At 31.3% G+C, this 72,089-nt stretch overlaps 4 protein-coding genes and 2 non-coding genes across 6 annotated transcripts; 3 read left to right on the top strand and 3 right to left on the bottom strand.

The window, feature by feature from the left end:
• Positions 1-26,133: 26,133 nt before the first annotated feature.
• LOC121210904 (laccase-6) lies at positions 26,134-28,381 on the bottom strand. The gene is made up of 5 exons (XM_041082840.1): positions 28,061-28,381; positions 27,732-27,976; positions 27,534-27,662; positions 26,514-27,455; positions 26,134-26,419 (listed from the first exon to the last, which is right to left on the bottom strand). The coding sequence occupies exons 1-5, from the start codon at positions 28,330-28,332 to the stop codon at positions 26,289-26,291; spliced, it is 1,719 nt and encodes a 572-aa protein (XP_040938774.1). The 5' UTR covers positions 28,333-28,381; the 3' UTR covers positions 26,134-26,288.
• Positions 28,382-36,831: 8,450 nt separating this feature from the next.
• Positions 36,832-36,938, top strand: LOC121211949 (small nucleolar RNA R71). The gene has a single exon (XR_005907165.1). It is a non-coding gene; the product is annotated as a small nucleolar RNA R71 (small nucleolar RNA).
• Positions 36,939-45,329: 8,391 nt separating this feature from the next.
• Positions 45,330-45,400, top strand: TRNAG-CCC (transfer RNA glycine (anticodon CCC)). The gene has a single exon. It is a non-coding gene; the product is annotated as a tRNA-Gly (tRNA).
• A 5,782-nt stretch (positions 45,401-51,182) lies between these two features.
• Positions 51,183-53,266, top strand: LOC107948166 (uncharacterized). The gene is made up of 3 exons (XM_016882635.2): positions 51,183-51,520; positions 52,237-52,319; positions 53,041-53,266. The coding sequence occupies exons 1-3, from the start codon at positions 51,442-51,444 to the stop codon at positions 53,074-53,076; spliced, it is 198 nt and encodes a 65-aa protein (XP_016738124.1). The 5' UTR covers positions 51,183-51,441; the 3' UTR covers positions 53,077-53,266.
• Positions 53,267-53,497: 231 nt separating this feature from the next.
• LOC121210903 (uncharacterized protein At4g00950) lies at positions 53,498-55,413 on the bottom strand. Its single transcript, XM_041082839.1, has 2 exons — positions 54,629-55,413; positions 53,498-53,745 (listed from the first exon to the last, which is right to left on the bottom strand). The coding sequence occupies exons 1-2, from the start codon at positions 55,307-55,309 to the stop codon at positions 53,671-53,673; spliced, it is 756 nt and encodes a 251-aa protein (XP_040938773.1). The 5' UTR covers positions 55,310-55,413; the 3' UTR covers positions 53,498-53,670.
• A 10,314-nt stretch (positions 55,414-65,727) lies between these two features.
• On the bottom strand, positions 65,728-69,767 carry LOC107948167 (auxin response factor 18). Its single transcript, XM_016882636.2, has 14 exons — positions 69,243-69,767; positions 68,924-69,039; positions 68,750-68,845; positions 68,615-68,671; positions 68,379-68,531; positions 68,220-68,304; positions 68,040-68,130; positions 67,799-67,963; positions 67,605-67,718; positions 67,448-67,520; positions 67,202-67,349; positions 66,591-67,108; positions 66,325-66,512; positions 65,728-66,243 (listed from the first exon to the last, which is right to left on the bottom strand). The coding sequence occupies exons 1-14, from the start codon at positions 69,274-69,276 to the stop codon at positions 66,096-66,098; spliced, it is 1,986 nt and encodes a 661-aa protein (XP_016738125.1). The 5' UTR covers positions 69,277-69,767; the 3' UTR covers positions 65,728-66,095.
• Between the last annotated feature and the right edge of the window lie 2,322 nt (positions 69,768-72,089).

The raw sequence follows: 72,089 nt of genomic DNA, 5'->3' as shown, positions 1-72,089 counted from the left end.
TTAAAGTCAAACATAACCCAATATCCAATAATAAAATTAAGCCCAAAATTTTACAAACAGACCCAAAAGAATACTAAACCCGAAGCCCAAAGCCTAAACCATGCTTGCAGCAAACCCTAGCCCCATCTCCCCTCGCACTGCAAGCAGCCACCAGTGGCTTCACGTTCCACCTCTACAACAGCCTCCACACGCGCCACCCTCCAGCTGTACCTGCAACAGACTAACAAACGAAAAAGCAAACAAGCAATGGACAACAAATAACAACAAATTACAGTAAGGAAATTTGTATTTCTTATTTATTTTATTTTTATTTTTTTGGCTATAAAACCGAATAGAATCGAATGTAAATAGGGATCTTTTTCACGGAAATACAATACAGATACAGAGAAATAGAGACCAGAATCTGAATCTTTCAAATACAAGTAGATTTTTTATTAAATCAAAATGATTTTCCTTCTTTTCGAATGGTGATTAGCCACTTTGATTTCATTATTTAAGTTTTTACAACGAAAGAAAAAGAAAAAAGAAAATAGGAGAAGGAAAGAAGGTACCTGAGTGGTCTCCGTTGTCGAGAGCCCATCGCCGGCATCGGAACCAAGCCTACTAGGTCAGACTTCGTTTTTTCCTTTCGCTTCCCAAGTCACGAAGGCTAAGTCTTCGATTCTTTTTCAAAACGGGGGTTAAACACCCCATTTACGAGGCTCGGGCCATCGTCTGTGGCCATGGCGCGTCGGATCTCCAACAGAAGCGGCACCGGCCAAATAGGGGAGAATATCTCAAAGTTTTTAGGGTTTTTTTTTTAAAAACAAAGGTTAAAATATTTTTTTAAACAAAAATTTGATTTAAAATGGTTAATAAAACGGCGCCATTTGGAAAGAGGGGATCTGCGCATTGACCTGTTTCGTGGCCCGGATCTGCGCCTTTTCACCTAAAATGGTCGATTTGCGCGCGTGGTCCTCTTTCTTTGTTGAGCCATTCAATCGAGCCCTATTTATGTTTTCTTTGATTCTTTTAAATTATCTCTGGAATTTGCACGTATGCTCATTTCAGTCCGTGTTGAAACGATTCGTTTTGAGGTTTGGTTTATTTGCTTTTTTAATTCCTATTGGTTTATGCGCATTGTATTTTAGTCCTCCATGTTGCTTAACAGTTTTTATTTGTTTACAAATAATCCTTTTGATTTTATTTTTATTTCAATTAAGTTTTTTAGTACATGTTTTATATTCTTTATAATTTATTTATTATTCATCTTTTTAACATATTATTTTGTACTATTTTAATTAATTACATATTGTTTACTTTTTTTATTTCCTTTTGTATATTTTTGCATTGATTTATTATATAATTTATTGATTTTAAAATTCTCTTATATAATTCTATACTTTAGAGATTTATATGATATTTATTCTCGTACATTGATATATATATATATATACACATTGTTATGTGTATTATTCATTTTAACTTTCTTCTCACATGACATTTATTCTAAAATAAATTTATATATTATTATTTCACATATTATTAATTTTTGATTTTTTTGTGGATTATTTCAGACTTTTACATGCATTATTTACTTTAAATTTCTTTGTACATATAATTTATTCTTAAATTATTTTTATATTGTTAATTTCAAATTCCTTTTCTTTTTCATCACTTGTTTTAGCATTGTTCATTATTATTTAGGAAACTTAGTACATTTTATTTTTCTTATTTTAGTTTATTTGGCTTTAAATTTTTTTAAATCGTCATACTTTTATTCATTAATTTTAAATTAAATGTTAGTTCTTTAAATAGGGTGATTGCTATATTATTGCTATCAAGTATTTTGATTCGTATATTCATATTTTTCTCATTGTTATTCATTTGTATAAGGTTGAACTCACATGATGTTATTTCATGCTCAATACTACGTTTGTTTTTTTCATCGCATCGCGATTCAAATTCTAAGGGATTTAGGCAAATTTTAATTGTTCTACTTTCATCCCAAACACACCAAATAAATGCATTTTGATTTAGTTTTATAATTGCCTGTTTGAAAATTTCTTAAAATAAATGCAACGTTTGATGTTTAGAAATTCGGGAAATCGTGCCCTAACGTGTTGGGTTTCGATTTTCTGTTTAACCAAATAATCAAACGTCCTTATAAGATTTCGCTGATGTTTTCTTAACTTCAAAACAAGGCAATGTTCCATGTTTGGAAATCCGAGGAATCGTGCCCTAACGTGTTGGGTTTCGGTTTTTTGTTGGACCAAATAACCGAATATCCTTTCATAATTTTTAAATGTATGAGCTTCTGGAAATCAAGAATTGATCGTGGTTTCGAGGGATAAAAAGACCATGTCCTAACGTACTCGATGTGATATTGTATTCCCTCGAAACAAGAGTTATTTAACATCCAATTTGAGTTATTCAAATGTTTTAAAAGAAATCGTGTTTCAAAATATTTTTTAAATTCTAGACATAAGGACATTATTTAATCGATTTGGTACCAATTTTGGTCGTAACGAGGGTGCTAATCCTTCTTCGTACGTAACCAACTCTCGAACCTGTTTTCTTGAATTTCGTAGGCCAAAATTCATATTTTAATAAAATAAAATGTTTTATTAGGTGATCCGATCCCAGCTAAACAAAAAGGATTGATGGCGACTCCATACCTCGTTTTAAACTCGATCCCTATTTTTCCAAATAAAAAAATAGTTTCGACAGCTTGGCGACTCCACTGGGGACCAATAAGAGAGTCAAGCTGTAAAATTGATTATTTTCTATCCTTTTGTCGAAAATTGAAAATTTGATTTGAAAAATCATGATTCTTTTGTTGCATTTGTTTGTGATATCCATGATTGCTGTTGTTTGAATCTAGTAGAATACTCTTGTATTACATTGCATAACTGTTGTGGTCGTACCTTTAAGTGGGAGTGAGAAACTACGCCTTCGTGAGGTTTTCACCTCCGAATGGGCTAATGGATTACTTCCAGGATAAACCCGTACCTATGTCTTCGTGAGATTTTCATCTCCGCATGGCCATAGGGAAATGTATTCCTCTGAATTGAACTTGATCTATATGAGCTTATAATGGGTGAACATCGAGGAATCTGCTGGTTCAGGTACACTTTCTTTAGAACTGAACTGCATATAGTGAACCTTGAGAGTCCAACTTAGGTAAAACCGTGCCCAAATTTAGTGGTCACCCAAATAGGTGCTTTATTTGTTATTTATTTATTCTGTACTAACGTGTTCTTTTTTGTTTATGACTGCATTGCATTACATCATCATAGAAAGAAGGTGTTGACTCATATTTGGTTGCTAAATAGAACAGCTTGTCATAGAAAACAAATTTCTTGATAAAGTGAATTATAATACAGTTGTCTGAATATGGTCTAAGTAAACACAACGAACGAAGGATGATAGTTCGTGGAGGAAAACAAAACTTTGTTTTATTGCCCGAGAATTCAAGCCGATAAAGAGCTGTCACGTCCCGACTTTCTTAAAGGAGCTAACAAGCATCGCGAGGATGAGTGAGTAATAAGTTGCGGCCCGAATCAAGCAAAAAGGAGCTGGTGGAGGCATCTATTGAAAGTTTATGAGATTTGACTTTTACAAAGAAACGAGATCGGTGTCTTCGCTTGGAATATGAAGGCAAGGCTGCATATGTAATCCGTTTTACGTTAAGGAATTTGTTTTCTAGAAAAGTTTTTCTAATATAATTGAATTCAGAATTAACGCCTTTCTTTCTTTTGTATTCATTCCATGCATTTGTATTGTATTGCATCATTTGCATTAGATTTTCACAAAAGGATACTAATTAATTGAAATCATTTCAGTTAATCTGGAAACAGATAAAAACTTACGAACCAAGCATCGTTACGGTACCCGTGCTAAGACAAAAGATATGGACCAAAGATTGGAAAGACATGAACAACTTTAAAGAGAGATACAAGACCAATTACAAATGTAATTGAAAGAGCAACTAGCAAAGATCCAACAAGATATGAGGGACCATGTGCTAGAGTCTCAAAGGATTATGATGAATCAGTTGTCCCAATTGCCGACTAAGGGCCTAGAAAAAAGGAAAAGCTCCATGATCAATGCTGGGGAGGACAATGAGGAGCCTCTCTACCCTCCGGGTTTCACCCCGAAAAATACTCAGACATGTCTGCAAGGTGTACCTATTATCAGAACCCAGCAATATTAGGTCGGTACCTCGGCACCAGTGGATTACCCGATAGGCTCTGGCTCCAATCTGGGTGGCAATCCTATCAATCATGTAGTTCCTGATCTGGATGAAATGAGACTGCCAAAACAACTCGATGATTGGTATAGGTGGCTGGATGAAAAATTTAAGGAAATGGACAATGTTGACTTCTACTATTGGATTGACGGCAAGGATCTAAGTTTGGTCCCCGATCTAGTATTCTCGCCAAAATTTAAGACTCCAGAGTTTAAAAAGTACAATGGGACTAGTTGTCCTAAAGCACACATCACAATGTTCTGTCGAAGGATGACAGGATATGTTAATAACGACCAACTATTAATCCATTACTTCCAAGACAGTCTGATCGGGTTAGTAGCTAAATGGTATAATCAATTGAGTCGTGCTAAAATCAATTCATGGAAGGACTTAGCACAAGATTTTATGAAGCAATATAGCTATGTAACAGACATGGCACCCGACAAAATTACTCTGCAGAATATGGAAAAGAAGCAAAATGAGAGCTTTAGGCAATATGCCCAAAGATGGAGAGTGGTAGCAATACAAGTCCAGCCGCCTCTTCTGGAAAAGGAGACCATGATGCTTTTCATCAATACTCTGAAAGCTCCGTTCATTAACCATACATTGGGAAGCGCTACTTAAACTTTTCAGATATAGTAATGTCTGGTGAGATGATTGAAAATGCGATAAGAAGTGGGAAAATAGATACAGGAGAAAGCGCTAAAAGGTCAACCCTGAGAAACAAGAAAAATAAAGTGAACATCGTGAGCATGCCTTCCAAATTGTTCAACATAGGTCAGCCGAGGGCTATAACCACAGCTATCAAGGTTCTTCAAAGCAAGAATCCAACTCGAGGCCAAATACAGAAAGGCTCCAGTTTACATCTATCTCAATGTCATATAAAGAGTTGTATTAGAATCTTTTTGATGTGCATGTGGTGTCTCCGTTCTACTCGGAACCAGTGCAACCTCCATTCCCAAAATGGTATGATGAGAATGCTCAATGCGAGCACCATGTGGGAATAAAGGGACACTCAATCAAAAACTGCACTACATTTAAAAAATTGGTCGAAAGGTTTGTTGAAATGGGAATTGTGAAGTTTGACGATTCCTCAGAACCTAATCGCTCTGATAATGAAGTAAATACGACATTTAGAAGTGGGGGAAAAAGAGTTGCGATGCCTTGAACAAATCAAAAGCCTGAAAGGAATACCGGGGAATCTGAACGACATATCCGAAGAGAGAACCGAGGAATAAAAGTTTCTACACCCTTATGTACTTGGGGGTGTTTTGAAAAATGGGACTGTGGAAGATATCCTTGTATTTTTAGAGCTGATCTAGAGTAATGTTCAACGCGCTTGTTGCTTTAAGCCTAGGGGCAATAAGAATCCTTTTGTGAAATAGGTTTGTGTCCAAAATCTTTATTTCAATAAAATGCATCTTTTTGAGTAAATATTCTTTTATTCTTTATATATATTTTTTCTTCTTTGGACTCTCTTTTAAATATGCTTTCATCCTTCATTCATGATCATACCATACAAATAATCATCATCATTTATTCTTTGGAATCTACCTTCATACCTACAACAGGTCCCCAGATATCAATGACGTGAGCGACGTTGTCACTAACTCAGAGTCTCCTTTTAGGTGAGATATGTGTTTAGGGGGATCTCAGGACTTTGAAGATGACAGAGATTGTGACTTATTTCCTGATTTGTTAAGGACGGTAGAACAAGATGAAAAATAGATCCTACTTTACAAAGGGTCAGTGAACATTGTCAGCAAGAGGCAAAGATCAAAGCTTGAACCACCACAAAGACAAAGCGAATTGTCATTGAGTTATTCCAAAAACACAAAGATGTTTTCGCATAATCATGTCAGGATATACCTAGGATACTAAGACCCATGGACGTAAAAAATGTCTATACGAGTGTCAGAAGGACACATGTTAATGGTTTCATGGTAGCCATGCTAATAATGAGATTCGGGTACTGTTGATCCACCATGGAAGGGGATTGTATCAGTTAGGCTACATTTAGGGAGACAAGATTCATGTGCTTCTTTCATTTCTTCACAGACTTTCTCTATGTGGGGCATGGATGTTATCAGGCCATTCTTGTCTAATATATATCGATTCATCTTGGCAGTCATCGATTACTTCATGAAGAGGGTGAAGGTACTTTATATGCCAATATTACAAGGTCGACAGTCATAAAAAAAATGTGCCGACAAGTAATGTCAAAGAAGATCATGTCTAATACAACTGCACAATGTCAAAAGTTTACAGTTTGTTCAAAGATCGGGTGCCATATCACAGTGCAGCAAAGGCAGCCAAAAAGAAAAACAAAAAAAGTACAAAAAGAAAATAAAAAAAGGAAAAGAAAAAGAAGAATAAAAAAAAGGTCATAGTGAAAGGCAACCGGTGACTTGTAAAGATTGGCATAAAGAAGTTACCATTTACCTTCTATACTTATCGAACGTCGGCCAAGACCTTCATCGGGGCAACGCCCTTCTCATTAGTTTATGGAATGAAAGTGTTTTGTCCATTAAAGTCGAGATTCTTTTTTGTCAGCATTAAAGTCAGATGAGTCAGAATGGGTCCAACCTCGTTATGATCAGTTGAATTTGAAGGATATCCATCACGGTTAGATGATGCAGGCTTATGACAAAGACGTTCATCCTAGAGAATTCCACAAGAGGGACTTGTCATTAAAGAAGATTCTTCCTACACAAAAAGACTTCAGAGGAAAGTGGATGCCAAATTAGGAAAGACCTAGTGTAGTAAAGAAGGCCTGTTCTGGAGGAGCATTGATATTGACCTAGATGGATGGCAAATCTAGTTAAGGAGTATTCTGCCTAAAAGGGGAGAAGCCAAGGTGAAAACCCGCAACGGGCGCCTTGAGACCTTAAAAAATAAAAATAAAAATAAAAAACCAAAAAATCATCAATCAAAAAAAGAGAAAAATAAAAAGAAGAGGCCAAGGCAAAAACCTGCAAAGGGTGCCTTGAGACCAAAGGGGATTTGAGTTGAAAACCCGAAAAAAACGGCTCAAATTTGGATAAAAGTGGGGTATACAGTAGTCTTGCTATGCCTGAATTAACAATGAAGAAGTATGCTACGTCTTGGGGCATCGACAAAGTACTCTAGATCCCCTAAACACATATTAAGCTCAAAATGGTCCTCAAGAAGTTGGTACAGAGAAGCTCAAACTGCGATATCCGGGGCACCTAGTTTTCCATTTTACCCATTTTTGAATTTTCTATCTTTGATTACCTTATTCTCTTCAAGATACATCCTAATAAATTTCATTTCTAATTGTATTTTCTATCTTTGATTAACTTACTTGCTTCGAGCTATGCTCCTAATTAACTTCCTTCTGATCCACTGTTATGATCTTTTTCAACCATTTTGAATTGACATAATGATTAGTGGACTAATAATACTTTCATAAAAGGAGTTTTCACATATTACTCTAGAAGCTTCTAAATATTGCAAGAACCTGAAGCAGGACTATTGTTTAAAACTCACCAAGCTTAAAGGTTGGAAATATTTAAGCCCACATTGAGATTGTCTCTTTAGAATTTCTGTCAAAGATATTAGTTGAACAAAAAGAAATTACATCGGTGTTATAATCCCAACAAAGAACGAGCAATGGGATTATTCTCGAGAAAATAAAAAATGGTATTTTGTATTCATGCAGATATTAGGCATATACATTTGGTCATTACACCTAGGGAATGGTGTAACAAATCAAATTGATTGAAGATGATGCAAATTCTATACCTCTGAGCTGCAGCAGAATGGATAGAAGAAACCAAATATTATTCCCCTGAAGTTGTAGTGGGAAGTACAAACTTTATGTCCCAGAAGGTACAGTGGAAGGGACTCTGAAATTACAGCGGGGCAAGCTTGCTGAGCAGAATGTGATTGTTTCTTTGGGTTTTCTATCAAGAATACCAGCCGAACAAGATGGCAACGTAATACGTCAGTGATAAGGCACTGATGAACAACGAGCGATGATACCTTAAGCATTTAAAAAAAAAAGATCATTCTTATTTCCACATTCATTTATCGTTCATAATACATTTAGTTAGGAGTATTTGATTCATTTTGATCATAGCATCCTAATTATTTGACATAAGCATCACATCTAGTTAGGAGCATTTGATTCATTTCAATCATAGCATCCTACTTATTTGGCATAAGCATAGATACATGAAACCGATTCTACAGATCATGTCCCTAGAGGACGGTGTAGCAACATTGGTGAATTTACAACCTTATCTCTCTGAAGTAGCAAGAGAGCAGGCCGAATTGAAGTCTTATCTTTCTGAGGTAGCAAGGAAGCAGACTGAAGATTGAAGATCTTATCTCTCTAAGCAGTAGTGGAATAGATTGAAGATGGAAAATCTTATCTTCCCGAGGTAGCAGGGAGCAGATTTAAGCCACTAACCTTATCTCTCTGAGGTAGCAAGGGAGCAGGTTGAAGATTGTAGTCTTATCTTCCTGAAGTAGCAAGGAAGCAGACTGAAGATTGAAGATCTTATCTCCCTAAGTAGTAGTGGAGCAGATCGAAGATGGTAAGTCTTATCTTCCCAAGGTAGCAGGGGGGCAGATTTAAGCCACCAGCCTTATCTCTCTGAGGTAGCAAGAGAGCAGGTTGAAGATTGTAGTATTATCTTTCTAAGGTAGCAAGAAAGCAGACTGAAGATTAAATATCTTATCTCCCTAAGCAGTAGTGAAGCAGATCGAAGATGGAGAATCTTATCCTTTCGAGGTAGCAGGGAAGCATATTTTAGCCACTAGCCTTTTCTCTCTGAGGTAGCAAGAGAGCATGTTGAAAATTGTAGTATTATCTTACTGGGGTAGCAAGGAAGTAAACTGAAGATTGAAGATCTTATCTCCCTAAGCAGTAGTGGAGCAGATCGAAGATGGTGAACTTATCTTTCTAAGGTAGCAGGGGAGCAGATTTTAGCCACTAGCCTTATCTCTCTAAGGTAGCAAGAGAGCAGGTTGAAGATTGTAGTCTTATCTTCCTGAGGTAGCAAGGAACCAGACTGAGGATTAAAGATCTTATCTCCCTAAGTAGTAATGGAGCAAATCAAAGATGGTGAATCTCATCTTCCCGAAGTAGTAGGGGAGCAGATTTTAGCCACTAGCCTTATCTCCCTGAGGTAGCAAGGGAGCAGGCTGAAGATTGTAGTCTTATCTTCCTAAGGTAGCAAGGAAGCAGAATAAAGATTGAAGACCTTATCTCCCTAAAGTTGCAGTGGAACAGGTTGAAGTAGTAAGTCTTATCTCCTTAAAGTTGCAGTGGAGTGTTGCAGTGGAGTAGACTGAAGATAGCAAGTCTTATCTCCCTGAAGTTGTAGTGGAGCAGACTAAAGATGGCAGATCTTATCTCCCTGAAGTTGCAGTGGAGCAGATCAAAGCCATAATCCTTATCTCTCTGAAGTTGAACTGGAGCAGGTTGAAGTCACAAAACTTATCTTCCTGAAGTTGCTGTAAGACTACTTGAAGAAGAGGAGCACCAAAGAAGTTGAGATTCAGCAAGACCGAGAAAAATCTGTCCTTTTAAAGTCTTTGCTCCATTCCCGTTACACGAAATAAGCAAAGAGGGGCAGTTGTAGATGGCCCATTTCGCCCAGGCCTTTAGACTTATAAACCAAATGTAAAAACCAAAACAAAAAATAAAAAAATCATAAAAAAATCATAAAACAGTCCATGACCTAATAAACTTAACCCCTTAGCCCATTACATTAAAGCCAAATTAAAGTCAAACATAACCCAATACCCAATAATAAAATTAAGCCCAAAATTTTACAAACAGACCCAAAAAAATACTAAACCCTAATCCTAAAGCCTAAACCATGCTTGCAGCAAACCCTAGCCCCATCTCCCCTCACGCTGCAAGCAGCCACCAGTGGCTTCATGCTCCACCTCCATAACGGCCTCCACACACGCCACCTTCCAGCTGTACCTGTAACAAACTAACAAACGAAAACAGCAAACAAGCAATGGACAGCGAATAACAACAAGGAAATTTGTATTTCTTATTTTTTTTATTTTTATTTTTTTGACTATATAACCGAATGGAATCGAATATAAATAGGGATCTTTTTCATAGAAATACAATATAGATACAGAGAAATAGATAGTAGAATTCGAATCTTTCAAATACAAGTAGATTTTCGATTAAATCAAGTAGATTTTCCTTCTTTTTGAAAGGTGATTAGCAGCTTTGATTTCATTATTTAAGTTTTTACAACAAAAGAAAAAGAAAAAAGAAAAGAGGAGAAGGAGTGGTCTTCGTTTTCGAGAGCCCATTGCCGGCATCGGAACCAACCTGATTGGGTCAAACTTCATTTTTTCCTTTCGCTTCCCGAGTCATGAAGGCTAAGACTTCGGTTTTTTTTCAAAAGGGGGTTAAACACCCCATTTACGAGGCTCGGGCCATCGTCTGCGGCCGTGGCGCATCGGATCTCCGACGGAAGCGGCACCAGCCTAATAGGGGAGAAAATGAGAGAATATCTCAAAGTTTTTAGGGTTTTTTTTTTAAAACAAAGGTTAAAATGTTTTTTTAAACAAAAATTTGATTTAAAATGGTTAATAAAACGGCGCCGTTTGGAAAGGGGGGATCCGCGAGTTGACCCGTTTTGTGGCCCGAATCCGCACCTTTTCACCTAAAAGGGTCGATTTGTTTACGTGGTCCTCTTTCTTTGTTGAGCCATTCAATCGAGCCTTATTTATATTTTCTTTGATTCTTTTAAATTATCCCTGGAATTTGCGCGTATGATCATTTCAGTCCGCGTTGAAATGATTCGTTTTCGGGTTTGGTTTATTTGCTTTTTTAATCCCTATTGGTTTATGTGCATTGTATTTTAGTCCTCCATGTTGCTTAACAGTTTTTATTTGTTGGATCCACGCCTTTTCACCTAAAAGGGTCGATTTGCTCGCGTGGTCATCTTTCTTTGTTGAGCCATTCAATCGAGCCCTATTTATGTTTTCTTTGATTCTTTTAAATTATCCCTGGAATTTGCACGTATGCTCATTTCAGTCCACGTTGAAACGATTCGTTTTGAGGTTTGGTTTATTTACTTTTTTAATCCCTATTGGTTTATGCGCATTGTATTTTAGTCCTCCATGTTGCTTAACAGTTTTTATTTGTTTACAAATTATCCTTTTGATTTTATTTTTATTTCAATTAAGTTTTCAGTACATGTTTTATATTCTTTATAATTTATTTATTATTCATCTTTTTAACATATTATTTTGTACTATTTTCATTAATTACATATTGTTTAGTTTTTTTATTTCCTTTTGTATATTTTTACATTGATTTATTATATAATTTATTGATTTTAAAATTCTCTTATATAATTCTACACTTTAGAGATTTATATGATATTTATTCTCGTACATTGATATATATATACATTGTTATTAGAGGTGCTCATGGGTCGGGCTAGGCCGGGCTCAACTAAAAATTTAGGCCCATTCATTGGGTTCGGGCCGGGCCGAGCCCAAAAAATGGGCCTAAAATTTTGCCCAAGCCCGACCCAAATAAAAATACTAAAATTTGAGCCTGGCCCAGCCCACCCGTATTTATTTTTATATTATTTTATAAAATTTTTAAATATATATAATACTAAAAAAATACTAAAAAAATCAAAATAAATATTTTCCAACAAATTGAAAATAAATTTTAAAAAATATGTAGACTTAAATAGCACTAAGATAGATACAACTTAACAAGCAAATACCTCTAAAATAATAATAAAATTAACAAATGCCTTTAAAATAATAACAAAATTAATAATAAAATAAGTTTTATACAGTATCCAAATAATAACAACAAAATAGGAGCAACTAATAGTAATATGGTAGTAAAATAAGGAGAAAACAACAAGAAAATAACATTAAAAAAAAAGCAAAAATTTTTTGTCATTTAGTGAATTCAGGCGGGCCGGGTCGGGCCGGGCTTGGGTCAATAATACCTTACCCGAGGCCCAACCCATTTTTTAAACGGGCCTCATTTTTTTGTTCAAGCCCATTTTTCGGGCCTATATTTTTGCCCAAACCCTCCCACATTTCGGGCAAGCCTTCGGGTCAGGCCGGGTAGCCCGACACATGAGCAGGTCTAATTGTTATGTGTATTATTCATTTTAACTTTCTTCTCACATGACATTTATTCTAAAATAAATTTATATATTATTATTTTACATATTATTAATTTTTTATTTTTTGTGGATTATTTCATACTTTTACATGCATTACTTACTTTAAATTTCTTTTTACATATAATTTATTCTTAAATTTTTTTTATATTGTTAATTTCAAATTCCTTTTCTTTTTCATCACTTGTTTTAGCATTCTTCATTATTATTTAGGAAACTTAGTACATTTTATTTTTCTTATTTTAGTTTATTTGGCTTTATATTTTTTTAAATCGTCATACTTTTATTCATTAATTTTAAATTAAATGTTAGTTCTTTAAATAGGGTGATTGCTATATTGTTGCTATCAAGTATTTTGATTCATATATTCATATTTTTCTCATTGTTATTCATTTGTATAAGATTGAACTCACATGATGTTATTTCATGCGCAATACAACGTTTGTTTTTTTTATCGCATCGCGATTCAAATTCTAAGGGATTTAGGCAAATTTTAATTGTTCTATTTTCATCCCAAACACACCAAATAAATGCATTTTGATCCGGTTTTATAATTGCCTATTTGAAAATTTCTTAAAACAAAGGCAACGTTTGATGTTTGGAAATTTGGGAAATCATGCCCTAATGTGTTGGGTTTCTATTTTCCGTTTAACCAAATAATCAAGTGTCCTTTTAAGATTTCGCTCATGTTTTCTTAACTTCAAAACAAGGCAATGTTCCATGTTTGGAAATCCGAAGAATCGTACCCTAACGTGTTGGGTTTCAATTTTTCGTTGGCCCAAATAACCAAATATCCTTTTGTAATTTTCAAATGTATGAGCTTTTGGAAATCAAGAATTGATCGTGGTTTCGAAGGTTAAAAAATCATGTCCTAACGTGCTAGATGTGATAGTGTATTCCCTCGAAACAAGAGTTTTTTAACGTCCAATTTGAGTTATTCAAATGTTTTAAAAGAAATCGTGTTTCAAAATATTTTTTAAATTTTAGACATAAGGACATTATTTAATTGATTTGTTACCAATTTTGGGCATAATGAGGGTGTTAATCCTTCCTCGTACGTAACCGACTCCCGAACCCGTTTTTTTGAATTTCGTAGGTCAAAATTGATATTTTAATAAAATAAAATGTTTTATTAGGTGATCCGATCTCACCTAAACAAAAAGGATTGGTGGCGACTCCATACCTCGTTTTAAAGTCGATCTCCATTTTTCCAAATAAAAAAAATGGTTTCGACAACGACCTTATAATCCCGTAGACATTAAATAAATATTAAAATAATAACTCACTCGTCAGAATTGTGGTCTCAAAACCACTATTTTCGACATCACTAAAAATGGGCTGTTACAGACACTTTGCATTCACATTAAATACATTACAAACACATTATGAAAAGCCTCAAACACATTTAAATCATATCAAAAATACAAACCACAACTCACCTATCATACTTACCGAAAACTAGCTAGTTTTGCCAAAAATGCGATTTCACCACTCAAATCTAGTTTCTAAACCTTAATTTTGATTCCAAACATTATAAATATTATCTGATTACATATTTAAACCTTCAATTTAGGCCACTTACATGGATTTCATTTTTCTGGAAAAATCAAGCTAAACATGTTCATCAAAAAGGGGAAAACATCCAAATCCTTTGAATTCCTTAAAGATATTTAAAATTGACTTTAAAAACCTTTTAATAAGATCAAAATAAGTTGAAAATAGCATTGGAACCACAACTTACCTTAGTAAAATGAGATCCACCATTTTCAAGCTTAAAATCAACTTAAAATCAAATGATTTATTGTTATCTTGATTTAATCTATTAAAACTCAATTTGGAAGCTAACACACTTATTTTGATCATGAAAAGTCAAAATGTTACCTCAATTTTGTAAAATCAACGAGCTACAAAGCTAATTCAAGTTTTGAATGCGCGAAGAACTTTAGAGAAATTGAGGTTGAAAACATGAGTATTCTTCAAAATTGAAGAGAGATTTTCTGTTTGGAGAGCTTAAAAATCAAAGAGGATGAATAATTTCCAGAGAAAAGCTTTGATTTGGTGTTTGGCAAATTTTTGAAGATGATGAAAAATGGGAGGGAAAGAGATGGTGGGGGTTGTTAAAGAAGAAAGATGAGCATTTTTTTTTAAATTAAGGGAAAATTGCATTTTAAAAACTCCAAATTTTTCCTTACTTTTCAATTCAATCCTTAGTTTAATTAAAATATATTTTTCTCAATTATTTTCAAACCTGATTTTTTTTTAAAAATTGTTTTAACCAAATTAATTATCGACACTCAATTTTAAATTTTTAACCTAAAACTATTAATTGTATTTATTTTAATATTTTATTTCTTAACCTAAAACTATTACGGTTTTTTATTCACTAACCTTCGATTTACCATCCCGATTCTACTAGTCCGTTTTTTGGGATGTGACAATATGGCTTTAGATTGTAACTTGGAGTCCTCCTGAAGCTTAGCAACAACGAGATCCAACTTCGCTAAACGAGTACCGTCAACCATAGAAAGGAGAGTAAAAGCAAAAGTAAATTAGATCCAACCAATAACATATAAATATCAACTAGAAATTAGCATAAAAGAAGAGAAGAAATAGAAGAAGATGATAGAATTAAGAGAAAAAAATGGATGGTAGTACAAGAATATCAACCTAAGAAAGAGGTTACAACATATTTAAATCTTAGAATTCTCTCATACCATTTTTCTTAGGTCAATACCTTATTTATACTATAACATATTACCCATCAATTACATTCCTCTGCCCTTGCGTAACAAAATCCTTGTGGATAACAAATTTTGTCTTCTTTCATGGGACCCTTCTGACAGCTAATGGTATATCATCATTTGCTCCCAACAATGTCTGCTCACAATGGTTTTGGGCTCTCTCAACTGCATGATGCATCACAAATTTCCCCTTTCTTTCAAAGCTATCTCATTTTGACCGTGCCACAGCATACGAACGCCGAGTAGAGAATTAGCACAAAATATATCAATTTAAAATTGACTTTTACTGTAAGTGCAACAAGTCAATTATGATATTTTTAAATGTTACAATGGAACAGTCCGTGTATTTCAATGATTGTACCCAAGAGCGATCGGGCAATAAGATGAATGAAAATGATCAAGCATGCAATTAAGAAGTCTAGCTAGCTAATGACTAAGTGTTATATTTCGAAAATTCACAATTCAAGGTTAATTAAGTTAAACTATACCTAGGAGGACTAAATTGAACAACAGTCAAAAGTACAAAAAATATCAATTAAATGAAATAGAGTGGTCAATTGATATCCATGTTGCAAATTAATTCTTGGATTAGGGATCTAAATTGCTCAAATTCCTAATTGGTCTAATTTTACCTCTCGGTCGCTATTTTACCCAATTAGATAATTTAGTCCAATTTATATCTCAACCTCACTAAACTAAATCGAGGCAATCAAGTTATCTCATAATAGGATCTCCTATCAGTCTCACCTATCTAAGTGTTCACTTAGAGTTGTCAATTTTAGGTTTTGAAGTTTATTTGATTTAGTCTAATTTTTACGATTTAGTCCTTAACCTTAAAACTAATCATGCAATATTTCAGTCAACCAACCAATATAAAATTTAGTTCCTACTCATCATCGAAATACAAATTTAAACAAATTTCATGCTTAAATGATTCATCAATTAACCTCAAAAGAGACAAGGGTTTAGAGATGCTAATGACTCTTGAAGAAGTCCTTGATGGAGATGATGACAACAAAAATAGTGATAAAACAACAACCCAAGTTCACATTTTTGCACTTTTGATAACTAAGAATATGTAAATCCATTTAATTCTTTGAAGAAAAACCCAAAATAACAATAAAAGTTAATATATCTTTTTGTAAGAAAACTAAAAGTGCAGTATAAATGAAGAATAAAGCAGCAAAAAAAAAAACTACTAAGCTAAGAAAGGAAAAACCTAGAAAGCTAAAAATGGTAAAGGAATAAAAAAATGTTCAAAACAAGATGATAAAGATCCCTCCTTTTAGTTGTGGCATAAAGATACCTTAAATACATCAAATTCCCTAACCCTAACATTGGCAAAAATGCCCTAAAAGAAAATTATATAACTTCAGCTGGGTTTGGACACAAAATTGCCTCCACAATTCTTTCACCCCGTCAGACTTCAATGTCACGACACCCAGGCTTTGGTGTCGCGACACAACCTTGCTGGTGCGCAACCTTGATGACAGTGGGCATTGGGTTTCTTCACTTCAAAAATTGGTTTAGAGTCGCGACCTCGAGGGCTTGTAGTTGTGAATTTGAGGCTCGATGTCACAACACACACACTTAGTGTTGCAAATTCAATGACAGGTTGCTCCAATTTGGGTTTTAATTGAAGTTCACTTCCTTGAAGTGATGGAGGGTCAGTGTTGCAACATACATGCACCAATGTCGCGACCCCCACAATAGTTAAGGTCTTTCTTGATGTTTGGCCTTATTCATCTCCTTACGCAAACTCAAATCAATCATTAGACTCACAATGACATAGATTTTCCAATTTGGATCTCAAAAGAGGTAAAATATAAGAAAAGTTATCATTAACACTAAAATCTAGGATTCGATAAAAAGCGCTAAAAAGAATCAAAAACTACTTAAGAACAAGCTTATTAAGTACTTGAGAGAGCCTAATTTGACATATCAAATTACAGTAGATCACCTTTGAAACCAAAACCTCTAACTTTTAAGCCAAGAATTCAACCTACAATCAAGGACCGTTTGTTTTAGTGATTTCCTCAATCGGTCTAAAGAGTGTCTCTTTTAGACCTATGACCCAAACAACTGCACCTATAATAACAAACTTCAACAACCTCTCATATTTAAACTTTGATTCAACCATCTCTTTACTCAATCACTTACATTTAAACCCAATTCTTAGGGGTCTATCAACAAACACTTCAACTCTTATCTTTAATGACCAAACCACTTAACAGACTCATTGATTTTTGAAGTTAACTTCCATAAGATGAGGGAAAAGGTTCCCTATCTTAATAACATTTTCTTTGGTCAACAAATGTAGAAAAATATTAGAGGCTTGGACCCAGAACTCAAACATTGAAAATTCTAGTTCTTCCAACACTGCTCCTACAGGCTAGTTTTGGAGACAAATATGATTTTCCATAACAGGCCATGAACACTAGACCTTAACCCTTCTTTTATCATTTTCATCACTAAAAAAAAGGGAAATGTTCTTTTCCAACTTGAAAATATCAACTGTACCATTCAAGGGTCATCTTTCAGAACAATCACTTTTAGAGGTCCTAGCTTAATAGCTTTCTCAGACATTACTTTCAAAAGTCCTAGCTTTATAGCTCTAGGACCTGCAAGCTTTTGATGCAGTTTTTATGGTTGTTTGGTATGTTCTTTTCCTTGGTATGAATGCTATCAATCTCCATTAACTCTCCTTAATTACCAATTAAGGCACAAGAGAAAACAAAGACAAAAACCAGCGAAATAGTTTACATAAGAGAGAAAGTCTCTTTAGAAAAAAATTTGATCACCATACTACTATTACTAAAGGATTTTGCAAGCTTTTAAATACGTGGAAAAGCTTTTCTTGCATATGTTGTAACGACCAACATAATTCTATGATTTAAGTATGACAAATATATAAATATATAAGGGGATAGAGTAACATTTAGTCTCTGTACTTGACAATTTTTCTCACATTGGTCTCTTAACTTATTTTGGTTCACATTAGTCCCAAAACTTGACAGTTTTTCCCAATTTGGTTTCTAAACTTGAATTACCAACATAATTCTATGATTTGAGTATGACAAATATATAAATATATAAGGGGATAGAGTAATTAGTCTCTGAACTTGACAATTTTTCTCACATTGGTCTTTGAACTTATTTTGGTTCACATTAGTCCCAAAACTTGACAGTTTTTCCCAATTTGGTTTCTAAACTTGAATTCTATTACACCACCTGAATTTTTTTTTAAAAGTTTCTTTATATTTTTTTAAAAATTTAATTCCTTTTTGTATTTTTTTTATATTTATATAATTTTTTCAAAAATATCAAGTGATGGCATAGCTCAATCTTTAAGTGTCACATTATCATACTTTAACAAAATCTAAATTCAATGACTAAATTAAAAAATAATTCCAAATTCAGATACTAAATGTTACTTTATCTCTAATATAAAACATTAAAAATATTATGAATACTATTTGTTAATATGTAAAAACTTATATAGAATTATAACAAAACAAGAATTGTGTAAATATGTATGAAACCTTAAACATAATTTTAACATAAAAAATTGGCAAACTATATTCCAATCTTACACACGCATATATATATATATTAGGTGTAAAGAAAGATTAAATATATATACTTTATTTGAGATTTAATTTTTTTTTCAATTTAAAATTTTTAATCTAATCTTTAACGCTTTATGTGGTATATTAAATGAGTTGCCTTTATATATTAATAAATATTCTAAAGTTGACAATGATGGAAAATATTATAGCATCAATTATTAGACCAAAACGTTTCAATTAAAAAATTATATATTTGTTAAAATTTAGAGACTAGTTATATATTTTAACCTTTAAAAAATTATTTATACTTATATTTTCCTTAAAGAAAACTTGTAGCTATCATATAATTAAGACATTAAGAATTTTTTTAAGTAAAACTAATTACATAATATTTCTCCTTGTGATACTGTCAATAGAAGAAAGTGTTAGCACCTTCCTTGGAATCTCCTCAAATGTCTTCAATTATTGGTTTGTTTTCAATACCATTTGGGCCAAGCAATCGACAATTAGATTATATTCTCTAGAAATATGGTAAATGACTCAAAATCTTGGGTTAACTAACAGGTGATGAATATATCTAACGAGGACAGAGTTCGAACTTGTAAGAGAAAAATCCTAACAGCTTTGACCACCTCCATACCATTAACAGTCCTAGTGATTATAATTAATACCAAAATTATTTAAATGTTTGACTTAATGATATAATTAAATATCCTTTCCTAAATTACAGACAATTATGTTCTAAAAATAACATGTAGCATTAGTATACTAAAAATAAGATTATTTCTTTAAATTAGCATCAATGTAATTAAATACTATAATAATAAGACTTCTACTACTATGCACATACTTTTTATCATATACTATTGGGTTTACGTATTAAATTGCAATACCCATTTTTCTTTTCTGAGAGTAGAAGGCAAAACTGGCCAAGTTGTTGTGACAAAACCCTAAAAAAGGAACTTTAATTGAGGAAGCAATTATTGTAAGTCAAAAAGGTTGCAAAGTTGTGTTTCAAATTGTAAAGAGAAACTTCCAATTATTTCCTAACATATATTTCTTTGTTGAAATCTTGTTGTATTCTTGTCTTTGATATTATTAAAACAAGCCCTTGTCTTGTTTCCTTCATCAACATTTATTTTCATGTACAATACGTCTAAATGCATGTATTGGAGGTCAATCATAATTTAGTAAGTTGCTTCATCCCTCGACAAATGGGTTGTACTCAACGACTACACCAAAAGGGTGTAGACAAGACCACAGGCAATGGACTTAACCCCTCAAATTGATAAAATTAAAAAATTAAAAAATAATTTAATAACCCTCAAAATTTATAGTTTATCTCTAATTCTTCTTAAAACAACTTTTTGATTTCGCCTTTGTTTAATAGAGACCTTCGCCTCATCTAGTGAAATCTAGATTTTTATAATTTATTTCTAGCCTTCCAAAAAACAAGGATGAAATATTATTTATCTTACTCCCTTCATAAATTATGAAGTTATAAGTTAATATAATGATAAAATTACATATTTTAATCCCTCTCAAAAATTTATAATTTAATTCCAACATCTGAAAGAAAATTTTTCTGACTTTAGAATCCATTGCAAGATATATACTCAACCAGAAGCTAAAAAGGCTAAATATCTCTCTCAATTCGAAAATGCAAGATTTGAATTTATATCCTTTCATTGATTCCTTCTAAATTGTATTGATTTATCCTAAATATTTCATTTTAATTTGAATTTAGTTATTCACCATGTACAAGGATCCTCGTTAAGCATCCATGGTTGAATGGTTAAATCGTCCAATTTATAATTAACGAATTGTAAGTTCAAGTCCTACTGGATGCACGCTAATAGGACCCTCCAGTAAGTCTACTGGAATTGGTTCTGTATCAATGAAATCTCATCATCTGCTCTTTCATACTCTAAATTTCTGCAAAATGTCCCAAATAACCTTTTATACAACTCTATGCACCATCATGTAAATCGTCAAGAACCACTAATATCAACCCCAATTGTATATCAAGTAGAAATTGAAGCTTCCTGATAAAAAAAATAAGGGATATATATTAAATTTATACATGAACTTTGGTCCAATGTACAATTTGATACATGAACTTTAATTTGATGCAATTATAGACATGAATATATGGTAAAATTATATTCTGACCTCTCAAAAATTTATAATTAAATGCTTATGTATGCAATATATCGTAAAATGATGTTAATTCAATAATGCTGCTAGTGATTAGTGAAATTTTAATCAAATTAAAATTTCATGTATATAAAATTACATAAAATCAAAATTCATATATGACATTATACATTACATCAAAATTTATATATAATTTCGATATTTATCCTAAAAAAATAACTTGAATACATGGCTTATAAATCTCAATTTCGACTAAAAAAAGGAGACAAAAGAAATTGAATTTCTTCTTCCATTTTCTTGCAAGTAACTCATTATGCTAGAACTAGTTAAATGACAAAAAGTGTTTTGAAAATTAATCCCTATATACATACACACATACATGCATGCATATATGTATATATGTATATATATGCGTTTCAAAGGTAACAAACAAAATGGCAACATCAACATGAAAGCAATGTTTATGAGTCTTAAAGAAGAAGCTAATTCAGACCCCATAATTGAGGTACAGGCAACATATACACGTAGATCTTTTTTTTTTCACATTTAATCTTGATTTGGTTTTTCATGTTAGTTGGCCTCGTGACCTAACTTCTATAGCAAATTTGGTACATCCAAATTTTATGACTTCAGTAAAAATGTTACGATTGATATTTTTTGAGGCTAATTATTTTAAATATTTCAATTAATTAAATTTGATAATAAATAGCTTTTAAATTTTATTTCATTGAAAGTTTTTGTATTTTATTTTTTTTAATTTCTTTTATTTATAATACATTTTAAAAATTAAGTTGCCAAAGTTGAAATTAGTTTTCCATTAAAAGTCAAAATCTAACATTTAAGAGGAAGGGTATATATATATATTGCAATTTTGGTGGCGGGAACGAAATTAAATTATATATTTTTGTAAGAGTTAAAATATAATTTTATTGTTATATTAGTTTAAATTTTTATAAATTTTAGAAGGGATAAATGTCAAAATTATATATAAATTTTGGTTTAATGTTTAATTTTATACATCAAATTTTAATTTAATCTAATTTTCACAAATTATTAACACAATTATTAATATAGCATCATTTTTTATATTTATATATTGCATATACATATAATTGTATTTATCTAATATAAAAATAAATTGATGTATTTATTTCTTTTAATGTGTATAATTTCACCAAACCAAAATTCATGTATTAAATTACATATTGAATCAAAATTCATGTATAATTTTGAGATTTATCCCTTTTTAGAATGACTAAATCAAAATTTTATTATTTTGGAACTACAGTTTTATCACGTATTAACATATAATTTTATAGATCTTGAGAGGTTTAAAATAAATATATATATATATATTATTTTAAGGAGTCATAGCTCTCGGCTACCCCTTACTTTCACCTTTGGTGAAGATCGTTGAAGAAAATAATATCCCTACCAAATATAAAATGATATAATAGTATTTATTATGCATATAAATTTTTAAATTTATGTAATATGTTTATGATTTCGGTTTAAAATACTACTTTTTTTATTAGGAATATATACATCCATCTAACTTTCTTCTGCAGAATTGCAGTTTCATTGTAATTTTGTAAGCACTGAACTGTTTGACAAGAGTTACATTAAAGTTATAAAAATAAACAATAAGTACTTCTTAAATAGTGAATACTCATTTAATACGTTCATGATTGGTATATCTCAATTGATGTTTTTGCTTAGTACTTTTAACTATTGATAAGTTTACGTTTTAGCTATTAAATTTTAAGAAGTTATAAAATGGTCATTAAATTATTTAAAAGTATTTATTTTAGTTATTAAACTGATCAAATCATTGATGTACAATTTTCTCTATTCACATTGCTTGCACCAATCAAAAGCTCTCATTCCCTTTTTGTTTTACAGTTCAATTTTTTTTATGAAACAACTTTGAATGTCACAACTCTATGAATCAAAATCCAAATAACTTTTTTCTCCGTTCTCGGGCACTAACCGTCAGATTGACTTAGATCTAATGTATGTTCTTCTACTTGTCAATAAGTACTGGTCTACTATATCGATTGTTGAATCGTCACTTAGAGTTCGTTAGCTGGACTTTTTTTAAAAAAAAACTTAACAGTCCAGCAATTTAAGTAAAAACTTTTGAAAGGTTCATCAACTTAAATGAAAACTTTCGAATAACTCAATGACTCTATTGTAACTTTTTGAAGTTGAGTAACCAAAACATAAACTTACTAATAGTTTAGTGATGTGATTTACCCATTCCTATATTACTTTTTCAAGATGATGTTGTTTAATTATAAGGCTGAGTACTATTTAATATTTGATTTTGGTTTTAATGTATAATTTAGTATTAAGATTTTTTTGAGTTCCAATTAAGTGCTTATATTTGAATTCCGTAACAAAAATTAGTAGAGTTAAGCAAAGAAAAACCGGAAAACTAAAAATCAACGCAAATCGAAATGTTTGGATGATCTATGGAATGCAAGTTAATAAATCATGGTTACTCGAACCCGACCTGAATTCTATTTTTATTTAATTTATAATTTCTATGATATAAAAAATATTTAATATTTAAAATAATGAAAATAACTTAAAAGTTTTATATAAAAGTATTTTTGCAAAAGTTATCATATAAAAGTAAAATTTGAAATTTTGCCAAATAATATTCAAAAGCAAAAAAAATATATATATATAGAGAGAGAGAATAACTCATTTTCTCAAAATAAGTTTAAAAGTCCAAAACGAAAATTTTATATAAAAAAATTGAGACCGAACTAAATTATGATGGAGAACAATCCAAAAAGTTTGATCGAACCAAAACAATATAACCCCTAGGAATTAGTACTCAAATGGAATTATTTTTTTAGTAAACCAAATCCAAGGTCATTAACTATAGTAAATTTACGTATTAGTCACTCGACTTCAAAAAGTTACAAAATGATCATCTAACTTTTCAAAATTTCTCATTTAAGTCATTAAACTATTCGAAAATTTTATTTTTTTTAAGTTACTAGACTATTATTTAAAAAAAAAGTCCAACTAGGGAGCTCTAAATGACAATTCGACGATCAAGTACAGTGGAACAATATTCATCGACAAATAGAAGAATATACCATAAACCCAAGTTGATCTGACGTTAAGTGTTGAAGATTAAAGAAGAAAACTGCTTGAATTTTGGTTCAGAGATTTGCGATGTTCAAAGATGTTTCATGAAAAAAACTGAACTATAAAAGAAAAGGGAAATGAGAGCTTTTGATTTATACAAGCAGTGCGAACAGAAAAGACCATATAGATGCAACATCAATTATAACAATCTAATAATATAAATGAAAATTTTCGAATAATTTAATGATATTTTATAACTTTTTTAAAATTAAATAATTAAAATATAAATTTATTAATAGTTTAATAACCTTCTAGGTAGGTTGGAATGGAAGTTAGGAAAATTTTATGCCCAAGACCTATTGTACCTTCCAGAAAATAATTAATCTTCTATAGATCCCCTCATTCCTTTGAAAACAGAATATATATAATATATATAGTAATTTTTGGTAGGTCAATTCATAAACAATAATAAATTAAAATAAATTATTGATATGGCTAGGTGTCCTATTGATTGCGGACAGTTAGATAGATTGCTTAGATTTTTTTGGTAAATTATTTATTAATAAGTTTATGATTTGATTATTCAATTTTAAAAATTTATAAACTGGTTATTAAGTTATTTAAAAAAAATTATTTAAATCGTCGAGTTGTTAAAATTGTTGTTGTATGGCCTTCTCTGTTTGCATTGTCTGTACCAATCTAAAGTTCTCGTTTCTTTTCTCTCTACGGTTCAATTTTTTTTTATAAAACAACTTTGAATGCCATGAATCCGCGAACTAAAATCCAAACAGTTTTTTTCTCCATTAAATCGACTTAGATATAATGTATGTTATTCTACTCGTCAATGGGTACTAATCCATCGTACCGATTGTCTATCGGAGCTCAATAGCCGAACCATTTAAAGAAAAAACTTAACATTATAGTGACTTATATAAAAAAATTTTGAATAATTCAATGATCATTTTGTAACTGTTTAAAGTTGAGTGACTAAAACGTAAATTTACTAATAGTTTAGTGACCTTAAGTATAATTTATTCTAATTTTTATATTAAAATAAAATTCTTAATATTTAGTTATAAATTTCTAATGCAATTTCTATAGGAACTTTTTAACTTCAGCTATTTCAAAGATGGGCTCAATAGGCCACTCCCAATTAATAATGCTAAACATTAGGCCCAAATTAAATTATGATCCAACTCAAATAAAAATCGGCTCAATATTAGAGGTTAGCAAAATTCGGTTATATCAATTTAATCGATTTATTTAGTTAAATCTTTGTCAGTTAAGTCAACTTTATTAATTTAGTTGATTATGATCTTGATTAAGTTGTTATCGGTTATAAATTTTAAATATATTTATAATATACGATAAGTTGATTAACCAACCGAATCGACAATGTTTAATCAGTTGTTAAGTTAATTAAGTCAGTCATTTGATTCAACTAAGGTTGGAAGTTGTCAGTTAAATTAGTTAAATCGAAAAATTGACTGAAAAAATCGAATATTCACCCTTACCGGCACATGTTTAGAAAATTGTTGAAATTTGGGGTCAATATTTGATAATATGCGCATTCGTACAATGGTATATCTAGTTCATTGTATTACATTCAAAGGCAAAGTATGATAAAAATACCATGGAGGCTCTTGTTTTAGATGTTAGATTACATTTTGCTCTCTCTACTAAAAAATGAGCAAATTAATTCATGTAGATTAGATTAATGAGTAAATTGGTTATTTATGTTAAAAGTTTCATCCATTGTTAAAAACTAACATGGCTAACAGAGTAACCAAAAAGTGACACGTACAATGCCACATGTATCTCATACTGATGTATATGGATTAATTTTTAACTGTAGAAATGGATGAAACTTTTTAACAGAATGACCAATTTATTCTTTGGTCTAATGTATAAAGCCTAATTTACTAAATTTTTAAGTAGAATGGCAAAATACAATCCAACTCCGAGTACAAGGACCTCCATGATACTTTTACCGGCAAAGTAACGATGCATTAATAAATAAATTCACTTATATATATATATCAATCTTTTAGAGTATGCGGTTTAAGATTGAATTAACTCTTCATTGTATGGAAATGAAAGTATCTATCAATCTATGTTCCCTTCCAATCCAAGCAACTAAGGTATGCATGGTTGAATCTATGTTGAAAAAGTGAAGAAACTTGCAGTTTTATTCCTCCAATCTTTACTTCTTTACATACACAACAATTTGATGATCTAAAAGAAATCGAGCAGGAAATATAACAAAGAATCCTTTAAATGCAAACGTCACGAACCAAGACACGGGTGGACCATGACACGATAGCTTCTAACACCTCAGCAGATCTACCGGAGGGTGAGGTAATGTCTCCAGCTCTCCTTCTCCATTTTCCACTATCAACACAGCACCTAAACCCCATGACTGGTGTATCTCTAAGTGGCAATGCATGAACCAAACCCCTAGATACGAGACAAAGATCGAATTAACATGTGATTAACATAAATATATAGTACTACTAATGTTAATGAAGTTGTTCGAAGTTGAGTATCGTACCTGGATTATCGGCAACGAATCGTATTGCAGCCCATCCACCAACTGGGACTCCAATGGTGTTCATATAAGGTGGATCGATCAAGTTAAAGTTTGCGGTCTGTGGATTATAGTTCCCGGTACCGTATCCAACTACGTAGAAACTATAGCCGTGGAGATGAATTGGGTGGTTCTCGGTGGTGACCGTGCTAGTGTCTTGGAAGATAAGTTGTACCTTGCTACCAAATTTAAGGACTTTGGTCCTTGTTCCATTAATGGCCTGTGTGTTATTAGGAGCATTGTTCGGTGCCCCATTGACAAAGTCGTAAAACCGAAGCGGTGCACCGGGGAAATCCACTGTGAACTGACCACCAATCTTCTTATAATAGGCTTCTAAAATCGAAACAGTAGGCATTACGAAGCTTATATTGTTCATTGAAGCTGCAAAAGTCCCATTGTTCATGCCTCGGCAGTTGTTCCGTGGTGTCTTGGACCGACATTTGTTGACGTTTAACCCCACGGTGACAAACAATTCAGTATCGATCTCTTTAGGGACGTTAACAGGATTAAGGCTTCTAAGTCCGTCCATGACAGTCTTTGCAGCAAGATTATCGTTAAAACTCGGTAATTTAGCCGGTAACGATATGCTGTTCGGGACAGCACCTAAGTATTGGAAATAAGCAATGGCTGATATGTTTTGGAATGAAATATTTTGAGCAGACATGTAAGGTCCCATAGCTATGGAATACTTCCCAATTGGCTGATTAGCCGTAACAAGGACGTTCATGGTCTGCCCCGGTCCTAACATCACACGGTCCGTAGTGAATGGCTTGGTGTACTCAGCGTCGGCCTCCACGATCGTTAATTTATGATAAGCTATAGCAAAAAAATTCTCCATATTTAGTCCTGCATTGATTAGCCTCAACAAATATGTTTTCCCAGGTACGACATCAATCTTGTATACATCTGCAAATCAATAATTAATAACATTCATTACAAATGATCTAACAATAACGATACCGATATAATTTTTTTTTCAATTACCATTTCGAGAGCAGTTGTAGTTCGGTCCCGGGTGACTGTTAATAGTAAACGCATCAGCCGGTGGAGCAGCACCACCGCTGGCTAGAACTTCCCGTTCGAGTTGTACAACATCTCTCAACCAATACTCCCCTATCAAATTCCAAACATAAATATACCACATAACACTACAGGTATATCGGATTAAAAATGATAGCGTACCTAAGATCACGATATGTTCTTCGTAAGGATGTTCGAAAGGGTACGGTACTTCCGTCTTCGGATACACAACAATAGCACCATAAACAGTTGCTCTAAGCCAAGAAACATGTGCGTGCCAAAAAAGGGTCCCTTTTTGCTGCACCAACGTGAACTCGTATGTGAAACTCGCGCCAGCTTGAATAGGACATTGTGTAATATACGACGGACCGTCGAACCAGCACGATAACTTCTGCCTGACCCCATGCCTGAAAAAAAGAAAAACCAACAATGGTTAAAGATAACATATAATTAGCACTAAATACTAACCATGGTCATAAAATAAAACAAACCAGTGAATTGTGGCATTGTAAGGGGTCTCATTAGTGACCTTAACAATGATTCTATCATCTTCTTGAGCATAAACTATAGGTCCAGGGAACATTTTATTAATGGTGACAATCTCTTTGGTATTACATAGTTTATTAACCTTCATGGTTTGAACTTTGAAATCATAGAACCTAGTTGAACCACCTGCAGCCCTTTTATCTGCCATAGAACAGTATGAAAACGAGATGGTTAAGAACAAGACACTGAAACAGAGTAAGTTAGCCATTAAAGACATGAGTGTCGTAGTGAAGGTTAAGGAGAGGGAGCAAAATTTAAGCCATGGAAAGCAAAAAACACAGAACAAAAAAGTAGACTGTATTTATGTTTTGTCAGCTTTCATGATTTCGACTAACGTCATAATAAGGTGTTGGGGGCGGGGAGGTGTGATTATTCAATGTGACCCTCAATGTTGGGAAGGGATTTTTTTGTGTCTTTAAAACAGAAAAATCAAAGTAGATTATGTTTTGTTTTTTTGGTTCGAAGTCTGTCAAACAGTTGAATAATGTTGTTTGACTGAAAATTTATTTCAAACCCCACATCAAACAGCTACTTTCTTTGCTCTCTATTCCACGTATGTTTTAACCCGATACAACGGTTGGATCAAGAATCGGTTTAGATATTAATCTTGAGAGAGACTTTAAACCGTGAACCGACATGGATCAATAAAATCGACAATTGAACTGAATTTTTTTAATAATTTTTATTTTATTAATTGAGCTGGTAGTATGACGGTTTGACCATCTGTCCAGTTTTAGAAACATTGTTTATTACCAAGGAGGAATATATCATATAGGTTTCAGCCATGTAAACTACAATGACCCATATATATTTGGTTAAATTCTGGTTTTGATCTTTTTTTCCAACTAAAGTATCATTGATGATGATTTACTTAACTAACTAAAATCACGACAAAGGCAAGCGTACCTATTAAATAATAGTGTAGCTGGTAAGTCAGGAATATTGTATCCACAATGACTAAAAGTACTAGTACTATTACTATCTTTCTATTATTTAGTTGGTAAATTGAAGAAGTTTGTTTTAATTCTAAAATTATCTAAACTAATGATTAAGAACTCGATAGAGAATAAAGTAAGAAAATAATCGAATAAACCAATATGAGAGACAATACCCAAGAAAGACTCCACCTAGACTTTACTTGTTATTCTAAATTTGAATTAAACAATTTATTCACTTGCCTTGATCTATATAAATCCCTAATTTATATTATATCTCTTTCGAGAGTAAAAATAACTGACTTTATGTTGATTAATTGAAATCACTTTCTAATTAAAACCCCTACTGTCACATTAACTCGATCTATGGATTCCCTTATTAGATTTGACTCCAATTTGGTAGATTTATGTTGTCCTATTTCTAGGATTGCATGCAATTCCACTCAGTTATTCCAGATCTACTCTTAAACAGAGACTTTTGCTCCACTGAATTAAGCACATCAATCATGAATTAAAATCTTGGAAACATTAAAACATGGAATAAATACACATAATTGAGATCAAGGAATCAAGTATTTATCATGTAATTCAGAAAATTAAATAACAATGTTCGTCATAGGTTTCATCTTCCCTAAATATCTAGGGAATTTAGTCCATACTTTGGGAGGAAAACATCTCAAAATTAGGAAAACAACAAAACATAAAGAAACCCAAAAACTTCTAGAAAAGTTAACCGGAGATTTTCAATCTTGAAGGAGATCCTGCTTCTGAGTTGATTTCGACGGTGTTCTTCAAGTAATTTCTTCGTTCTACTCTACGTCCTCCCTTAGGTCTTCTTCTAGTGTGCATTTATAGACTTTAGAATGCTCAGAAGCCCTAAAAATTGGCTTTTTCTGCGTGTGTGGAAAACAGAGAGTGATATCGACATAGGCTGTCACATGGGCGTGTGACCAACCCGTGTGGCTCACACGGGCGTGTGCTCAGCCTGTGTGGGAATGGCTTGGCCATGTGGATCCTTAAAATAGCTTGTTTTGTCTGATTTTGGCCCGTTTTCTGTTCTTTTTGCTCCCCTATGCTCTCCTAAGTATAGAAATATGAAATTAAATGATTAGGAGCATCAAATTCACTAAATTAAATAATAAAACATCCAAAAACGCATCAAGAATTGGATTAAAATATGTTACTTTTATGGCTTATCAAATATCCCCACACTTAAGGGTTTGCTTGTCTTCAAGCAAAATCCTCAACTCACAATTAAAATTAAACTTTCTCAATTCATAATTCTCATCAATAATGTTTTATCATAATTCACAAATAATTACACATTGATAATTCAACTAAAAGAGCATTAAGGATTCAAACAATCCAAGTCACACATTTTTAAAGCATGAAAACATAAGTATTTCTCTTTATCTAAATAATTACCTTTAATTCAAAATCGACAAGAATTGACATCCTCACTAAAGATTCACTCAAATCACTCAAGGTGTTTAAGGTTCAAAAATAAGCACTCAAAAGTCAAATATGAAAAGTCATTACCATAGGCTTGCATGAAAATCAAATATCCATCACTATAAAATGAGATGATACACAAATCAAAAAGTCTTTAAAGGGTTGTAATGGGGCTTAGTTTAAAGGATTGGATAAAGGCTGAAATAGAGGGTTAGAATCGAGATCGAATTAATACTTTACGTAACTAGAAAAATAAACTAATACTGAATAATTACATCAATTGAAAACTTATCAATAATAACTCGAGCTTCTTCTCAAAATGTGAAATTAACCGTTTAAGCTCAAATAATATAGAACTAATAATAATTAAAATAAATGTACATATTTTTTTCACCATTTTTTTCTTTTTATTTTTTTTTTTTTTGAGTAAGGAATAATAAGAAAAAATTTACCAACTGAACAAAAGAACATAGTTAGGCAACTAACCAAATCAAACCTGGACAAAAAGGGAGTCAATAAAATAGGAAAAATTCTCAATGAATCAAAAAGAATGAGTTATAGGTTAATATTAAGGGTAGATCAAGAAACGGTTTATTAGGCTAAAAGGGATTCACTAAAGGTTAATTATGAAGGTAGGCTTTTTAGGATAAGTGGGTTAAAACCTAGGTGTCTTTATCATCTCAGTATATCAAATCAAAGGTGTGGTCTCGACATGTATAATCAAAGTAAGTTCTAGAATAACCAATCAGTATTGACACACAAATAAGTAAGAAAAGTGTATGCTCTAAAGGCTCAAAATCTCACAAAAATTATGGTTTTTGATATCAATCTTGCAAATCTCAAACTTCAAGTTAATACCTTAATTTAGGGAAACAACCTAGCAATTTTTTATATTCTGAAAATAGACTTATCATGCTTGATTCTCTAATGTCTTAACGTTTAAACAATTAATTCACAATTACCTATGAATTTAATCTAAAACAAATCAATAAAAATCACAAATCGATAAGAATTCATTCTAATAGTAAAATGAGAAAATTACTTGAACACAAGACATAATTCGGAGATTTTCTAATAATCATATAAATAACCTCCCCACACTTAAGATGTATATTGTCCTCAATGTACAAAAATAGATAATCACAGTAGAAAAAAATATCATAAGAGAGGGAGATAATTGAAACTGTTCTGAATATTGGATGAAATTCCTAGAACAGTGAAAAGTGAAATTGTAGAGAAATGTAGATGTAGTGCATGATTCTAAGCAACTGATAAGAAAATAAACACAATGCTGATGAAGATTAAAGGGTTACCCGATTAGAAACAACCACAATAATTAAAAATATATAGTTCAAAATATAAAAACAAAAAGAAGTCTAAAAACATAACAATAAACATAAAATAGAAATAAAACTAAAAATAAGAAATTAAAATTAAATGATAAATGGACTCACTGGCCCTAATCATCAGATGTATCGGCATCGTGAGTTATCGGCGCTAAAGGAGTAATATAAAAATGCTGACAAATCTACTGTAGTGTCGCATCAATACGATCGAACCTATGATCGCAGTACTGATGGAAGCTAGTGAACTCCTCGGTCAATACTCCTCGGAAGCTAGCAGCAGAAGGAACAGGTCGGTGACTCGAAGGTGGAGGTTGTGGTAGGTTCTTTTGATAGGGAGGAATATCACCAGTGAAGTCCTCGGGTTCATTCTGAGTGTCAGAATGAAACAATCGGTACTGAGGAAGATCCACTCCATGACACCACTCGATCATCCTCATGTATATCATACTCGAGATGCCCTGTAGGAACATCTGACCGACAAGATTGAGTGTGGAGGACTGCTCCGATGTGTTTAGGAAACCGAAGTATCGAGCAAGGCAAGTCACGTAAAGGCCTAGACAGATGAGGCCCTTCCTATGGCAGTCAGTCTGATGGCGGAAAGATAGAGCGATTAAGTATGCCAAATCAAATATATGCTCGTGCGCCATGCTCCATAGGAAGTAAGCGTTGTGAGCGCTAACAAATCTGGTGCTCTCTCTCCAACCTGTTAAAGTGTGTGCTAAGAGTACATGAATGTACCGTAAGGCCACAGAGAAAGAAGTCGCCTTCGAGTTACTCGGATTATATGGTATCTGATTATATGTAAGATCGGTCCAACAACATGATGACGAGTGGTGGATATGCCGATGAAGTTGAAGAAAGTCCCCGACGATCATAAAGTCCTCTGTGTAAAGTCTCATGGCAGCACCGAACTCGAGGACGCTTATATGACGCACCAAACCACCAAGCTAAAAAGTAATGGTTCCGGGCTCATCATGAACCATCATGACCTGTTGTACCAGAAATGTCGAGCAAAAATCCAATATCAACTCTGTGTAGGTGGGCTCAACGATGGCAAAGAATCTATCCCACAAAGCTGTGGTGATAATGGCGCATATTTCATCAGGGAGTCGGACCTGCTCCAACGCGGCCTAATTGATACGGCGGTCTAGATCGAGTGGTATTGCTCGAAAGAGTTTATATAAATCCTCCTGAAAGTCTGCCGCAAATCGAAGGTAGGGGTGGCGATCCTCGACGGAGGCACTAGAGGAAGAGGTTGCGCCAGGGCCTTTCCACTTTTTCGACGCGGGAACGACGACCTTAGACTTTCCACAAGTGTTCGTCATGATGCTTTTGAAAAAGAAAAGAATTGATTAATAAAGGAAAAATAACCCAATATGCAAAATAAGTCTTAAGAAAGTAGAATCCAAGTAATCCAAGTAACTAACAAACTGTACGAATACCCAAGCATGCATAATTCATATAGTAATCCTAGCAGGAAACAACATGATAAAGTAATAAAGAACAAAAACAAATCATGGCATAATAACAATAATAATTAAGAATAACAACAAGTAACCTAAATAGACTAATCATAAAAGCAATAAGCAAAAATACCTAAATAAATAAATAAACCTAATGTTAGAAACAAATAGTAATAGAACAGTTAGCAATGAATTCAACTAATGGATAATTAGTATACTAATCTAAAATAGTAACCAATATAACCAGAAGAGAAACAAAAAATGACTAACAGGAATGCTAATAAACAATAAAGAAATAAAATAACTAAAAATGATAGATAAGAATGAAAGACTAATTAAATAAGTAAAGAAATATAATAATTAAATAAAATAAATAATAATAATACTAATAATAATAATAATAAAGTAAAAATATCAAGAAATAAAAGGACAACCGAAGATGGTGGTCGGAGCTTAGAGAAACGATAGTGATACGGTGATGGGTCAGCTGGGGAACGACAGTGGTTCGGGCAGGCGTTGTACGTTTGCATAGTGGTGCGGGGAGAAAAAGGAGAAAGGGAAAAGAAATGGCCGAAAAAAGGGGTTTCGGGTGAAAATGGTAAACGAGGGAGAGATGATGGAGGGGAATGGCGTGGTTGCTTGTTTGGGAGGTTGGTCGGTCAAGGTTGAAATGGCAAAAGATAAGATAGAAGGGAATAGGTCGAAATGGGGGTTTTAGTTGGGTTGATGGTGGATCAAGGAAAAGAAGGTGTGTCGAGGGTGGGGCGACAGAAAGTGCATGGGGTGTGGATGGTGGTTGGTCGGTGGGGCCATGGGGTGTTGTGGCGGCTAGGGTTGGGAAATTTGAGAAGAAGAAGAAAAAGTAAAAATTGAAAAGGAATTAGGGATTTAAAAGGGTGACACGGTCATGTGAGGCCCATGTTGGGCCCCTACGGCTCTGTCACACGCTTGTGTGGTCTCCTATTCAGCCTGTGTGCGATTAATAAAATAGCCTAGTTTTCATACGGCCTTGGACACGCCCATGTGTCCAGGCCGTGTGCAATCTCTTTCGCTTCTCCCACGCCCGTGTAACTTCCCACACGCCTGTGTGGCACAGCCGTGTCTCATATACGGTCGTGTGTCTTACTCGTGTAACTCTCTGACTTGTTTTAAATTTGAAAAATTAAGCTTCAGGTTTCACACGGCCTAGGACACACCTGTGTGTCCAGGCCGTGTGAACTATTTTAGCCCGTGTCTCTGTTGATTTTTGGGAAAATTAAGTCCCAGGCTCCAGACGGCCGTATAACTCACTGTCAATATTTTTTCAAAATTTAAAACTAAGTCAAAAAGATCCACACGGCCTAGGACACGCCCGTACGTCCAGGCCGTGTGGGTTTTAAAAACTATTTTTTTATAGTATTTAATTTTTAAAAATATCATGAGATAAAATTAGTAAATTAAGGAATGTTAACGCTCGGATTGCCTCCCGAGAAGCACTTATTTAAAGTTTAAGCTCACTTACCTCGTATTCGCACGGTCATAGTGGTTCGCGAAGTCGAAACTCCTCTTTCTTGCTGTCAATTCTTTTATTCAGATAAGGTTTAAGTAGAGTAACATTTACCTTAAAAGTGTCAAAATTAGAATGAGTTACCTCGACTGTACCGTATAGGAAGACATTGAGTACCGTAAAAGGAGTTGCTCCGTTTGCGTTGAGCTCTAAAGTGGTTATTTGAGGGTCAGTCTCATCTAACAGTACCTGGTCCCCAACCACGAAGTGGTTCGTTCTATCCTTAAGTTCGTCATGGAGTCATTTTAGTTTTTCATCGTGTATTATATGTTTCTCCTTGACATATGACCGCCATTTATCTAGTTGATCGATTTGTAGCCTTCGTTCTTTATGAATTGTTCTAGTTTATCACATGAAATAGATCGTGACTCTATCGCATTTTTTTGCGGAGTTTCTTGCAAAGAGTGTTGAGCCACAAGGTTACTTGTATTAACAGAATTTGTATAATCAACTCGATCACTAGATATCTTAGCAGAATTACAATATTGGAGTTTAATCGTGTCATCACCTACACGAAGTATGAGTTCACCTGTACCAACATCAATAATCATTTTGGCAGTTGTTAAAAAAGGCCGTCCTAAAATTAAGGGTGTATCATTATCCTCATCCATGTCTAAAACAACAAAATCAACTAGGAACATGAATTTATCAATTTTAACTGGAACGTCTTCAATAATACCCCTAGGAAATCTAATAGTTCTATCTGCCAATTGAATGCTCATCCTAGTTTGTTTGGGTTTCCCAAGACCTAGTTGTTTAAACATTTTATAGGGCATGACATTTTTACTCGCCTCTAAATCAACTAAAGCATTATTAACACTTAAACTACCAATTAAGTAAGGAATAGTAAAACTCCATGGATCTTTCAATTTGTTGGGTAGTTTATTCTGTAAGATAGTTGAGCAAACTACATTTAGCTCTATGTGTGACGAATCATCTAACTTCCACTTGTTTACTAAAAGCTCCTTTAAAAATTTTACGGAATTTGGCATCTGCGAAAAAGCTTCAATAAACGGTAAGTTAATATGTAACGTTTTCAACAGTTTAAAGAATTTATCGAATTGTTCATTTGTATGGCCTTTCTTTGTCGGGTTGGGATATGGTATACAAGGTTTATACTCCTCACTTATTGGTTTTCGTTCGTTGTGGCTTACCTCAACCTTACTATTGCTTACCACAATTTCTTACCTCGATTCAGATTCAAATTCAGCTAACCCTTCTTCATCTCAAACAGTGATTGCATGAAGCTGCTCTTTTGGGTTAGTTTCGGTGTTTCTTGGCAAGCTACCTTGTAGTCGTTCTAAAATCATCTTTGCCAATTGACCAATTTAATTCTCAAGCCCTTGAATTGATGCTTGTTGATTTTTTAGTGTTGTTTCAGTGTTTTTAAAGCGAGTTTCTGACACCGAAATAAACTTTGTCAACATCCCCTCAAGGTTCAGCTTCTTCTCTTGAGGGTAAGATTCTTGTTGGAAGCCTAGAGGGGATTGTTATCTTTGATTTCCTTGACCGCTCCACGAGAAATTTGGATGGTTCCTCCAACCTGTATTATACGTGTTACTATAGGGATTATTCTGAGGTCTAAAATTGTTACCCATATAGTTGACTTGTTCGTTCTCTGTGCTTGAGCTGTAGGATAGGCATTCTGAATTGTTCATCCCTCCTCCATTTGTATCACACTGCATCACTGGATGTACCTGCGTAGAACCATATAAATCATCAATCTTTTTACTCAAAAGTTCTACCTAATTTGATAACATTGTGACCGCATTAACGTTAAAAACATTGGCTGCTTTCATCGGCTTTGTTCTCATGACTTGCCAATGATAATCATTCAGTGACATCTCCTCTATAAACTCATAAGGCACTTCAGGTGTTTTGTTATTTAAAGTCTTACCGGCGGCTGCATCAATCAATTGCCTAGTTGAAGGGTTCAAACTGTTGTAAAAAGTTTGAACCTGTAACCATAGAGGTAACCCATGGTGAAGGCACCTTCTCAATAAATCCTTATACCTCTCCCATGCATCATATAGGGTCTCTAAATCCATTTGCACAAAGGAAGAGATATCATTCTTCAGCTTAGCTGTCTTAGCCGGTGGAAAGTATTTCAGCAAAAATTTTTCGGTCATTTGCTCTCATGTAGTGATAGAACCTCGTGGTAGGGAGTTCAATCACTGTTTAGCCTTATTCCTCAAAGATAAAGAAAACAACCGAAGGCAAATGTCATCGTCAGAAACGCCACTTATCTTAAAAGTGTCGCAGAATTCTAGGAAATTAGCCAAATGAGTATTTGGGTCTTTGCCCTGCAAACCATCAAACTGAACAAACTGTTGAATTATTTGAATAGTGTTAGGTTTCAGTTCAAAATTATTTGCAGCAATAGCAGGTCTAACAATACTCGATTCAGCCCCAGTTAAATTGGGCTTGGCATAATTATACATAATACGAGAAGTAGGATTTGCGGCAACTACAGGAGGTAGCTGATTATTCTGATTTTTAACCATCTCTTCAGTAATATCAATGATTTCCTCTTGCTATTCCACTGTACTTTGTCGACTTTGCCTCGCTTTTTTATGGTTTCTGTGAACTGTACTTTCAATTTTACTGTAAAAAATGAGAGGTCTTTGTACAGGCCCATTTTGACCTAACCCATTTCAGCCCAATCTACCCAAATTTACCCATTACAACAAATCTAAAACCCAACAGACCCAACACCCAAATAACCTAACAACCCTAGCCCAACAAAATCAGAAAAATGAACAGCAAAAACAAACCCTAGGTGCGCCGCACCTAGGGTCTTCTGACTTCGGCCGCCGTCAGCGCAAATGGCGCACCTGCCACCGTCCCTTCCATGCCTCCATCACGTTTCTACCCACCTGCTCCACCGCCTTCAAATGGCCTGCAAGAAAGGACAAGAAATAATATAAAAACATTGTAAAATGGCTATAAAAAGCCATTCAAAACCATTGTAAAAGGGGCGGTTTTTCCCCTCTTTAAAAAAAACACTTTCAGAAATCAAAAGGAAACAAAAAAATTTGAAGGTGATTTGCGATTCTCCTGTTTCGGATTTGTTTATTTTTCTTTTTCTTTTTCTTCTCTCTACATCTACAAACAAAGAAACAGAAAAAGGAAACGAAACGGTACCTGAGTCACTTCGCTTGCGTTGTCGCCGGAGTCCGTCTTCGGGTCTCCGAGATCGGACCCCGAGGGCGACGTTTGGGGTTTCGCTCCTCGACCCTACGAGTCTAAAGCCCGATCCTTAGTTGGTCCCTGAAACGGGGTTAAAAACCGACCGTTTAGAACCTCCGACCACCGCATGTGGCGGGGTCATGGGTGGCCCGTTTAGCCAAAAGAAAAGGCGGGCTGAGGGTTTCTTTTTTTTTCTCTGAAGTTTTTTCTAAACAATGAAAGAATGAGTTTTAAAAAAATTTTGTCTTAAATAAGGTTTTCAAAACGGCGCCGTTTGGGCTTAGGGTTCAGAGACCAAAAACGGCGTCGTTTTGGTCTCTGACCCACGCGGTGACCCGACCCAAGGGGAGGATCCGCGTGTTTCTGACTTTTGGGTTATTTGCGCAATGGGTCCTTCCGATTTTGTGGTACTTGCAGGGAAGTTTTCTGCATTTTTGCAATTTGGCCACAAAGTTTTGTTTTTCTCTCAATTTGGCCCACTGCTGCCCTGCGTTTTGAGGCGGCTGGGTTATTTTCCCATTTGATCCCTTCATTTTTGGCGCGCTCTGTAATTTAGTCCCTTTTATTTTGAATTCGCCCAGTTTCTTTTGTTTTTATTTCGATTTAGCCCATATTTTAACAATTTTATGTTATTATTATTATTATTATCATTATTATTATTATATATATATCTTTGTTATTCTCATTATATATTTTCATTTATATTTACTTGTGTAATTTTAAATATGTGTCTTATTATATTAATATTATTATTATATATTTGCTTATATATGTATATATATATATGTATATGTATTTGTTTCTAACTTATTTAATATATACATAAATACTTTTTTCTTTTATATATGTATATCTATATACTTTCCATTTTTCCTCACGAATATACGTATACATATTTATATGTTTTTTTTATATACGGTTTCTTTTATATCTATACATATATATATTTATCTTATTTTATTTTTTATATATCTCACATGCATATTTTTTATATGTATATATTATTTATTTATATAATATTTGTACGCATTTGCGCATTTTATTTACATGTTACGGTTTATTATTTCGCATGTTATCGATTTGTTCTTTTTCTTTGTTTTATTTTATTATTATTGCCCGTATTATTTTTATACTTTTGTATTCATCATAGTTTTGCCATGCATAATAATGTAATTTGCTTTCACATTTTTACTACGACTTCGTGTTTTTATTTCATTCAATATAACAAAATTTGTTTTAAAAAATGGCACTTCGTGTTTAGATTCGAGAAGATCGTGCCCTAACTTACTGGGTTTCGATTTTCACAATGAATCTAAATATACGAATCTTTTCAAACTCAAGTTTTTAAACAATCTCGGGAATTTTAAAAAAAAAAGATCGTGTCCTAACTTACTGGGCATGGTCCCTTTTCTAAACCCGAGATAATTAAACATCTTTTAAATAAGTAAATTTTTCCATTCATCCGCGTATCAGGAATTCAAGACATTGTGTCCTAACTTACTGGATGTGATGCTTTCTTTCTCGATTAACGTGGAACGTGTCCCTTTTTCCTAAAATTTTTAACATTTCAATACAAGGATCGTATTTTTAGATTCTTCAAAGTTCTCGATTTTCGACATTAAGACATTAAGTAGTCAACTAGGTACCAATTTGGGCGTTACGAGGGTGCTAATCCTTCCTCGTACGCAACCGACTCCCGAACCCGTTTTTTAAATTTCGTGGACCAAAACAGTTGTTTTAATAAAATCAAATCATTTATTAAAACAACAATTTTCAAGGTGACCCAATCACACCTCAAAAAGGATTGGTGGCGACTCCCGTTTTTATTTTCAAAATCCAAGTCGACCCCGTTTTCATCAAAAAAATGGCGTCAACAGTCTTGACGAGTTTCTTCTAGTCATATACTAAAGAAACCTGCCAGAAGCAAACAAAAAGAAAAGTTAGTAAACAAGAATTAAAATAAAAACAAAAATAAAATAAAAATGGCTAAAGTAATAAAAATTAAGTGTTCCAAATATTTTAGTCCCTGGCAACGGCGCCAAAAACTTAATGATGATTCACTTAACTAACTAAAATCACGACAAAGGCAAGCGCACCTATCGAATAATACTGTAGTTGGTGAGTCAGGAATATCGTATCTACGAGGACTAAAAGCACTAGTACTTACTATCTTTCTATTATCTAACCGATAAATTGAAGAAGTTTGTTTTAATTATAAAATTATCTAAACTAATTATTAAGAACTCGACAGAGAATAAAGTAAGAAAATAATCGAATAAACCAATATGAGAGACAATACCCAGGAAAGACTCCACCTAGGCTTCACTTTTTATTATAAATCTGAATTAAACGATTTATTTACTTGCCTTGATCCGTATAAATCCCTAATTTATATTAATATCTCTTTCGAGAGTAAAAATAATTGACTTTAGATTGATTAATTGAAATCTCTTTCTAATTAAAGCCCCTATTGTCGCATTAAATCGATCAATAGATTCCCCAATTAGAGTTGACTATAATCTGGTAGATTTATGTCGTCCTATTTTTAGGATTGCATACAACTCCACTCAATTATGCTAGATCTACTCTTAAACAGGGACTTTTTCTCCACTGAATTAAGCACATCAATCATGAATTAATTTCCTGGAAACATTTAAACATGGAATAAGTACACATAATTGAGATCAAGAAATCAAGTATTTATCATGTAATTCAGAAAATTAAATAACAAGATCCGTCATAGGTTTCATATTCATTAGGTATCTAGGGAATTTAGTTCATACTTTGGTAGGAAAACATCTCAAAATTAGGAAAACAACAAAACATAAAGAAACCCAAAAACTTCTAGAGAAGTTGATTAGAGATCTTCAATCTTAAAGGAGATCCTACTTTTGAGTTGATTCCGATGGTTTTCTTCGAGTAATTTCTTCATTCTACTCTACGTCCTCCCTTAGATCTTCTTCTAGTGTGCATTTATAGACTTTGGAATGCTCAAAAACCCTAAAAATTGGCTTTTTTCGCATGCTTGGAAAACAGGGAACGATATCGACACGGGCTGACACATGGGAGTGTGGCCAGCCCGTGTGGCTTACACGGGCTTGTGCTTAGCCCGTGTGAGAATGGCTTGGCCGTGTGGATCCTTAAAATAGCTTGTTTTGTCCGATTTTGGCCCATTTTCTTCTCTTTTTGCTCCCCTATGCTCTCCTAAGTATAGAAACATGAAATTAAAGGATTAGGAGCATCAAATTCACTAAATTAAATAATAAAAATCCAAAAATGCATCAAGAATAGGATTAAAATATGTTACTTTTATGGCTTATCAATCATTCATGTTTGTTTTGTGGTTTATAAAGATTAATCCTTTCATGATTTGTGATTGTTCATCCCAACAATATCATCTACAGGGTTTAAACTTGAGTTCTTTTTAGATTCTAAATTGATCTTGTATAACATTATAATTAAATCCTCAAAGTATCATTATTGCAGTTGCACTAATTAAGTCATTCTATCAACCTAATCATTAGCTTGAGTATTAAGTGTAAGCATAAATCTTATGTGGAATATACAACCAAGTCTCTTTATAATAGCCCATTTATCTATCCAGATTTTGCCTGTTATAAAAAGGTGTTTGTCATACACCTATCTGTTATAATGAGATAATCATTGTAAGATCGCCATAGAATTTTTATCGTGAATTTCACATGATTAATTATAAAGTTCATAAATCTAACAAGTTCAATTAATCAATGAGCTATCAAAATTAATTAATTAATTTTTCACGAGTTACTAAATTCAAATAATCAATTTATAAGTTTATGATATTCCAAATTCATAGTAAAAAAAATTTAATTAGGGAAGTTAATAGTTTATTAAACTGACATCTTTAATTCCATTCATTGAAGATTATTTTCATTTAATAAAATATAATTAATAGATTTCTTCACGTGAAGTTTAATCATTTTATTGAAATAATATTTTAATTAAGATAATTTTCATTTAATAAATGATAATTAATAGACTTGCTTATATGAAATAACTATAATATACTTAAAATTTTAGACAATATGTTGTTATGAATAACTAATTTAATAAAGAATGTACTTTATAACTATGAATGTTGCTAATATAGCGAAATGCTATTATAGCGTGTGACTGTTATAGAGAGGGTCAACTGTATTTAAAACACGTGGATTAAATTGTAAACAAGAGTATACATATTACATATACATCTTAAATCTGACATTATTGAAATAAATTTATTATTTTTAACACATCAAATCTTAATTATTCATGCAATACAAATACATACCTTCATCAATGTTTTATGTGTATTAATGTATATATAATGAGTAAAAAAGGGAGAGTCCAAGTATCCCAAGAATTCATAATATAGTTACTGATCATATGGTTAAGGTTATAGCGATAAGATTCACTGAGGTTTAAGTATTTGAAGATCCATTTTATCCTATGCGAAATTTAGTATAAACAAATTATATTAGCATTACACTCACTAATACTTTATCTTAATAATGTCGCGTAAAGCTGAAAAAATAAAATAAAAGAAAGAATCCACCCTTACACTTGATCAATGTCCAGCACATGAATAAGGATTTGAGTTAAAAATAAAAGCAAGAAATAGAGAGCAAATGGATGGGTTCAATTTGTAGTGCTTTTCATAGACAACTGCCTTTTTTTTGCTCAATCATAAGCAATGTTGGGTTGAAATACTCCCTTCCTATGCCACCTTATACAGCTATGAACAATAAGGGCCACTCTGCAAATATAAACTTCTAAAGCTATTTTTTTCTAAAATCCCAATTGATTAACTCTTCTTTTTATGCATCTCTTTCAGTATATTAGTAAAACCATCTTTTGCTTTAATTTAAATTCGAAGTTGATTCGAGTAAAATTTTAAATGAGAGTTTATTAGATATGATTTTTCTTTTTACGGGTTTAATTATGTTATGACCCATCATTTTCAGCTTCCATGACTGGAACCTAATATTTCCATCGTTTGATCTCTCATGTTGTTGAATGGAAAAAAAATATTTTCATCATTTGATCTCCCGTATTGTTGAGCGAAATTTTTTTTAAAAAAATCTTATTATTTTTAAATTTTTTGTGAAAATTTTTAATTAAACCCTCTTAAAATTTTTGAAAAGTTTCATTAATCTTATAAAAATTTTAATTAGACATTAATTTTTTTTTAAAATTATTAAACTCCTAAAATTTTTCAAAATTTTTCTGAGCCGCATAGTTCCAAACTCTGCAACTATTTAATGTGTATATATATATAAAGATCACTAAGAATCATGATTTGACCAATATAAGATAAGATGAGTCTAAAATTGGTCACCACATTTAGATGAGGACCAAAAACAACTTATCACATTATAAATTCAAAATTGATAATAAATACATTGCTACAGGGTCTTCAAATTTCGATTAAAATTGAATTAATTGATTGAGTCGATCTAATTCTGTTAACTGATCTAGTTCAGTCAGAATTGGTTTTGGTTAAAGTTTTTTAAAATTTTAGTTAACGGTTAATTCGATTTAAAATTGAGTAATTAACCAAACTTTATAAATAATATTATATATTATATGTTTTAGGCTATTACTAATTCGAATAATTTAATCAAATAAACATTATCAATTTTTTTATATGTTTTATATTTGTTTTAACAAGAAAAAGCAAAAGATATAAATTTTGGTTAATTCAATTAACCAACCGAATTAACTGAAATATTTCGGTTCGGTTAACAATTAAAAGATTAAAAAGTTCGATCAATTCGTCAATACTAGTTCAGTTCGATTAACCGTTTGAATACCCCTAATTATAGTCACTCGGAATACAAAAAAACAAAATTATATTAAGCATTAACCTAAAATTAATAAGTTCATAAGTATACATATATATATATATAACACAATAGGCAAATAAAACATTTTTTCAACACAAAACAATGAGAGAGTAGTGCTGAGAGGTTTCAATGAAACAAAAAAAGAACTAGGGTATGTTGGAAGGGTAAAATAAGATGATTATGTCGCATGGATATAGCACAAAGCAAGGGCATGCATGCATGCATGCATGCAGACATGCATGATGTTGTAACTTCAATGTCACGCTACCTGCCCATGCGTGTGTGATTCTGTCCCTTGGCACCTTTGCTTCTAAAGTTTCTGGTTTCTTTTCGACAGTTCCTTTTCTTGCTTTTTCTTAACTCAAACCCCAAAGGGTCAACTCAGCTCTGACTGCTGCTTTTTCAAGCTTTTTCTTTTTTCTCCTTTTTGACAAATTAAGTACAATCAATAGGATTTATATTATTTAATCTTGTTGATGGAGTATTTATACTCAAATTTTAGTTTAAGGTTTTTCTCTCTTGATTCTGAATAGAATTTAAAGGGGTTTATAGAGTTTGACGGGAGGGTTTAACTCACCAAAACCCTTTAAGGATATGTGGTAATATTTTTACTCACTAAAATCTTTTAAAAGGTATATCAATGTAAAAAATATTAAAATGCATTTCCTTGATAAATTAGACGCTCTCACTAAACTCCGTAAACTCTTTTAAACTCTTTTTAAAGTAAAGAGACAAAAATCAAAATTAAAATTATATATAAACACCCAAAAACACAATATCTCGGTTACAATTCTCCTGTTCCAAGACCGGCTCAAAAAGTCACCTCCCCTAAACAAATCTCTTCCCCATTTATGGTTTATCTCAACAATTAGTTTCATGTAGACATAATCTCAACATTTAATTTCATACGAACATGCATGCTTCCGGATAGATTCTAAATAGTAAATAGATAATGATACATCATTTAACATTTTTAAGTATTTATTTACCTTCGTTTTATACGTTATCATTTGGTTTATTAATAATACATGAAATTATATAGTATCAAATAAAAATTCAAGTTATACCCTGAGGAGGTTTGGTTCATAAAACATAAGATTTCTCTCGTAATCTTACATTCCATAACCACATTCCTATGTTTAGAATACTTTGAGCCGGTAATATGATATTATTAGTAGTGTCAAATTTTAAATATATATAGTAAGTTGTATATAACATCATCCTTACGTAAGATTACATTTTTTTTATATTTTTATCACATTTTGAATGACTGATTCTTTTAGTTAAATCAAAAGACATAGTATATTTATATTTTCATTATTTCAAAATTTTATTTTAATATGTATTTTATAATACATCTATTTTAATTATTACATTTCAGATATAAATAGGAAAAGGTAATAGTTTATGCCAAACAGAGCGCATTTAGTGTAGTGGTATCATAGTACCCTCCCACGGTACTGACCGGGGTTCGATTCCCCGGATGCGCATTTTACGTTCTGCCTCTGATTGAGCAGCAGCTTTAATTTTTCTGAAATGAATAAATACTTTTTAGGAGTTAAAAATGTGAAATTTTATTATTATATTAATTTATGATTTATAAAAATTAAAGGGACTATATTGATCAATTTTCATTTTGGTGGTGGGAGCAAAAGATTTTTTTTATATCAAATCTATAGTTGACATTAATCCTGGAATATTTTTTGTACAATCTTCAATGACTAAGAATAGGGTTAAGAAATGGAGAAAATTGAAAAATCGATTTGAGTCTATGTATTTGGTTCAAGTTTGTATTATTCAATTCGATTTCGGATTGATATTAAGGTTGAGTAAAAAAATTGATTAAATTGAGAAATCAAGTCAAACCGATAATTCAGTTTGGTTCAATTTGAGTTTTTTTATAATTTGGTTTCGGTTAAATGATGTTATCGAACCATCAATTTCGTTTGGATTCAATTTATTCCATTAGGTTCCAAAAAGTCCAAAAAGAACATTTAAAATTTTCAAGAAAAAAAAAGCCAATATTTTTTAAACATATAAGCCCAATATATAAAGTCATTTAAAACCCAAAATAAAACCCATTACTTCAAATTTCCAAATATAACTTTGATTAAGCTTTTACATAAGGGTGATATTGGTTTGGATTGATTTTGTTTTTATTTTTTTTGAACATAATCAGGATATTTGGTTATTCTATTTTCTGAACCGAAACTGAACCGTAGACATAAGAAACCGGTTATTACCGAACCGTGCTAAATCGGTTCAGTTCAGGTCTCCATATTGTTTTTGGACTTTTAGATTTTGGGTTTTATTTAAACAAAATTGTCTTTAGATATGAACTTTTTATTTTTAATTAGATAAAATTATCTTTGTTTTATGTTTCTTAGACACTTTTTGACAATTTAATTTTTTTTTTCAATTATACATCAAATCTCAATTAATGTATTTATCTAAAAAAATAAATTGTAAAATCTATAATTATTATTTTTTATTAAAAATCTAATTAAAGCTTGATTTAATCACTTTCAATTTTAACTGAACATAATCAAATGTTAAATTATTTATTGGCAACAAAAAAAAACCCAACTTGAAAATGTTAATAATGATAACCGAAATTTTAGAAGTTTTAACAACAATAATAATAGAAAAAAGAACACAGTACATAATATGTAAAAAAAAAGATATAAACACTTTAATTCTGGAAAGTTTTAATAATAATAATAATAATAAATAAGCAATGAATTTATGAAATTAGAGTTAAGTTTTATTTTTTTATTTAATTATAAAATATGTAAAAATATAATAAAAGTTATATTTAAAATTTAGAAGCAATGGTTTTCCTTTTTTTTGTTGGGTTTTAAATGGATATATATTGGGCTTATATGTACAAAAAAATATTGGTTTTTTTTTTAAACATTTTTTTGGACTTTTCGATGTTGAATATAATAAACCAAAACTGAACCAAATTGAATTGTCAGTTCGGCTGGGTTTCTCAATTTTTTTGTTCAGCTTTACTTTTACATATTTTATAATTAAATTAAAAATAAAAAAATAAACCCTAAATCTAATTTTAGTATCAATCTCTCACATATATTTTGTGTAAATAAAGTTCAAAAACTCAAAGCCCAAAAACAATATGGAAACTCAAACCAAACTAATTTAGTTCAGTAATAATTGGTTTCTTATGTCCACCTATTCAGTTTCGATTCAAAAAATGAAAAAAACCATATATCTTGATTCGGTTCAAAAAACCAAACCGAACTAATCTCACACCTAGTTGATGTTTTCACCCAAACCACACAATTCGGTTTGGGTTCGATTTTTGCACATGAAACTTGTTTTATTCAAATCAAACTGAATGAAAAAAAATCTATGTTTAAAGGAATAGAATAGTGATAATAGAATAATAAATTGACCATTTTAATATCTATATGGACTAATTCATTTAACCCAATTATTATTATTTGATAGTTATGAATTTAATCGATTGTATGACATATTGTAATCATTCAGTTATAACCAATGATTTATGAAATATCATAATCACTCAATTAAAACTAGCAAACAATTAAATTAATTAAAAAAGTGAGACAAAAAATGTAACACTCTCTAACCCTAACCCATTACCAAAATAGGGTTACGAAGCATTACTGAACCTTTCAGATACATTACGAACATTATACAAACAAATAACATACAAATTGTAAAACATTCATGATGTCCATTTTAAGGACCCTCGAGGCCCAAAATACATGTCAGAAGTGATTCAGAACCAATTCGAGTACTCAACAAATTTTTCGTGAAATTCCAAAATCTTTCTCAAATACAGGGCTCACACACCTGTGTGGATTAGGTCGTGTGGGCTCAAATAACCCCTTTTTAATCATCTAGCCAACCCTGCAAACTTAAAACGTACCCAATTCAAACCAATATCACAACCAATACAATTTTATATACAATTACACTTGAATCATATCAAAACATCAATCTATTAATTTACTCAAGGTATAATCATAAGAATTTTACATATAATATTCAAACTAATTTAGTTAATTTCATTAATTTCCATTTTTAAACTTTATATCAAAAGTACCATTTCATATTCTTATCATTTCACATAACCATTCAAACACATCATTCACTACCAATTCCAAAATGGCTTATACATAACCTAGGTACATACCACTTTTATCAAAAGAAATATATATCGCCAAAGTTTTTTGAGATCGGGATTGACTTGGGATGCTAGACTAGAACGTTTGACTTCAACTAATCTGCGCACGGAAAACAACCATACACTGAGTATGGATATACTTAGTGGTATTACCAAAATTCAAATTATTTGATATAACATACAGATCATGCTTATTAAAATTTACAAATCAACAAAATATACTTATTACATAACAACTATAGCCATTCTAAATAGATTTTCTTTACTCATTTCATTCATCAATATACTATTGTCTATTCATGAACAATGATTCATACTATGCATTTTCATAATCTCATTTCATTGATTCATCAATCATTCCCTGAACCTTTGGTTGGTTCATTCATTCATTCTCATTTCTCAATTTCAATTTCTTATTTCATTTCTCAATCAAGATCATTTACTTTCATTCAATTTTACCATTTCATTCGTTACCTCTATTAACAAGACTCGGACTTTGGCGGATACACGGATCCAACCAAACACTCCAGATAGCACTCAGTGCCTCATCGAATAGTTTGAAGTAAATAATTGACACCCAGTGTCTAATCGGTCAAGCCGAAGTAAGTTGGTACCCAATACCTCATCAAATCTATCCGAAGTAATATAGTGACACCCAGTGTCTCCGGCAATCTTTTCCTTTCCCTTCTGAGCCGATGTCTCCGGATCGATGTTAACTACGAAAATTAAAATAATTTACAATTATTAATACAACAATTATTCACATCAAATACTTGGATTTCCTATTTAACTTCTACCTTAATTCCAATTTAATCCTTAACCAAAATCATCTATTTTTCCATCCCAATTCATACCTTATTTATATTCAATTTTCAACCAAACTTAAACTTAACTCTCTAATTTTCATCATAAATACCTAATTTCGAATTTCTTGCAATTTAGTCCCTATTTCACAAAATTTATTGCCAATTCTACCATTTAATCCTTCTCGCAATTCTAATTGGAAATTCTATTAATTCAATCTCTAATTCACACTTTTACTCAACAAAAAGAGTATCTAAAAATCTAATAACTTCTAAAATTTCAACATATACTTAATAATATTTTATTCTAAGATCATAAAAACTCAAAAATTACTAGAAAAAAACTTAATTTAACTTACCAATTAAACTTCAAACTTTAAAATCCCTAATTTCCCCTTTTTCTTTCTTTCCCTTTCTTCCCTTCTTTTCTTATCTGTTTTTGTCCCCCAATTCAGTTCTTTATTTCTTTTTACTATTTTTTTCATTTATTTTACTTTAATTCCTTTGTTTATTAATTGAATAATAATATATTATAATAATATAGATATCTTTTACTTATATAATAAATAAATATATAATTATATTACAAATGTACATATATTTATTATTACTATTACACATGTATAGTTTCATTACGATACATTCATCTCTATTTATTTTATTTAATAATAATAATAATATAATAATAATAATAATAATAATTTTATTGGCAATGCAAGCTCGAATCCCATTTGTTGCCATGTACATTAACATACACGAAAACTTTAGAGCTCTCTTTGTCACTGAATTCTTTGTTTATTGTTACTCTAACTCATTACTAATTAAGGTATTATTTGGAATTTGAACTTGATAACAACTTTCACATTAGGAACTGGAATTTTTTTCGCCCAAGTTCATTACTTCTATATTGAAGCTTAAATTAAGCAATTGTTTCCACATTGAAGCTTAAACTTTTTTTTATTTAAGTTAGTCCTTAAATTTCCCAATTGTTCCCATATTAGTATGAACTTGATAACTTTTTGCATGTTGGGGTATGAACATGGAAATAGTTCCTACACTTGAGCCCGAATTTTAGGATATTTAAAGAAATATTAAAGACTAACTTAGACAAAAAAAAATTCAAGCTCCAACGTGAAAATAATTACCAAGTTGTCCTAAAAGTGATTTAACCCCTAATTATAATAATTGGCAATATAATCAACTAGCTAGCTACTTGGGCTAGGAAGTTCAATGGACTTGAAATTTGCATTATAATTTTACAGCCTTATCTCAACTTTTTATTTTTACATAATACTCACAAAAAAAGTTACATCTGTTTTAATATGATTTATTTCAAAGAATTTAGTCTATTTATTTTTTAAATTTAAAAATGCAAGTCAAATTGCTGACAAAATTAAAATTATTTTATTAAATTCAAGTTCAATTCAGAGTCACTTTTTGTTACATTGCTATTAAGTAAATATTTTTTTCATTTTAAAATGTCACACCAAAAAATTGAAAAGAAAGATTTCAACTATATTTGAATTTGGAAATCTAAAAAGTAAAAAAGAGTAAATCTTTTAAAATAACAATAAAAGGCTTAAGGGTGTAAAAAGCCCTTAAACTTAAAAAAAAAATTAAGCCTTTTTTTTGCACTTAATTGAATACTTGAACTTTCAAAATGTATAAAAAGACCTTTCAAAATGTATAAAAAGACATTTCAAAAATAAAAAAATAAAAAATAAAGCCACTGTTTTTTTTTCACTCAATTGGGTACTTGAACCGCCCCTAATTTTTTTACCACATGTCATGCTGTGTTACGACACATTATAGCTTTAACTGAAAAAGAAAAAAAAACTAGGGATCGTTAACTTAAACAGTCGACAGTTAAAGTTAATGGTTAAAGAGCCTTTTTGTTGCATTTTATAATTTTTTTTATGATTTTTTATAAAATTTTACAAATTTTATAAATCTTTTTTTCTAATTTTAATAATTTTTTAATAATTTTATATTTTTATTAAAATTTAATACTTTTTATAACTTTTATTAATTTTTTTATAATTTTTTGTCACATGTCACGCCATGATTGTGATATGGGGTGACTTTAACTGAAAAAATTAGGCGCAGTTAATTTTAATGGTCAACTGTTAAAGTTAACGGTCAAATGACCTTTTTGATGACAGTTTAAGTATCCAATTGAATGCAAAAGAAAAATCATGGGCTTAATTACTTTTTTTAATGTATTTTTAAAGTTTATGTATCTAATTAAACCTAAAAAAAAATAAGTGCTCAATTATTTTTTTAAAAGAATGTGAGGACTTTTACACTTCAACTAAAATAAAAAGACTAAAAATTTCAAAAATGCAAAAGCTACAATGATTTAGGGCATTTTTTTTTTGGTATGTTTTTCTCAGTTACCCGACCCGAGATTCACCAATATTGATTTTAATCTTGATTTCTAATTTCCTAAAGAGTGGGATCATCCATTTCAATTTTGGGGGTTTTCATCAAAGAACAGAGAGTTGGCTAGTCGAGAAGAAAAGGTTGTAAAAGACGGAAATTTTCGATTTAAGATATGGCGGTGATGGAGAAGCTTAAGATATTCGTAGTGCAAGAGCCAGTTGTAGCTGCCTCTTGCCTCATCGCTGGTTTTGGTTAGTTTTTTTTTTTTCGATCATTGCTAATTTAATCCCTAGTTGTATGCTGTTTGGGTTTAGTATAATTTGGAATTAGAAGAAACTTGGCTTTATTAGGAAATTCAGAATCATCTACGCTTTTAGTTGAAAGTTGTGTGTGCTGTTCTTTTTGAATAATCTGAAATTCGATTCATAAATTATCATCCATTGTATGACTTATACGTATATGTCATGATGCAAAGGATTCTAGATCTATTAACAAATGCAGTGGCAAGGGAAAGTACCATTGTGGGGAAAGGGGTAGCCATGAACTCCAAAAGGATTAGTTGTGAACCATCAAACAGACGCGAAGGATATCTTAGTTATTAAAAAAGAAGGATTCTAGATCCGAAGTGATGCATAAAGTTGGTACATTCTATGGCTGAAATCGCTGCGATCAAGTTAATATTGTGTCTAATAATCGAAACAACAGTGGTAGGGGAAAATGCGGGTCTTGAGATAACACATTGTGACCTCATGCGATTATTGCAGTTAGGGTAATGAGTATATGAATCCGAAATGATAGTGTTTTCAATTGTTGACTGTATGAATCTATCTTGAAGAAAGAACAATATTCCGCAAAGATTGGTGTTTGAATTTTCTGGCTTTTTCCTGCATTTTTGTGAAGATTGAGCCTTTTCTTTTCTTTTTATCTCTTTTGTTGTCTGCTTGATACTTTTGTGAAAATTATGCAGGTCTCTTCCTACCAGCTGTTGTAAGGCCCATTTTAGATTCCATGGATTCATCAAAGCAAGTCCCACAACCTGCTTTAAGAGACGTAAGTATAGCACGTATCTTTTTGTACAGGCTTTATTTGTTGTTTTTGTTTGTGGATTAGCTTAACCCCATTAATTTGGTTTAGACATGTCATAGGAGAGAAGTTTTGAGATTCTAGTAACGGGGTATTTGTTCTTTTCTTTTGACATGGCAGATTTCTAATCCTTGCATACAGTTTCAAGACTATATTTGAAAATGGTGGAAAGTTAGAGCATTCAATACAATGAGTTTTAGCTGTCATCAATATCCTTCTACAACCAATAACGCTTACATTCTAGCTGCACTAAAGAGAGTTGTTCTTTTTCTGCAGATCTTCCTTATTTGAACTTGGATGTCAAAGTTGCTATTAATGCCTGTTACCTTTTGTGACTATTATATTAGTCAAAACTATATACATTTTCATCTAGGTATAAGGATTGATTGGTATCATTGAAGGGGGGAATAGATACTATAATATGAAACCACTATAGAAGTTCTTGCTTCGTTCAATGCAGATAGGATAAGATGCTTAATAAAAACTTCTGTATATCTGAAATGTGTGCCTTGTCCTTGATGCATCTCTTTGGAAAAAGAACACTGGTTTGAATCAGCATTGTCGGAGTTATCATGCTTATGAGCTAGATCAACTACATTTGTTTTTCGTATGTGCTCCAAAATTCTTTCAACTTTGGATATCTAAATCCCGGTAATGCTAAATCCCGGTTAATGCTCCATTGTTGCAGGTGGTTTCAGGTGTGATTGGGAAAAAACAGGGTTGATATGATTTATGGATCGAAAAGAGGCAAAAATTTATGTGTAGCTCGTAATCACTGACGAAATAAGTCCAACTTTTTTAATTTAAGGAACTTTCTAAAGTGCCTTTCAACCTCATGTTTAGTATGAGAATTTGAGTGTTACTTATATATTGATTTTCATGGTTAAAGTCCACTGTTCTTTTTATTTGCTCAATTGGTAAACCTCTCATTGTCAATACCTCATTATGTCTTGTTATAGGCAAATCATCGGTTTAGTCTAGTGAATGAAGAAAATAAGCATTAGGAGTCTTATCGCCCGTTTAGGGGTTTGACTCGAATAGACAGAACCTCAGATTTAATCAGGATCCAATGTGGCCATCTGATATCTGGGCCGACATAGTCATATTTATACATGCAAAAGATTACCATTACAGCCATAGCCATAGCCATCCAAATAAAAGTAGATATATATTACATTTAATTAGTCACTTTCATTTACAGGAAAATATCAAGCTGCTTAAATGGATTAATATTTTGACCACTACTGCAGCCTACACAGGTAATTCTGTTCATTTCAACCTCATGTTATAAAATAGGGCTTGCCTTGGATTAGAAAGATCAGGCCATAAACCTATCCTTCTTTCCCCTTTTGCTCCATGTAACCACTTGCTTTAAGCCTTGATAGATACTTCCCTGTCAAGTCCAAACACCAAATCAAACAACTTTTCTAGGATGTAGTAGTGTAAGAATTAAAAACAAAACAATAAAAACTTTTTATTGAAACCAGGACAGGGACTGAAATGAATAAATAAACACAATTGAAATCCATAACCATAAATAAGGCGAAAATGAGGTAGGTGCGTGCCTACAAATCTAGAAAAATTTGCCGGTGGAACACTTAATTTTACCCCTGTCCTTCCTATCCTACGGCAACCAAACCCTGCCCATCATAGCAAAATAGCAGTACAGATAATTTATTGCCCTATATGTATTGTTCATTTCTCTATAAAGTTGTGACTTTAAAGCAAGACTATTCTTTTAAAAAATTGCACCATAATGAAAAAATATCATAATAACAAAGTGTTCGATTTCTGGTTTTATGGTTTAATCCATTTACCTATTTAGTAGGTTGAAATTGATGATAAAGTAAGTTCCTTTCATCAAATAATGACATGGATCAGACGTTCAGGTATTCAGAGCTACGTGCATATTCAATCAATCAAAAACTTAAATTTGTTTTTTTTTAAATAAAAAATATGTTTATAAAATATTAATATAAATTACAAATAATATTTTGGTTAGAATGTTAAATTCCAAATATAGAAAATTATAATGGTATATTTTTTGATATAAAATATATAAAATGACAAAATTACTTTCAAAACAATATAATTTACGTGTTAACTGGACACGTAACACCAATCCATTTAAGTGTTTAATTTGTAATATAGATTGTAAAAGCAAAGTAACAAATTAGGCTAATTAAAGTAGGGGACTAAACCCAAATTTCAGCATAACAGAGGGACTAAAATCATAATTAAACCTATGTACAAAGGAAACAAAGAGAAAAACTTACCCAGAAATGAGATTTGGAACGAGAAAGAGTGTTAAAGCTGCTACCATATTCATCTCCAAAAGATGGGAACACATCCTTTCTTCGAGAACCAAGAAACCCTTTATCTCTCTTCACTCTCTTGCTACTAACCACCATGGCACCACCACCACCACCACCGTGCACCACCATATTCTCAGGACTAAAACTACCACTACGAAACGACCCATAACACTCATTTCCTATCCTAAAAGAAGAAGACTGAAACCTAGCCTTGCCCATATAAGGACCATCCAACACCGTGGTCGGCGAATAAAGCTTGCCGCCGGCGATGTTCTTAGCAGCATCCAGTATCAGCAACCTAGGAGGCAATTCCAAGCACTTTCGACCCAAGTCATAAGTAGTGGTGAGTGTTGTTGTGCAACATGGTTTGGGTTTCCCTGGTTCTTCTTCCCATCGGAACGGAACCGAGGCTAAAGCATGGTGTGGTGGGGTTAAAACCCATTGTTTTTCCGGTGATTGCATGTGTGCATGTGGGGATGAAAATAATGGTAGCTTTGATGTGGAACTCCATTCTTTCTCTGCTTTGGATCCCATGGTTTCTTTGTATAAATAAAAATGGTGACTAAATGATTTGTTTATATAAGCAAAAAGGAGTGGCGACGAGTTTTTAACGTATGAAAAGGGGAGACGAAGGAAAGTCATGACATAGCAAAAGGGGTATAAGTCCACGGACGTTTTTATATATTATCAAAAGTCTATAAAGATAACTTCTTTGTAAAATTAATTTCCAACCCTAACCAATGCTATACTCTCATATTGCATTTTCCCCCCAATCTTTGGTTATTTTATCAGTAATGTTAGTTTTTAATGGTACATATAGATAAAATTTTAACAGAAAAAATTAATATGTTATTTGATTTAATGTATAGAAACTAATTTATCTTTTTTTTAAGTAAAAGAAAAATAATACAATTTGAATCCTAACACGAGTCTCTATAATACTTTAATGTAATCAATGTATACTTAATGGCATAATTTTGCTAAAATTTTGTCAATTTTTCTTAAATTTATTAATTTTTTAAATATTTTTAAAAAGTATACATGAATTGCTATATGAGTGGTTATGTTAGTGCTATTAAAAGAAAACAAATTGACTAAATTTTAAATGTTGAGACATAAAGTGATCCAAAAAAAATTAGGGCTAAAATGATAAAAAAAGTAAATTAATATTAAAAAAATAAATGAATGATTATTCCACAATGCTTTTGAAACACAGTCTTTTTAACCCAAATGCTAAACTTTATTACTTATGAACATAAGATTCATCAATTTATCTGTATAAACCATATTCATTAATTCTAAATGTACAAACTTAACGAAAAATTAATTATCATTCATTAATGCACAATGTTCAATTAATCCTCATAAATTTATGACCTTTTTGTTGGTTAAGAAAACATACATGTGCAAAAAAATCATAGATTCAATGCATCTTTTTTCAAAAAAACATGCCATTAAACACTTTTTATGTACCTTCAACAAGAAGTTTGGCGGATCAGTGTCAAGCCTGAGTTGGAAAGTTTAATGGCGTTTTCATACAGATTGTTGTTCCATATCTGTCACATGCTAAGAAATTGAATTATTTACATTTTTCATTAATGGAAATGTCTCATATGGAGACCATAATTTGACAGTCTTAATTGCTTCTCTGGGAAGTTTGATTTTGAAGGTGAAATTGAATTATAAAATTTTAAAAATTGGAGTGTAATTTTATTGTGTATTTATTTATAATTTTATGAATTTTTAATAGATTAACTCATTTTTTTTTTATTTTGAGGGATAAAGCATAATTTTGCTATATATTACTTTATAATTAAATCATTTTTGAAAGGATTAAATAATAAATTTTCTACTTTGGGGCCAAGGTTGTTTCTTATTGCAACTAATGTTGATATATACTTTATTTATTTTTGTTGCATCTATAATCACAAAATATAATTTTATCATGTATTAATTTATAATTTTATTATTTTGATGGAATTAAATAGATTTTTTTTCATTTTAAGGGGCAAATTTTAACTTTTTCATTTATTAACTTACAATTTCATCATCTATGAAAGAATTAAACAACAAATTTTTTCATTTTTGAGTCAAAGCCCCTTACTGTCCCTCCTGATGTTGCCTCTTATTACAGCCAAATATATATATATATATATATTCTGAGACCAACTAGTATCTGATAATCTTATTGAGTTCAAATTAAATCCAAAGTTAAGTCAGGTCAAACTCTTAAATGAGAAGTAAAATTCTCTCAACATTGTTTTCTGAATCCAAGACTCGAAAAACATATGGGACATCAAATTTTTGACACTCAACTTACCAAAAATTGACGATATATATATATATAACAAGAGTTAAGTGTAATAGTAAGTTATATTACACTAAATTTAAGTTCAAATACTAAAATAATATTATTGAGAAGACAATTATAAACTCAAATTGTAAAATAAATACAAAAGATATTTCGATTATATTAATATAATATAAATTTTAACCGTGGGGATTTTGTCTATGGGTAGTAATTGCAAATAGTTAGGCTTAGTTTACAGGTTTGGTAGCAAAAGGAAGACAGAAGGTGACTAAAAGCAGAGGATGAGAAGACTCTATATCCATCGTAAATAATTCAAAGTCAAAAAGGTAGAAAAAAAGGTGGAAGGATTAATTTAATAATATGATTTTTCTATATAAAGACAAAGCTTATTAAAGAGAGTGGTTGAATTATGTGGAAAAAAAAAGTAACAACAAATTTCATCATCTTCAATATTAAATAAAAATTAAAAATAATTTCTCTTTTGACTTCAAGTTTTTTTTTTTAATTATAAAAAATGATAAAACCTTAACAATAATACAATTAACGTGAAACAAATTTAAGTTACATGCAGTCAACACTCTAAAATTAACATGCAAGGTTGACTTGAAAACTCTTCTTTTAAGAAGCCATCAAACATCAATCATTCATTAATGGCTACCAATTTTCCACCACAGTAAAGCCTTGCTCATTACAAAACTCTCTTTGGACGTTATGAGCTTTTAAAAACTTTAATGCTTTTTTTTTCAAATTTTTGACCTTTTGATACTTCTTGCATGGGTCTCTTAGAAGGGCTAATTGCGCAAGAGGTTTCAAATTGATTTAAATTTTAAAATGTTTTAATTGAATTCTTCTAATATTAATATTGTATTAATTAAACTCATCAATCTAAACGGTCAATTAGGGTGCTGTTTAGATATCACAAGTGGAACATGTTTAAAAATGTGTAAATACTTACTACATAGATAAGTTAAATTTGATGTGTTTTAAAAAGGATATTATCCATGTAATTCAGGTACAAACGTATTTAAAATTTGATCCATATATATATTTTAAATATATTTCACATTAGATCTCAAGTTAACATTTAATGCCCAAACCGGTTGTTATCTTGGCAAGAAAAACTAATTGTAAATTACTAATATATTTGAGGATTCAATTAGAATGTTTTATAATTTGAGGATTAATTTAAATAATAATTTAGCGATGCTGGATGCTATTAACCCTAAAAAACTATTAAGTTTTTTTTCTTTATGTTTTGGGATAAGGCAATATTTAGCCCTTGAATTTGGCAAATTTCTCCAACCTTGTCACTTTAACTTTTTTTTTCCTAAAATAGTCTTGACACTTGGCTACTTTTCCTAATTTTAGTCCTTGTGATGAGCTGACCGTCTAAAGTTGTACCATATAATCATCTAATTTAGATGATGCATGTATCAAAATTGGGAAAAATTACCAAGCGTCAAGACTAATGTAGGAAAAAAAAAGTTCAGTGACCAGGTTGGAGAAATTTGCCAAATTCAACTCTGTAACCCTTTGGGAAAGTCCAGTCATCCGAGCAACAAAAGGTGATTAAACGTGGCCAAAACATGAAGAATTATTTAGATGCATGGACAAACAAAAAAAACAGGTCAAAAAGGCAAAAAAAGAGATAGATAAAGCAAGCTTTATGAACTTTCTTTTATGTGTATATACACATATATACATATATATATTTGAATTATTTTGTTGCATGCATAATATAAGGACTATGGGTAGTAAGAGTGGGTGCATCACCACTCATATTTATTTATTTATTTTTATAATATTCCTATATTTTCCAACTTGATTTAGCAAAGGGTTTTTGTCATTATCCATTAATAAACGTGCTTAAATAAAAAATAATCATCCATATAATTCAATTAATGAACTTGAACAAGCATGATTAAGGTGTCTTAAAAAATATTCCACTAGCCTTAAACAAAAACCATATATAACACAATAAAGTTTATGTTCCTTCTTTTTTCTTCTTCATGTTGAAGCTTTTAAAGTACCGACAAGTCTCTCTAAATTTCCAGCCTCATCCTTTGGTACATACACATAAAGATTGATCATTAAATTAGCAAAAATAATTCATTGAAAGTGACTTCCAATTTATTGCATAAAACCATATACTTAATATTGTGAAAGCAACAAATCTTCAAAGGGTGTTTATCAAAGATTGACAAATTTCAGGTTAGTTTTCGTATTTACTCTTTAAAAGATTCTATTCAATTTATGTGAAATTTATATCTCAATATTTATGAAACATATATGATTTGTTTTATAGTGAGGAAGAAAAAACAATAAAGTATATGATTTAGGGTAAACTATGTTAATAGTTACTCAATTACGTAGAAATTTTTATTTTGATTATTTAATTAAAAAAATTATAATCTGGTCGTTAGCGTTAATCACTGAAAAAATTAAAGAAAATAACTAAATAATGAATAGATTTATCTTATAATTTATGTAAGATACTTGACCTCAAATTCCTTACCATCTGAATTTCGACACTAAGCTAAATACCAAAGTCGTGGAAAGTCGATTTCCAGCTAACCCTTTTTTAGGTGCAATAGAATCGATTTAATATGATGGACTGAATCATTGGTGGAATGAGTTCAAGTCTTTAATTAACATCAATTTCTGATTAGATATTTAGATAATTTTTACCTTCTATTTTTTATTTTTCAAAAAATGCGTTCCTTTAAATTCAGACTCATACATGTGTCTTGAATTTGATTGGATAGTTTTATTATTCTAATATGTATATACAGGGAAGGATCTATTTATATCTGTGTAAAATTTATATACGATTAATATTTTAACGATCAAACTGTCATATTTTATATTCTATTCTTATAGATCATGCGTGTCAAATTAGATGTAAATTAAAATTTTAACTATTTGTTTTATGTAAAAAAAAACTTTCAATCATTCAATAAATATTACTATAGACAATATTTAAGATCAATATGATAGAAATATTGCATCGGTTTGAAAATTTACATGCATGACAAGTAAAATTATATTGATAAGTTCAATGGTTGAATCGTTAAAATATTAATCATACGAAAATATATGAAAATGGTATAAAATTACTATAATCTTACACTTGTGTAAATAGATCCCTCCTTATATATGCTAGTTTTTTTATCCCGTGTGATGCACGATTTTGTTATATTTAATAATTAAGCTATATTAATAATTGTCCTTTTATTAATACTATATTTTAAGCTTAACAATTGAATATTATGTAATTTTAATATTATAACATTAAAAGTTAATTTAATTATTAAAATAAAGAGAGAATTAATTTAAAATAAATTTTATTATTTATAATATAAAAAATTGAAAGAAAATAAATTATAAATAAGTACTTCAAATGGAGGGTATCATGTATCATTGTAATGTGAATTGAGTGTTTCTTTCTTTAGATAAAACAATGTAATATAATATATACATATATATAATAAAATAATTTTAATATAATTTAAAATTAGGGTAAAGTATCAAAATAGTCACTTTTATTAACCTCATGTTACATTTTAGTCACTTATGTTTGAAATGTTACGCTTTAGTCACTTATGTTAATGTGTTGTAACATTTTATTTACTGAGCCGTTAATTTCCGTTAATGGTGTAATAGTAAGTTGACGTAACATGTTAAATCATCATTTCAAATAAAAATTTTAGGTTAAATTGCACAATTAATCCCCATATTTTTTCGTTTGGAGTAATTTAATTTCTTTTTATGTTCTTTTAGCTTTCCTTTTTTTTCTCTTTTTTTTTCATTCTCTTCTGCTTCTCCCTCTGTTTTCCTCCCTTCTTCATCTCTTTTAATGTAGTTTTTTTTATGTTTTCCATTTTTTAAAATTAAAGGGAAAGAAGAAAAGGAAAAGAAAAAATTAAATTGTTCAAAAAAATAAAAATATAGGGACTAAAATTTTAACAAATGAAAAATATAGAAAAACTACGTTAAAAGAGATGAAGAAGGGAGGAAAACAAATGGAGAAGGAGAAGAGAATGAAAAAAAAAGAAAAAAAAAGGAAAGTTAAAAGAACATAAAAGAAAAAAATTTAAATTGCTTAAAACAAAAAAAAAATATAGGGACCAATTGTATAATTTATCTTAAATTTTTTGTTTGAAATGATGATTTAACATGGCACGTCAGCTTACAATTACATTGTTAACAATACTTAACGGCTCAATAGCTAAAATGTTACAACACGTTAACGTAAGTGACTAAAACGTAAAATTTCAAGCATAAGTGACTAAAATGTAATATGAGGTAAACAAAAATGACTATTTTGATAGTTTACCCTTAAAATTAAATTATGTAAAACAAAGTAGTTTGTTAATTCGTTTAAAAAAACCCTTATTTTAAAATCAAATATGTTATTTTATAATTACTTAGATAATGTTTGGGAAATCACATAGTAATTAAATTCGAGTGTAATTGCTTGTAATGACACAATGGTGATATATTTGGATAACCATTGTAATTAGTGGGTCCTGCTGATTTGGGTGTAATTGGAGCACCTCAATTACATTTTTTTAATTCTTAAGAGAGAGGGTGAGAGTTAAAGTAATTACATAGGTAATTACAACCAAATTTATTTATTTTTTTTAAATTTATACAAGATATAAAAATCACTTAGGACTAACAAATGATGATAATGAGTATATATTAAATATTAAATGAGGGAATAATCCAATAAATATGCACTAGAATAATTAGATAAAATTGCACATAATGTTTATTTTTCTTGTTATTGTTATCAGTAACCGTATTATCAATTACTTTTTTAGACTAACATAATATTTATGATGATTTGATTTTAATTTTTATTATTCAGAAATTATTTTTATCACACTAACAATTTTTTTATAGTAATGTTTATTTTTATGTAATTGTGTAATTAAATTTTATACTACCAAATATGACATAAAAAATTATGACGTAATTACACTTTGTCAGTCAAATACTATCTAAGGAATTATGATATTTTATAAATATGAGTGTCATTATTACCTTAATAATTATATTTTCATTCGATTATTATGTATTGTCCAAATAAATCCTTAACAAAATATTATAAATAGAAAGATATTTTTAATTTAAATTGAAGGAAATGTTTAAAATGGATTAAAATCCAAATTTTTAGATCCCATTAAAAATATAATTAATCCGAAGTTAAATCGAAAAAGCATGATTAAAATCCAAATTCTACAATAAAATTTGATAATAATTTTTTCTGGAGCTCTCACTATTTTGGTATCATTGGATTCTTACCATTTATTTCTCCCACAATGAATAAAGAAATGTTGCAGCCCAGCTATACAAGAAAAATCTTTTGATTGCGATTCTCATAAATAAATGGGAGTAGTTGGATGAGGCTGTTTCCCTGTAATGCAACTTCCTGGTGATTGATAGGTGAAAAACAAGGCTCATGCCAATTAATTTAGACAAGATGACTATATTTACATTTACATTGATATTTGAGCCAACCATTTCAAACTTGTAAAAAGTGAAATGGGGAAAATATCATCTATTTTTGTTTTTTATATGCTTCAACTGATAGTCATCAATTCACAGTTCCAGTTTAGTGTATATCATCATTTTTTTCACCTTCATACTTCAAATTTTTTGTCTACATTAGTTCTAGAATTTAGTAGCTTTTTTCAATTTCGTCCTTAAACTTTAATTTCATTAAGATATGATTATGTGATATTTTGAAATTATGTTATATCGTCAATTAAATTTTAAAAAAAAAATTAATATTTTTTGGTATACTTTTTAGATTTTACATATAATTTTAAAATTTTAACTGATGACTTGACACAATCTTAAATTATCTCCTCAGATTTCAAGTTTGACAACCAAAATGGGAAAATTACCAATTTCCAACTTAAGCTAAAAAAAAATTTAATTCAATGACTAAATGTTAATTTACCCCAATTTTATTTTTTTTACAAAAACTCTTTCCCAAATATGGGCCGTTTGGGAACAACAATTGCCCAATAAAAACAAAATAACGATGCCAATATGGGCTAAGTTGATGAATAAAACGGGCTTCCACAATTGTTGATGGCTTTTAACTCTTCAAACGGGTTAAGAAATTACTGATGTGTCTTTTTTAAATACCAATTAATAATATATATTTGTGGAATTGAAAAAATCTTATCTTTAATATATTAAATAATTATTCTTTTATCACTTTTTCTAGATAATTAGCTAATATGTTAAAAAAAAAGAAAGACATTTAATTAGATTTGCTTTGTTTAAGTAAGTTCTTATAACCTTGTCTTTTAACTAAAGAAGTCCTTTCACTAGTTCATGGAAATGAGGAAAAATGAGTTATCAGCATTGTTTTTAGAATTAGATAGGATAAGGAATCAATTAGAGTATTGGTCCGAAATAAAGTGTTGCACCAATTACTCTCTAAAGCAGTTGAATCAATAGAATTGGTCAATTGAACTGTTTGAATCGACTGTTAAATCAATTTTTTTTATTTTTTAATAATTTATTTAATTGTGCGAAGAATCGGTGATCTAACTGGTTCAACGACCAATCTGGTTCTGAAAACCTTAATTATCAAAGTGCATGAGTGTTTAGACGAGACTTTATGAAGTTAAAACTCAAAGGCTAATTCAAAGAGAAGTTATGAGATTTTGTTTAAGTTTATTATGTTTTTTAGTTTAATTATACATTGTAATTATTGATTTTGGTTGTAATTATTCAAATTTAATGATTATAATTATAATTCTGCCTGAAAAAAGAATCAAGAAGCAGATAATTAGGTGTATAAAATCTTTTATTTTTAAATTTAAGGGTAAATTATAAAAATAAACATTAAATATTACCTTTATTTTATTTCGGTCATTGAACTATTAATTTTTTCGATCTAGTCATTAAACTTTTCGAAATCAAGTAATTTGGTCACGTTGATTTGGGCTTTTTATTGGTCTAATAATAAATTTAGCCCTCTAATGTTTATACATTATATCAATTTGATTCTGAATATAAAATATTCAACAAAATTAGCCTTCAATGTTTGTAAAATTTGTATTTTTAGTTCGAATTCTAAATAATTCAACAAAGTTTGTCCTCAAATTTACAAATTTTGTCAATTTAGTTCTAATTCTAAAAAATTCAACAAAGTAATTTTTTGTCCTTTACAAAAATTAATAATTTAAGCTTCTTAACCCATAAATCTTAGTTTTAGGTTTCAAAGTTTTATAATTTTACCCTACTCCAATATAATATTTCTAACATCATCTTTGGCATAGACCATTTCTATACACCTTGTTTACTAACCCAACACATGAAAAAGGGAAAAAAAAAAGAATAAAAAGAACACCATATAATAATGGTATTTAAACCATTAAAATTGATGAAACAAAGTCGATTACAGATCTTTGGAAAGTGTTGCAACAGCCGGCCAATCAACTTATAATAATAAAAAAAATCCCCAAACAACAAAATTTGATACTTGAAATAGAAAAAAAAAATAAGCTCAAGTTGTCATAAGATAAAATTATGGGAAATAGATTATTTAGTTATAGATAAAGTTAAGTAGTTTTTTTTAGAATTCGAACTAAAATGACAAATATTGTAAACATCAAGGGCTAAACTTGTTGAATATTTTATATTTAGGATCAAATTGATATTTTATATAAACATCAGAGGGTTAAATTTGTTATTAGACCAATAAAGAAAAACCTAAATCAACTTTTGAGTGACCAAAATATTTGATTTCGAAAAATTTAGTAACTAAATTAAAAAAAAAATTGATAGTTTAATAACTAAAATAGAACTAAAGTAATAATTTAGTGATGATCTTAAAAACTTTTTAAAAAAAAAAAATCCCAAATATGACCCACATATCACCTTTTTTATAAATAAAAGAAATTAAAATATGAAATTGACAAATACTAAAAATAAAAAAGCGGCTGTTGAAAATGGAAACAAATAGGGTGACGAACATAAACATATTCATAAAAATTTAAACAAGATCTTGGTATGTCTTTATCACTTGGATTTTCTACCTACTTATAAAGTTTTTATTGTTTTCCTACATCACATTTTGCCTAATTTTCACACCCTATTTTCTTAGCTTGGGATGACATTGCACATTTAGAAATTCCCAATCTTTTTCTGGTGAAGTTTTGGTCAGGTTATTACCTAATATGATTCTTTCATTTCTAGTTAAAAGTGAAGATTGACTGCCTTTTTGTTTTAAAGCATCTTAATGGCAAGGTTATAATGTCTAATTTACGAGATTAAATCTCTATTTATGAGTTTGCAATTCTCAAGTTTAATCAACTGATAAAAAATTTGATATCCCTTTAAACAAAGTTTTGAGTTCGTGTAATTGCATCTTTATCACTTTATTTAAAAAATTAACAAATAAATCACCATATAATAGTTCATCCATTCTAACTATTAAAAACTGATATAATTGATATAATTAATAAAATAATCAAACAGTTACACATGATGTACTACATTTCCCTTATTCCAATGTATTAGTTTTTAATTATAGAATAAGATGAAATTTTTAACAGAAACCAATTTACTCTTTGATTTAATGTATCAAAACTAATTAGTTCATTTCTAAAGTAAAGGAGGCAAAATAATCCAACTAATACAAAGACTTTCATAGTACTTTTTTTTGGTTTTAGATTCAAGTTTTGTGAATGAAAAAGAACATCATTGAGAGTGTTTGCCCTTCGTGTAAAAAAGGGTCCCGACTCTAGATTTAATTGAAGCCTTTATGGACCATACACTTTGACAACTTTTGTGAGAGGGCAAATCTGCGCCAATAGGGACCATCAGGCACTACATTTGGGCAGTGCTAATGACAGTACATTGGGGTCCTCTTGCAGAGCCACCGAGACCATCGAGATCAGTCCCGAATGGTAACAATATAGGCAGTAATCTCAAGGCAAAGACAACGAGACAACTTCGTCATCGGCTTTCCTCAAACCGAACCAGACCACGGCAAAAAACCAAGCAAGCACCCAAGCATTCTTAAACACTTTCGAAAGCAAAAATAAGACCAAATATATAAAGATGGTGTTTCAAGTTTCGAGCTTTTCATGTTTCAGACCTATGCTCTGAACCCAAGCTTACAACAGTGCCTTCGCCTTCTAAAGACGAGGCTTGAAATTTGCATCTCGCGTTAATCTTCTTCACCTCGTCTACCGAATATATGAATATCTTTCTCACCATCTTACAAAATTCCCTGAAATTTAAATTAAAAAGGGTGACCGAATTTTTTACGAACCAGCTTATGGGAAAATTCTACAAAATGCAGGTTACTTACACCCAAGGATCGTCACCCACAAGCATCATATCACCTTCATTGTCAGTAAAAACGACAGACCATTTAGTACGGTGACGAAGCTCTCCCTCAATATCGAACATTTTCTCTAGCTCATTTATGAGGTCATCGTATCCTTTTAATAGGGTTAAGTCAATAGCACGACCGACTGCAATCCCTTGCATTTGAACCTTTGGGAAAATGCACAAATCTTGAATAACAAGAGGGATCTGAATATAAAAAAGCGATACAGATACCCCGTGATTTACCTTAGTACGAGTTCTTGTAGAAGAAGTGGTACCGTGCTTAGCCTTTATCTCCTTGGTTGATGTCTCTGATGCATTTTGCTTTTGCTGCTTTGGTGACTGAAAAGTTTCGGGATTTTCATCAATATGGGACGGAGCTATAACGGTTCCACTGACTGCACTATTACTATTTGTCAAATTGAACCCGAACAAACGGCAGCCTGTGGAAATCTCGAGTTTCTTTCCTTTTTCAACTTGGTCGCGCATAACGTCCTTGCTTGTCCTCAATTCAACAGGAGACGCATCCGCTGGATTGCGGAAAAAGTTTAGAGAGACGTTCACGAGAGAGGAAGGTGGCCAAGCATTTTCGAGCAGAGTCCTCAAGTTATAACCTGCATCGGCTTCATTCTGTCTCATAGGCCAAACAACTTGGCTGCTTTCACTGCTTTGGACTTCAGCTATGCTTCCTGCTCGGGCTAGTTCATGAGATTTGGTTGACCCGTGACACCAAAAGGCTGAACCGGTTGAATTTGTAGTCGTTTCTACAAATTTCAATTAAAGAATCCCACTGTTAATAAAGTCGGCACTCAAGAATCTTACGAAAAAAAATGCTTGAAAGAATAATTTCATCCCACCAGAAGCTGGAATATAAACCGGTCGTGGTCTTTTGCTCTTTACAGCTGGTTGTATGAGGTTTATAGAAGCAGAAGCCGAGAATGGCTTTATTTCCCAAGGGGAAACTCGTTCCGGCCTTTGTATCATTGCAGGTTCATCCCATTGAATCTAAAACGAGAAATAGTTGGGCAGAACTACTATCAAAAACAGAGAAAAACGAGTTTATGTTAGCATTTCAAAATTACTAATCGGAAACTATATTCAACCTTCAAGGACCGCCATTTAGATTCTGACCAATGTGGGGAAGCATCTCCAACCCCGACTATGGTACCAGTGAACCTGATTTCGAAAAAGTAAGTCTCGATAATTGGTGAAAACAAAAATCTAAACACTAGGCAACAACATATAGAGCAAAAAAACTACCTTCTCTCAGGGGAATCTTCGCCCTCGAATCCCATCTTGAAACGCATACCAACAGAGAATCTGTTGTTAATAGCTTCGAGATACTTACTTACTCCTATTATGAATTGGCTTGTCCTGAACATAAGAAACACAGTCCTGAGATAAATCGTAATTACAAACTAATCGTGTTTAAACAGAGCGAAAAAAATTATAACCTCGGCTTGTAGTACACAACAAAGAGGGTCTGAGTCGTAACAGCATGAGCAGCAGTAGCGAGCACTCCTAAATGCATGCTTTGGCTTGATATGACCGACGAAGGCATTGTGCTTTGTTGATTACCGAGCCGGCGAACCCCAACTCTTAATTCTCCGTTATCACCTCTAATAAAACATGCCAATGCAGTTACAACCAAAGCTACATCACACACACAAAGACGCGCACGAAGAGACCAACTACCTTAGAAACACGAATGCGTCTCCCGCAACCAATCTTTTCGAAGTCACAAATGTGCTCCACCCCGTCGTAAGTAAATGTCTCCGAGGTTGTCCTGATCGTTTGTAATAATTACAAAACTAAAAACAGGCCGTAAATGGAACAAACAACGAGAGCTCGGAATGTTCCAAAACCATTACTTACCCCTAAATATATGCTTAAACCGCCACTCATATCCGTGAAGATCTTTCGCGGTTAATTCTTGTGTCGGGGTAGCTTGATTCATATCCTGTTTTAAAACATAATCCAAATCAAAACATCATAATGCAACAACACTAAACAAGAGATTCTTATATATATTACCAATGGAGGCAAGCACTCAGTGGCATGTTTCCGTAGAACGGAAAACCCTCCATGAGTACTCGTATCCGACGCAGTTAAAATCTTACAAAAGGAAAGAACTTCCCTCTTCGGAACCTCGGTCGGGAACGGATCCGGACTGGTCAGTTCACTTTGCTGCAATGATAAAAACAAGTAAATCAATCATCAAAAAACACATATTTTGATCATACAAAGGGAAACCAATACCACTGACTTACATCTGGTTCAGGCTGTAAAGTTATTTGTGCATAAACCTCTTCTGTTTCTTGTTCAGCCTGTTAAATGATTCAATTCTATTCAAGCTCCAAAAATTATTAAAATAATTTGATACTAAAAATAAAATGGTTCAGTACCAGTAACTGGACATGAAGAACACGACATAGAATCTTTGAAGAAAGATTAAACAGTGGGGCTTCATAGTTAAGTTCTTGATTAGTTGATGCTTCTAACTGCAGAAAATATCAAAAAAAGATGAAATCTTTGAACATAAAAGCTAAGAAAAAAGATCAAATTTTTAGATTAATTACTTGTTCAATGTGACCCTGAGGGAAATAAAAGACTCTTTCTTGAACATGAGGAATCTCCACTAAAGGGCCTGCACATAATTTCCATAGTTCTGGATACAGATCATCAACACCCAAACCTATAACCAAAAAAAGAAATTAATAGAACTTTAAACACTGTTTGGTTGCTAAGAAAAAACTAAACATACAAAACAATGTTCGTACAATAAGCCGTACAACAGCATAAGGAAAACCCAGTTTTTCCTTCTTTTTCCCTTGTAGTTTCTCGGTAGCCAAACAGGGACCCAAAAAAGAACCCATTTTTGTATATCTCAAAACTCACCTGTTTCCCTTGGAATACCTTCTGGTTGAGCCATTAAAACACTGAAGAAGAAACACTATAAGCTTAAAAAGAACCCCCCCCAAAAAAAAAAAATAAAGTCTTTGGAGCAGGCAAAGTCTACCCCATTAGTGAGAGCTAAGAAGATCCCCCATGAAACTATAAGAAAATAAATATAAAAACAATGAAATAAAAGACCGACTAGACACGGCTATTATATGTGTGTGTGTGTGTGTGTGTGTGTGAATTCATGATTCATTGTTGGTAGGTAGTTTCCCTGTAACGATTATGCAAGTTTTTTCAAAGCTTTTCTATGTTTATAAAATCACAATTTCACTGAATAGTTTATAAAATAATTTAGAGTAAATAACACAAAATACTAATTTTAATACAATACTTGAACAATTCAACTTATAAAAAAAGAAGAAAAAAGAACACAAATTTAACAATCTTTAATATGGTCTTTATTTGGTGAAGCAGTTGTCTTAATGTAGGACTGGATGTGTTGTTGCTATCTTAAGCTGTGTTGTCGTCTTCATTTGTTTTGTTTCTTTTAATAATAATCTCGTACTGATATATTTTAAAGTTGGTTTAATTCTTTTCTTAGTCCCTATACTTTATAAGCTTTTGAAATTTAGTTTTTCTTTTACTTTTAATTCTAATAATTTAGTCTCTCTATTTATTTAATTTATAAATTAAAGTTCAATCAATAGTATTATTAATAATATTTTGATATTTAAAAGTGTCTCTTTTAAAGTCCAACTGATAACACATTCAAATTCATAAGAAGCTAATTAATAATATTTTAATAAATGAGATAATACTGCTCATGAACTATTCGAGGTTGACTTGAAAAAAAAATGAATTTGATTTGGTAACATCTTGTCGAGCTCAAGTAGATCGAGATATCAATCGAGTCAAATTTGAGTAACGGAATACTTAGTTCGTATAATCGCGAGCTTAATCAAGTTTTTCATTTTAATATATTTTTATGAAATTATATATTGCCTTTATTAAATGGTGTTAGAGTTGTGTGACCTAAATCCTGTTTGATCCGGCCTAAAAAGTTTGAGATGTAACTCACTTATTAAAAAAATAAAATAGAGAGGCAAAATTAGGGATTTGTGGGGGCGGATTGTGCCGCACAAGTTGAATTCATACAAGATTATACTTCTTTTATTAGACGTTGATTAAAATAAAATAAAATTGCACATAGCCGAAAACCTCTTGTATTCTTCAACATTAATGAATTTATTCTACTCTCATCGTAGTTTTTCTCGATAAAGGTTTTTCCACGTAAAATCTGCATGTTCTTATTTTTTTTGCTTATTGCTTCACGATCATTCCTACTACCATTATCGATGTATAGTATAACATATAGAAGGAATTGCAAACGTGCCATAGAGACCCTTCTATTAGAAGTCAAATTACATTTTGCCCCTTTTACTCAAAGGCAAATTAGTCTCTACACATTAGATTAAAGAGCAAATTGATCATTTCTGTTAAAGATTTAATCAATTTCTACTATTTAAAATCTGGTGTCTAATGAAATAACTAGATAGTTATAAATGGAGTGTCGCGTGTACCTTATACTGACATATAGGGATCAGTTTTTAACAGGAGAAATGGATAAATTTTTAATAGAAGGATTAGATTGCTCTTTTATTTGACCTATAGGGACTAATTTACTCAATTTTTGAGTAGGGGCAAAATGCAATCTAATTCCTAATACAAGGGCCTTTATGATACTTTTACCTAGAAAGAACTTAAGTATGAACAAGCTCAAGCTTAACTGAACTTAAATACAAAAATCCATAAACGAGCTTAAATGAGAACAAAATCGAGTATGTTGATTATATCTTGAATCTAACTCAGATTTAAAAATTGACGTTGAATCTAACTCAGATCAAATTTGACTCCCTAATTTCATCAAGTTAGAGTCTACCCTTATTCGAGTTTAATTTGACTTGATTACACCATTACAATTCCTTTAACAAATAATACACAATTATTTAAAGTTCCTTTAAGTTGACTATATCACGAGCACCAAAGTTATATTTTTCCGTCTATAAATACAATCACAATTACAAAACTATCATTATAATTAACTATTATAAAGCATGATTATTAGCTAAACTAGAATAAATTTAGACATGATTTATACATATTATACATTATAAATACAAATAATACATACCCGAATAATTATGGCCATAATGATTTGGATATATATTAATTCATTTGCAATATATATACATGTTTACGTGTATATTAATTCATTTATGAGCTATAAAAATAATAAACAATGTCAGCAATGAGTTTGAAATTTTTGAGTGTTTAGGTTAATATTTTGTTTCGAATTTGAATTATTCGAGTTTGACAATTAAGTTCTTTCTAGCAAGGCAATGAAGCCTTGGTATTATATATTGACAATGATTGAGACTTTAAATGTTCAGATTCAAGTTTCATCATATGTAAATTACGTGCGACAGTACGAGCTCCTTCCATATTTATTCCAAATTAAATCTCATCATATGTGAGTTTTTTCCATAGCTATTCAATTCTAGTTTGACTCTGAATACATTTCAATATTTAACTTATTGTAATTTGTAATGTTTACTTTTGATTATAATTAACTAAAATATTTATTATTTGTAACTGTACTCGAGCTCAAATTTTCAAATCCAAATAATAATTTAAATAATTTACAAAAAATAAATTGTACTAGTAGTCACCTAACTATGAAAAGTAATAAAACTATCATCCAACTATTAATAAATTTCTTTTTAGGTTTTCGTTTGACTAACGATAACAACTTTTAAAATTGACATAATATCAACTTTAATATGA

This window comes from Gossypium hirsutum, chromosome A12 (assembly GCF_007990345.1).
Source record: "Gossypium hirsutum isolate 1008001.06 chromosome A12, Gossypium_hirsutum_v2.1, whole genome shotgun sequence".
Classification (NCBI taxonomy): domain Eukaryota; kingdom Viridiplantae; phylum Streptophyta; class Magnoliopsida; order Malvales; family Malvaceae; genus Gossypium; species Gossypium hirsutum.
This window is presented reverse-complemented; position numbering and strand designations above follow the sequence as displayed.

Bases quoted from the DNA above. Each gene is read 5' to 3' on its own strand.
- LOC121210904 (XM_041082840.1), bottom strand. From the start codon at position 28,332: ATGTCTTTAATGGCTAACTTACTCTGTTTCAGTGTCTTGTTCTTAACC. The intron at 27,456-27,533 runs GTAATTGAAAAA...ATTGATTTGCAG, and splicing joins CTACAACTGCTCTCGAAATG to ATGTATACAAGATTGATGTC. The intron at 26,420-26,513 runs GTACGATACTCA...TCTCGTATCTAG, and splicing joins ATTCGTTGCCGATAATCCAG to GGGTTTGGTTCATGCATTGC.
- LOC107948166 (XM_016882635.2), top strand. From the start codon at position 51,442: ATGGCGGTGATGGAGAAGCTTAAGATATTCGTAGTGCAAGAGCCAGTT. The intron at 51,521-52,236 runs GTTAGTTTTTTT...AAAATTATGCAG, and splicing joins TTGCCTCATCGCTGGTTTTG to GTCTCTTCCTACCAGCTGTT. The intron at 52,320-53,040 runs GTAAGTATAGCA...CCATTGTTGCAG, and splicing joins CACAACCTGCTTTAAGAGAC to GTGGTTTCAGGTGTGATTGG.
- LOC121210903 (XM_041082839.1), bottom strand. From the start codon at position 55,309: ATGACTTTCCTTCGTCTCCCCTTTTCATACGTTAAAAACTCGTCGCCA. The intron at 53,746-54,628 runs GTAAGTTTTTCT...TGGACTTGACAG, and splicing joins GTTCCAAATCTCATTTCTGG to GGAAGTATCTATCAAGGCTT.
- LOC107948167 (XM_016882636.2), bottom strand. From the start codon at position 69,276: ATGGCTCAACCAGAAGGTATTCCAAGGGAAACAG. The intron at 69,040-69,242 runs GTGAGTTTTGAG...TTTTGGTTATAG, and splicing joins AGGTATTCCAAGGGAAACAG to GTTTGGGTGTTGATGATCTG. The intron at 67,109-67,201 runs GTGGGATGAAAT...TGAAATTTGTAG, and splicing joins GGTTTATATTCCAGCTTCTG to AAACGACTACAAATTCAACC.